The 71,878-nt window shown below is 48.7% G+C and overlaps 1 protein-coding gene across 1 annotated transcript; it reads right to left on the bottom strand.

Moving 5' to 3' along the window:
• Nucleotides 1-16,784: 16,784 nt before the first annotated feature.
• On the bottom strand, nucleotides 16,785-67,744 carry LOC8043831 (protein Skeletor, isoforms B/C). The gene is made up of 10 exons (XM_029972390.4): nucleotides 67,730-67,744; nucleotides 67,559-67,640; nucleotides 44,411-44,545; nucleotides 43,514-43,586; nucleotides 38,942-39,050; nucleotides 29,996-30,161; nucleotides 26,248-26,326; nucleotides 23,942-24,114; nucleotides 22,187-22,288; nucleotides 16,785-16,943 (listed from the first exon to the last, which is right to left on the bottom strand). Exons 2-9 carry the CDS (start codon nucleotides 67,614-67,616, stop codon nucleotides 22,191-22,193), a joined length of 891 nt encoding a protein of 296 aa, XP_029828250.3. The 5' UTR covers nucleotides 67,617-67,640; nucleotides 67,730-67,744; the 3' UTR covers nucleotides 16,785-16,943; nucleotides 22,187-22,190.
• Between the last annotated feature and the right edge of the window lie 4,134 nt (nucleotides 67,745-71,878).

Here is a 71,878-nt window from a genome sequence, read left to right as displayed (position 1 = left end):
GACTGGAAGAAATATAGCATACGCGCCTGACAATCATTCTCAAGACGAATGACAAATTTCGGAACATGGGTAGGCGGAGCAGCACTTGTCGATAACGTCATTCTGAAGGGTTCTCGCTCGTAGTACGCGTGTCAAGTCTTCGAGGCACGTAGAGTGCGGAATGGCCTTTTGTATCGACTGCCGTGTCAAACGCCATTGCACATAGTGAATAAGCGAAGGCCATTTTTTATCACTGCAGCTTCCAAGGCCACAGCGAATGTGAACATGCGTTTGTTTCGCCTCTTGTAACCTTTCGATGAGCATGTGGCTTATGTCAACTGAGCAGGTGCGTCCTACTGGCATGATTAAAGATAAGGATAATAATACCTACTCCTCTGGATTGCTGTTACTTGGGTGTATGTACAGGGGGGCTTGGATTACTGCCGGTTACTCTGAAGTGACGCTTTTACTCATCCCACATACACAACAGCACAAGGTCATGTACCCCATCTTCGAGAACCTCGGCACTCGCACACTAACTCAGAAACTCACTCGCGGCATGAAGCAACAATCACGAGAATGATAATATTGTAAGAGATTTCTGAAGCTCAGGCCAGGTTGAAAGGTGGACCGCATGCGCAGTATCAAAAATGCTGACGTTGACGAGCAAATTTAAAAGTAATATGACAGGTCCTTGGGGTAGATCAGGTGCTTGTTCAGGGTGACCACGAATTACGCTCAAAATTTGTGTAACCATGGACTTCGTCAAAAATTAGCGATCACTAGGAAGCTGAAGGAACACCATTCACATGATTTCATTTCATTTCATTTATTCACTCTCAAGGCCGAAGCATTACAGAGAGGAGTGGTGAAGCAAAAAAAGAAATACAACATGAACATAAACACAGCAAAGGGATTACAAAAAATGGTTGCAAACGGCAGTTTTGAAACGGTCGGTGTCAGTGATTGAAGCGATGGGGGCGGGGAGGTGGTTCCAGTCTGTGCAGGTTTTGGTAATGAATGAGTGGAAGAGCAAATTGGTGCGGCTGCTCGGGACGCCAACCTTGAACTGATGGTCGCTGCGGGAAGAAATGTATGATGGTGGCAGAAAGAGAGAGTCACTGAGTAGAGAATTGAAATGATAAACCTTATGAAAGAGACAAAGACGAGATAGTTTACGACGCAATGAAAGATCGGGTAAGTTAAGATTAGATTTCATAGAAGTGACGCTGGCAGTTAGAAAGTAATTTGAGAAGATGAAACGCGCGGAACGGTTTTGAATGGCTTCTATTTGAAGAATGATGGAGTTAATATGAGAGTCCCAGATTGATAATGCATATTCAAGCTTTGACCTCACTAAAGTTTTATAAAGTATGAGTTTCAAGTTAGTTGGGACTAAAGAAAAATTACGCCGTAGATAACCGAGTGCGCGATTAGCATTACTCGTGATGTAGTCGACGTGATCTTGTCATGAAAAGTTAGCAGAAATGATAATGCCAAGATATTTGTAGGACGAAACTTGCGTTAGGCGAACACCGTTAAGTAAGTAGTCACACGGTAGGATGTGATTTGAATGACGTGCAATTCTCATTGACTTACATTTGGCAGGGTTAAGTTTCATTAGCCAGGTGTCACACCAAAATGAAATGTTATCGAGGTCAGACTGAAAAGCATGATGATCAGCAGGTTCCAGAATTTTGCGATAAAGAACACAGTCGTCAGCAAAAAGTTTTATAGATGAAGAAATGCAACTAGGTAAGTCGTTAATATAAATAAGAAAAAGCAAGGGCCCTAGCACTGACCCCTGTGGGACACCGGACGTTACAGGACAGTGAGGGGAGTTATGGTCATTGGCGGTTGCATATTGCGTGCAATTAAACAAGAAGCATTTTATCCATTTAAAAATATTAGGGTCCATGATAAGTTTACTTAATTTATAGAGGAGCAGACTATGACAAACACTATCGAATGCTTTAGAAAAGTCGATGAAAATGCAGTCAACAGTTACTAAGTGATCTGCAGCAGAGAATAAGTCGTTAGTAAAGGCGAGTAGTTGAGTTTCACATGAGTAAGTTTTTCTGAAGCCGTGTTGATGCATACTAATGCATTCCTTGACTGCGGGCCGGGGCGCTTGGGAATACTGCAAATGGCCTATTCGAGCATGCAATATCTTACCATTAATCAACTACGAAACCTATGAGCATTGTTAATACATGTTTGGGATTGAATTGTATAAATTGTGTCGAACAGAGCGTTTTTTTTTTTTTTTTGTATCTTGAATTTTGATTTAATTACATATTGTGTAAAACCAAGAGGTTGTTTTTTTTTTGTATTCGTCACGCTGTTTTATAGCTTTTTTCCCGGCTTCCTCTTCATCACTTTTATAATAAATGAGAAGGCATTGCATTGTATTGCCTCAAGGTCCAGAGAAAAAAGGGGGACACCGTAATAAATATGGGTCTCCTCTACGTGCCAGTCGTGAGTTTATCTGTCTTAAAATACATTTTTGAAACTTAAAACTTAAGACCGCCGTGCTGTGTCTAGTGGCTCGTTGTTCCTCCGAATAAGAGTTTGACCTTGGCGCATATGCGACTACGCCCTGGCGCTTGTACAGAAGGACACAGAGTAGACGTACTCTGTGTCCTTCTGTACACAGGCAGGAGCCTCCTGGTCAGTCCTTGAAGCCAGGCGCTCGCTAGGTGACTGCTGCTCGGGGCTGCGTGGAGAGGCTGACGTTATTGTTCACAGCGTCGCATTGGAAAAGAACGAGAGTGCACAGGGTACCTTTGCTTATAGGTAGGGTAGGGTTCCGTGTTTTTCGAGTTTATATTTCGGGAAATTCGGAAGGTGTTTTAGGAGTTTATTTTCTTGCCAAAAAATTGGAGTTCATCCGAAGTTTGCCCCCCTCTGTTAGGCTCCCAAATCTCCAAAACTCCGAGTTCAAATTCGCGGTGTTTCCAATTTTAACGCCATAGCGTTAAGGAGCTCGTGTTGCAGAAAATCCGGCTTCGGTGGCGTGGCAGAAAAGCCGGCGTCGGCGGCGTGAGAGAAAATCCTGATTGGTCGATAGGGTCATGACGTAACAACCACATGACCTCGCACGGGAATTTCGAACAATTCACAACTCTCACATGAAACGTGGTGTCAGACGTGGATGAAATTGGATAAAAAACATGACATGTAATGCGAATTAAAGGTCGCCGGAAGTCTCAAGTGATTTCGCTTTATAAAGTAATTATTTTGCCTTCAGTGAAAAAATTGGAAGAACCTTAGGTGGGATTCTACTGCTGCGAGGCAAGACACGCTACTAACTACGCCACACCACTACGCCACACCACCGCCACTACGAATGAGAAGGCAGTGCGAACGGGGACCGATAGCGCTAGCGCGCGTTTCAATCTTAAAGGTGAAGCTTAAGCGTCCTTCGAGCTTTTCAATTTTCAAGATGAGAATAAATAGAAAAAGGGAGTCTCGTTTATTTACAAACACGAAGGGGTCAACTTGCATAAGTAACATGTGGTCACAAATGTATACCCTGTATTTGTAAGAACTCAGCTGTATCGAATGATAGTCCTTGAGCTGGATTTGGCGTTGGCTTCCCTGCCAGTGGAATACTAACCGTCCCACGACATAATATGCAAAAGAGTGTTGCTTCAATAGAGGTCGATACTCTAAAATTCTTAAACGCTTATAAAAAAAATGAGTCGTTGACAATTCTCAGTAATGCCGAAATAGAGCGCAGCTCTAGAAGAGGAGGGGAGGGTATTCCCCTCCTTCCCCTCCCGTCCTCCTCTCCTGCTCCCCTGCCATTCAGCGGGAACTTTTCACTAATTTCCCGCTAAATTTATCGGGGAAATTTACCCACAATGCAAATCGTGGTTACGCCAACGCGGACGACGGCGACGGCGACGCCGCTCAAGCCAGAAACGGGAGCCTAAGAGCAGTGCTCTAAAAAATTGCTGACTTCTTAGCGACATTGGAATGCGACATTGGAAACGATTGGAATGCGATGTTGTCGGCGTCGGTGTGAGTTCCCGTGCACTTTTTTGCCTATGAATGGTTGATTGGACGTTTTCCTGTTAATGATGACTACTGTAGCGGCCTCAGCGAAATTAATGAGGCATCGTTACACCTCAAAACTTCGCGTGAACAATGTGACATGCGGCGATTTATTCCGCGTCGACGCCGCAGAATGGACGCTAAAGCCTGATTCGTACGATGAGACTCTGCTCGCTATTTTCATTCATGACGTCGCTCGAGCTGCGAAAGCCTAAACCGTAGCTGAGATGGTGGACGTCGATACTGCAAATCGCAAGCAGAATCGGACCAAGTGAATTAGGCATAACAAGTCGGTGATGGCCACTGGTAACAATTATCAACATCTCCTAGTATCTACTGTTTGCACCGAGCCTACTTGCCCCAACAAACCTTCAAACTTAAAAGTCTTCTGAGGCCTGCACTTACTTCTTATCGCAATTACCGGATCAACGTTCGGTCTACGGGCCGCTGTCGTTCGTACGAGCAGACGACAACAACCAGAATCTTTTGAGAGAGCAGACGACAGCTCGAAAGATCAGGCGGCCGTTTGTGCTTGATGACGCACTGAACGTAGTCCGCGGGTGGTCCGTACAAATTGGCGGTTTTCCCGCGTTCATTATTGAACAAAACAAATAAATATGACGACCAAAAGTATCCGTGAATTCGACCCAAAGTGCTTCCCGCAGAAGCAATTGTGGTCCGACGGTGTCTGGTTTTCCCTTTTCACGGCCCCTATCCACGTTCTCGGACTAACTGAGAAGGCAGAAAACACGTAAAAACTGACCTTCAAACTCTTCCCGACTCTTTTGGTACAGCCCCAGTCGCGGCGTTTCGACGAGAAGGCAGGTTTTTGTCTGGTTTCTTCGAAAACAACAAAGGAATGTACTCCCCTGATGGTGACTTCCGCCCACAGCCGCACCTGCCACACCTGAAGTGCGCCCGACGCGCCACCGCGCGCCTTGACGTAACAGAGCTAAGTTGGCGTACAGACAACCTCATCAAAAACTTGAATCAAATTCAATAGATACTATTTAATCTGCTTTATGTCAACGTAAGTGAACAGACTTTATATAACCTTTATTGCGATAGAAAGCTATAGCCTCAAGTTCCTATAACACCTATCGAGATAGAATAATATTTCCAGCTGCCAGATTTAATACTTTTTCTTTTATGAGTTGACAGAATTTGTATTTCCTCACTGATATTGAGGCCAATAGACGCCACAGGTTTAAAAATATATCAAAATTATATTATATGTTTAAGGAGCATCTTTACTACACTTTTTATCGAGTTAAGTTAAAATATTTTCTATTGCCTTTGTTGATAAAAAAAATAAAATAAAACTGTAGTCGCTAAAATATATCTTCCTATTAAGTATTTTAAACACAGACTAGAAATCTAAAAAAAAATAGCGCTAGACACACTCCCCCCCAAACTCCACCTTGTGCGTCGCATAATTGAGATGCACATTGGTGTGCCCTTTTGTGTCTTCTCAAGTACATGAGGAATACCGACCGAACGGTTGATGACCTAAATATGAGAGTATTTATTGATTTAAATATCCGCAGCCGACCGAGGGGCGGGTAATAGGTGTTATAACAAAAATCTGGATTCAATGTAGAATGTTCAGATAGCAGTAACGTTACAAGCCAACGACGCGTGCGTGATTAAAAAGTGTTCGGTGCCATGAAGAAAAAAAAAATTGACACTTCATAGAGGCAGTTTAGCTTGGAGCTGGTTTTGACTATGATAGAACAAAAAAAAAAACATATTTGCACTGCAATAAGAACTGAATAAGAATTGCCAACTTTACGCTGCCGATTACTACGGCATGAATGACACAAGGGCCGTTAGAGAAAAATTCCCATTGCAGAGAGTTTTAGGTTAGCGAGCGCAACGGGCTGCCGTTGCTAGTGGGAGTTCCGGCGGCACTTTGAAGAGTGACTGTGCAAGTGACCCACGGTGTAAGAGATATTTGCATATATACTCTTTAGGTAAGGACACTGGCGCGAAGAACAATGAGACCCGATCGACCAGATAAAGTCCTCTCACGAGCGCACACGCGCGCCCAACAGCCCGCGGGGAACTAGCGTCGCCCGCTGGCGAAACGACGCAACTGTGAAAATGCACAAATTAAATATCTCGTTGCCGTGGCACCTCTCGTGCAGCCGGAGCACACCCTTGAGCTAGAAGCTCGTGCTCGTCTGATACCATGGCTACGAGATATTTTAGTTGTGTTTTTTTTCACAGTCGCATCGTTTCGCCGGCGAACGACGCTAGTTCTCCGCGGGCTGTTGGGGAGCGTGCGTGCGCTCGTGAGAGGACTCTATCTCGTCGCTCCGCGTCGGGCAGTGTCCTCGCCTAAAGAGTACACCTTGCACCGCCATGTGATAGAGGGTCCGTAATCAGCAGCGTGCGCTAAGCTCAGAACCCCCTAGTAACCGGAAATGCAGGTGCTGTTGTAGTTTTTTTATTAACACCTCGCGCGACGTAGAAACGCAGCATAGTTATAACATGTAATCAAGTTCAAAAGTTGAAAGACAAGAACACGCGCAATCAAAATACCCCAAAAAAAAAATCTGCCCATAAAAAACAAAAAAAAAAAAAAACTTGCTTTTGGTAGCACTATATTTTCGGACCACCTACAAGACACCTGTTGTCTCGTTCTGACGTCAGCAGAGGTGAATAATTTACTTTCTAAAATTATATAAATTTCATTACTAATTACTTTTCTGAAAACTGCGAAATGCTATTAAATTACATTTCAAATTACCGCACACTAAAAGTAATAAAATTACTTTGGCATTACCTATTTAGTATCTTCAGGCAGCATGTAGTTCGTGCTCATTTTATTGACACTATATATATTTACCAGAACTCAGATTTTCCTGTTTACACCGCAACAGCCTCATGCGCCTAAACAGTGAACCACACTGAACAGGCCTTCCGCTGGCGCACACGGCGTAAGTGTTAAACATGATTAACTTCTTCTTCGGGTGTTTCGAAGAGAGTTGACTCACCGGTTTCGCTGTTCATTCAACGGTGAAGGTCTTTACTTAAAGGGTGATATAATTTCGTCTTCCTGATTCATGGGAGCTCGCTTTTACGAGTCGTCATATGAAACGCTTTAAAACACACCTTGTCATGGGTGCCCCCCCCCCCCCCCCCCCTTCTCCCCGAATCGAAATTCTGGCTACGCGCCTGCTCCTACCCCAACCCAAGTGGCTGATTTTAGCGAAGGCCAACTTGAGATTATCTCAGAGAAGAACAGTTTATCATTGTTCGCAATGTCCCGCGTTGCAAACCGTTCGACATAGTTCCCTTCGTTCGTTTCCGTAGAATACCGAGCAGAAAGGCTTCAATAGAAAACACTCATGCCACGAGTCGAGTGGGGGGCACTCACTTGATCGAATAACGTTTTAGCGAACGCCGACGTTTCACCGAATGACGGTTTAGCGAACAGTCGGCCGCCGCGAAGCGGCCTTTACGGGTGTGCCAAGTGGGTTAACATTTTTGTAATGAGCCGCGCAGACTGTCGCTGCGAAGCGACCTAAGCGCAGCGTGAGGCGGTGGGTTAACACGCGCCCCCGCTATTCGCTAAAACGTCGATTCGCTCAAATGTCGCTGTTCGCTAAAACGTCATTCGCTCATGTGATATGGACCCGTCATCGAGCACTGACTCTCACTGTGGAAGATAGTGCCAAGAAGGGTACGTAGCATAAATAAATCAAATAAATTGGCGACTTCCCAAGACGGCCGGAAAACTCGGAATACACAACACAGGTGGAGAGCTGCACTGAGCGGGTTTAAACAGGCCAAGCATGTCCAAGACACTTTCTATAGATACTAGGGGTCGCGAGAGTCACACTATAGTCGGTTACAAGTGCCCCTCCCCATAAGCGTGATGCGCCCGCTTCAGACGCCTCCGCAGTCGAGAAGATAGTTCGCTGAAAGCGCCCCTTCTACTTCAATGGATGGATATTGACTACAGACAGACCTTGTAGCGGGCGGCAGCTTGCGCCACCTAGCCGAGGCAAATTACTCGCTCCTGAAGGTTGACGTAAAAAGAAGGCTTCAGTGCAACGAAAATTGTAACTTTTATACGTAATGCATATATGGTTGTTGGTTTTAGCTTGATAACCTTCCTACTCGAATTAGGTACATTCCCTGTATTTTCTGCGTTTGTTAAAAAAAACCTGCGTTTCGGGTTTTGAAAGTTCCTGCGATTCGCGTTTTAACAATGTCGCCGTTTTCCGTTATGAATCCCAACGTGGAGACAGCGGAATGCGATTCCTCCGATTCTTCTTCGTCAAGAGAGTCTGGTGCAGCCTCGCCGCCTACGCCAAGGCGCCTCTACAAGAAGCATAAGAGCGGCGATGTCCTCAACCGAGCTGCACGGCAGCTGATAATGAACGCGTACGTTCAGGTGCGACACGAACCGCCCGCCAAGCCCGGCCAGCCCGGCCTCACTGTGGAGGAGTCCTGCATCAAAGTCAGCAAGCTGCTTGGCGTTGGTGTACGCACCGTCCTCGAGATTAGGAAGCAGGCGAAAGAAACCGAGGGACAAGTTGTGACACCTTCTCGGAAGCGCCCAGCAAGTGAAGGCAAGAGGCGGCGCAAAGTCAGGTACGGCGAGTTCACGTTGTGCGCGCTAAGATCGTGCGTCCACCGTTTCTTTCGACGGAACGAGGTCCCCACGGTCAAGAAGATAACGGCCGAATTCTGCGCGAGCACTGAACTTCCCTCGTTGAAGGCTTGGACTGTGCGTCGCCTTCTCCACGACATCGGATTCGAGCATGACAAGAGGGAACGAAACTCCCGGTTGATTGAACGAGAGGACATAGTCGCCTGGCAGCAGAAGTACCTGCATGAGATCGCACGTCACCGACAAGATGGTCGGAAGATCTTCTACTTGGACGAGACGTGGGTGACGGCAGGGCACACTGTCTCAAAGGTGTGGGTAGACACGACAGTGGCCTCGTCTCACGACGCCTTCATGCGTGGTCTCTCGACTGGCCTCAAGCAGCCATCGGGGAAGGGCCAGCGTCTTATTGTCACCCACATCGGCAGCGATGAAGGCTTCGTCGACGGCTGCCTGGACGTGTTCCGTGGACAAAAAACCGGTGATTACCACGAGGAGATGGATGGCGCCCGCTTCGAGAAGTGGTTCGACGGTGTCCTCGACAAACTGCCAACAGGAAGCGTTATCGTCATGGACAACGCTTCTTACCATTCACGGCGGTTGGAAGCAGTGCCGACGACGAGTTCCCGGAAGGACGACATCCGACAGTGGCTGACGTCTAAGAAAATTTCATGGGACCCCAAGATGGTGAAGAAGCAGCTGCTCGACATTGTGGCCTTGGTGAAGCCACAGCACCTAAAGTATCGTGTGGACACTGCTGCCGAGACAGCTGGCTGCACTGTGGTCAGGCTCCCACCGTATCACTGCGAGTTCAACCCCATTGAACTGATATGGGCGCAGATCAAGAACGGCGTTGCTGCCCGAAACACGACGTTCAAGATTGTCGACGTGGGGAGACTCCTCAACGAAGAAGTTGACAAGGTCACCACTGACAACTGGATTAATGCTGTCAGGCACGTTATTGACATTGAAGCAACGTTCCGACGAGGCGGTGCCACAAGTGCCCACATCCAGCCCATCGTCATCCAGCTGGATGGAGAGGACACCCCATCCGAGAGTGACCTGTCTGGTGTCGAGCCCCTTGACGAAGCTTAAGGCCACCATTATGGAGAAAGCGTGGAACATCTCGGAACACAAAACGGTCCTTTTAAGGACCACTTATTTGCTTTAAGATCGGATTGTTGTTCTTGACCACCACTAACCTCCCGTGTCTCATGTTGTCATGCTTCTCTGCTCGTTGCCGAATAGCATTTCGATATGCAGCCACCAGACAAACTTTTTATTTTTGTTGCGATAATGTCTAAGCTGGTCTATACATTGCACTGTGCCATAAATCACCAGTATAGATTTCAACTTCACGAAAACAAAAGTTTGCAGCCCATCTACGGCAAAGACATCAGATGCCATATTGACCCTTCCCGCTGTCTAAAGATCTTTGCTACGCAGCAAATGGAATTTTGATTGCAAATAAGCTCTTTTTTGTCTAAGAAAAACGACACAACATATCACTGCCAGTGCTCTGCTTTAAAGCATAAATGGGACGTCTGTGGCCATTTACATGACTGAGGCTTCTGGGAATAACAAAGCCGTGTGTTAGCACAGTGGAGAGCGAAATCGCAGTACCAGTACTCTGTTTCTAAGTCTAAAGGGAACGCCTATGGTCATTCACATGATCGAGGCCCCTCTGAAAACAACAATAACGTGCATCAGCGCTGCGGGCAGCTAACTATAACTGCCAGTGACCTATTTCGAAGCATAAACTGGACGTCAGTGGCCATCCACACGACTGAGGCCACTCTGAGAATAACAATAACGTGCATCAGCGCTGCGGGCAGCTAACTCTAACTGCCAGTGACCTTTTTCGAAGCATAAACTGGACGCCAGTGGCCATCCACACGACTGAGGCCACTCTGAGAATAACAATAACGTGCATCAGCGCTGCGGGCACCTAACTCTAACTGCCAGTGACCTGTTTCGAAGCATAAACTGGACGTCAGTGGCCATCCACACGACTGAGGCCACTCTGAGAATAACAATAACGTGCATCAGCGCTGCGGGCAGCTAACTCTAACTGCCAGTGACCTGTTTCGAAGCATAAACTGGACGTCAGTGGCCATCCACACGTCCGAGGCCACTCTGAGAATAACAATAACGTGCATCAGCGCTGCGGGCAGCTAACTCTAACTGCTAATGACCTGTTTCGAAGCATAAACTGGACGTCGGTGGCCATCCACACGACCGAGGCCACTCTGAGAATAACAATAACGTGCATCAGCGCTGCGGGCAGCTAACTCTAACTGCTAATGACCTGTTTCGAAGCATAAACTGGACGTCGGTGGCCATCCACACGACCGAGGCCACTCTGAGAATAACAATAACGTGCATCAGCGCTGCTGGCAGCTAACTCTAACTGCCAATGACCTGTTTCGAAGCATAAACTGGACGTCGGTGGCCATCCACACGACCGAGGCCACTCTGAGAATAACAATAACGTGCATCAGCGCTGCTGGCAGCTAACTCTAACTGCCAATAACCTGTTTCGAAGCATAAACTGGACGTCGGTGGCCATCCACACGACCGAGGCCACTCTGAGAATAACAATAACGTCTGTCAGCACTGTGTGCAGCTAACTCTAACTGCTAATGATCTCGTTTCAAAACATAAACAGGACGTCTGTGGCCATTCACACGACTGAGGCCACCCTGGGAATAACAATACCTTGTGTTAGCACAGTGGAGAGCAAAATGCGAGTGCTAGTGCTTCGTTTCGAAGCTGAGTAGACGCGTCGAAAGTTCCCTTGAAGTCGACGGCCATTATGACTCTTGGGTCGCACTTTGGCGAGTTGGCCAACACCTCGTGGTAGATGAGGAGCAGGCTGCCCTGTGCGCCGAAGTGCGGTCTGAAGTAGTGCGGCATAGATTTCCTGAATTTAAGAGGCGCCATTGTACTCGCTTGAAATATATCGTAAAAACAGCACTAATTGCTTGACATGAGAAAATGTCGGCTACAACATTGATGAAGGATTGGTGAGAGGACGGAGATCTGGGGAATGCCAATGCCAGTAACTGGGCCTAGCTCAAGCTTGATATTGTCAGTCTTGCAGAAACGCTGTGATGAAGTGAAGCGGTCTTCCATAGAGACCTCAGTTTTGAGCCTCCCGGACTAGTGCAATGTACAGGATTAAATCTAACGTTTTCAAAGCTGATAAGAACCACAATGCACAGATTGCAGCCAGACTTGTTGCCAAGGGCAGAGTTGTGAAGTACCGAAAGGTTGTCTTGTCCAGTCCAGAACCATATCAAATTTGCCTTATGGCCCCTTATCCAATTCCGGGTTGTGAACTTTAACAGCAGAGGGGCGCGAAATTCATTTTCTTCTTTGTTTAGAGTGCATTTGTTCTGGCAATGAGTATCTAAAATGATGCCTGCGATAGTGTTTAAGTAACGCGGCTCGGGAACAGGCTTTTTTTTCGCCGCCACTCATTTCATCAAATGACATTTCCCCGATAGTTTGTTTCAACGCTGTGACGCTTTATCAACAGATTGTTTCATCGACACTCGCTCATCGACATATCTTGCAATGTTTCGTCGACAAGATCTTGGTTTGGTTAGGGGTGTGCTGCTTAGTTGGTGAGCAAGGGTACGGGTACATGCAGGGGGTAGGACCACCCTTACACGCTGCTGCGAAGCGGCTTGTACGGGTGGGCTGGGTGGGTCCACATTTTTGTAATGAACTGCTGGAGACTGTCGCCGCAAAGCGTCGTGAACTGGGTCGGTCGGATAGTTTAATATGTGCTTCAGTGATAAACGCACAACAAAACGTTCCTACAGCGTGAAATTTTTGTGTCGATGAAACTTCACAGCACAGTGTGGCAGTATCATTGAAACGAGTCGTAAAAAGTTGATGAAACGTGTCGATGAAACAACAGGGACCCTTCTTTCCAATGGTTCCATGGAGGCTCTGACAATGAGGACTGCAAGGTTGCCTCCAAGAAGCTCAATGTTTTTACACAAGTCTGTCTTTGCCAAGGTAGACCAGAAAGACGATGGCAGATTCTGAAGAGCTCGTTCGCGGCTACGGCCTGGTATGATCCAGAGATAAACATACATCAGGAATGCAATTAGGCGGTTTGAGCTGTTGCTTGATTCAAACATTGTTGATTTTATTGTTATAAAGACAAATCATTCTGCCACCTGCATTCGGACCAAGATCAAGAGTATTCGGTATGTTTTCAATTCTTGATTTAAACAAATATTTCGCATATAAGAAAGCCACAATTCATGAAGCAGGAAACTGCCCTTACAATCAATTTTTATTGACCATACTTTTCATCTTTTACAAATTATTAAACCAACGCTGCGATCCAGTATTGTGGACCCATTTTCCTTCTTAAGTAAATTGGAAAAATTGGTGCGTGTTTACCGGTAATACCTCAGGCCGCGACGCAAAGCGAGTGGAGGTACAGGCGTCACGTACCCGGGTTTCGAAGCATAAACATACGACTGACAGCGCCTCGAGAGCAAGCAGAATGTTCGGAAGCATTTGAGAGAACCGAATCTGCTTCCCTCAAATTCTCTGGTATTTCTTCCAAAAGAAGACATCAGCCTCTTAACGTCCAAAACAATATCAATTAAATGTTTGTAACATACGCATCACTGGCTTTATCATTTGTGTGCCACCTGTATGTAACAGCTCATTATTGCGAACGAGGGTGTACCCGCGGGTACTATCGCACTCATAGATTACCGTGCAGCCGATTGCGACGCGGAAACTTGACAAGGACGCCACGTTTCACAGATGAATGCATACTGCTTCGAAAGCGTCATTTCAGTAGACACACTATTTATTAACGCCAGCAAAGGTACGGTCGAAATTGGGTAAAGACACTTACTGTGTTCGCGGTTCACTTATGCCCCTCCCGCACAGCCCACTACACTTATAAAGAAGAGTTTGGTGACCGCTGCATTTTAACGTCGCTCCACGGAAACCACTGCGAAGAAAAGCCGATGCCTTCACGATGTTGAGGCGCAACCCGAGGCAGAGAAGCAGACGGCGTTCGACGTATGTACGATGCTAGGCCTTACTCCCGCATCGAAATTTTCAATGGCAATGCTATCGCTGGATTCTCACGCTGTCGCGCAGAACCTATTGCGAATAAAAGTGGACGCGGTTACGACTTAGCGACGTATGCTCGGGTAAGTGAAAAACCGCATTAAAAACAGAATAATTGCTGCAAGATACTCGAGTCGTAGAAAATCTGCCCGGCAGCCATGTTGAAAATATTCATTTGCCAGAACAAGATTGGTTCGGGCAGGTCGTGACGTCACGGAAACAACGGGACGCGATTGGTGGCGGAGGAATACAAGATTCCCTTTGAGGGGCTTTTGCCGCTACCTTCTTGACTTGTAACCGACTATAGTTGCATCATCACCACCAACTTTTTTTTTTTTTTTTGAAAGGGGTTTATGAAGAAGTTTTTATATCTAAGTAAATACGGCAGTGTTCGTTTGACTCGGCATGCCCGGAATGCTAGAACGTCGACGGCACGAATTTTCCAGTCTGCAGAACCGCCCAGGTTCTCAGTAGCAGCGTCGGTGAGCATTCTTCCGCGGGTTGCTCGAACCGGACGAGGGAACGTGCCGGGCGTACCGAGACGTTGGTTTGGAAAGCCGAGACAAGAGTTTCGGGGCGGCACGTCTCTTTCGCAACGAGTGCGCCCGCCGAATCAGCCGACCGATCTTCCCAGTCAGAGAAGATCGTAAGAAATCCGAGTAATACCCCATTCACACGGTCAACATAAAGGTAGCTTTGCTATCGGCGAATCAGCCCGTGCTCATGAGTCGCGAGCACACGCAACGCGCGGAAGTTCGTTAATTGATTGGCCGCAGAGAATAAAGGCCCCTTAGCCAAAGGTACCTTTACGGTCGTGTGAATTCTGTATTAGAGTGTTTGAATACTGTCGACCAGGTACACCAACGCGGCCGGACCGTCTACAGTCGTTGACAGCTTAAGGCACACGTGACTTAAGAAGTTTCTGCTCCTTGCTTTGCAATTGGTACTTTTACGTTCTTATCGGTGAATATCGCAATCCCGTTGGCTGCAAAGAAACCATGAGATGTTTTTTATACTCTACCTAATGCCCACCACTCAAAAGGACGGTACACCAGGAACGAACACAGAACACATACGTGCTGACTCGCAACTGAAATATATTAAAAAAGAAGAAAGAAGAGGAACCAGGTAGCAAAAAAGCAGGAGTAAAAAAGAAAAAAAAAAACGTAGGACAAGGCACGTGAATTTTGACTGGTGGTTCAGAAACAGCCTCCAAAATTTCCCTTCAACCTTTCCTCGTAGCATGTTTGAAAACTCGAGTTAATTTTCTAATAGTGCTACAGATGGCTGGCTAACACATTGTTCTTCTAACCTGGAAATGGTGAACGCTTTCAAAACTCTGGCGGGCCTATCTCGATAGTACACAATATTTCTGATGCCAGGATAGGTTGCCGTACAACCACAGGAACTGCAATGAAGCAGCAAATGTCCTCCCGCGTGGAATTTAAAGATATACTACCGTAGCCTCTTATTTAGACACCGTACAGTTTGTTCCACATGTGATCTACCACAGGAAAGGGGAATGCTATACACCGCATCCATTATGCAGAGGACAAATTGGCAAGCAAATGTTGCCATATAGTTGTCAATATTTGACAAATATATAGGAGACACAAAAGCATGCACACATAGACTAAACCCGCGAGGTAAGGCGCGTGCTCTGCCCTAGATTGGTTTATAGCCAATGACTACGCACACAAACAAAGATGAATGTCGTGACATCGCGCTTTTGGTGCGACTTGATTTTTCCTATTTGCGCATAGCGGCGGCTGCGCCACGGCGTTACGCACTTGGTCATAATCAAGGATTTGCTAAACGAATTTTATATATGTTGCCCGTCTAATTCAACACGAAGCGCTTGAAGATCGCAACCCACCGTTCCATCGGAATGTTGAAGTTACGTTTAGATCGCACAATCACTTTGTTTTTTACTCAGCAGTTTTGTTTTTGGGACGTTTAACCCGGTTGATTTTCGAACCACCAGACGCAGCGCTGCTCAGAATAGACTTAGATCTAATGTTGCGTATATTGATTGGTATATTTGATGCGTCAAGAGCGTTGTGACAAACACTTGCACTGTGACACTTGGCATGGTGCATTTCACATACCCAGAATCTGGCGAACAAACACTTTAAGGGCCTCGTCATCCATTAGGCTCATTTCGTGGATCTTAAAGGCTACCGATGCACGTGCTCTGCGCGAATATTCAGACGGGCAGACCACGTTAATAAACGGAGCAGGAATGAATCGAGTATAGGATGACCCAAGCGGACATTCTGCAGTAAAACGAGCCGGAAAAATCGGCGCCTGCACATACAAAGCTCACACTTTCACCAAATATGCTCTGTGTAGGTCAGTTTTTCCGTGTGAAATTTCGAGGAGCAGTTCTCTTCCTGTTGAAAATTAAAGTAAAAAAAAAAAATCTTGCTGAAGTCAAGGTTGGCCGCGTTCGCAGACGACAGAATTAGCGACGCTATTTACTTGTGTGGCTCCATCTACCGATAGGTGCAGCGAGCAGACAACAGAGTGCGTCGTCTGCTCGCTGCGCCCTCTCGGATGATGGCGCCACGCGTAAATAGCGTCGCTAACTCGATCTGTCTGTGAGCGCCGCCCAACCCTGACTTTTTGCGAGTTTCCGTTGCTCTAATTTTTTACAGAAATCGAACTGCGACTTGAAATTTCCCACAGTAAAATGGACCTGCTTAGTGCACATTGGGTGAAAGTTGGAGCTTTTTATGCGCAGGCGCCGATTTCTCCGGCTCATAGTCCGCTTGGGACACCCTTTACTACAGTCGCTGACAGCTTAAGAAAATCTGGGCGTTGCTTATCACACTCACGCTCCTTGCTTAGAGATTGGTTCTTTAGAGCTATTATCGTCAAGCGTCGCAATATCATTGGTTGCGGAGTGATAATGAAATACACCTGACTCGCCACATCCTGTATTTCTTGAGCTGTCCGTGACTACAGTAAATACAGGCGTGGGATTCGATTCAGAAAGAGTGCACACATCAGATCACGTTTTTCTTCTTTTATTTATTTTTTTATTCGCACACAAAGTTTGTTTGGGATACCGCGTTTGTAGCAGCAGGAAGCAGCCAGCTATTCCTTTCGTGCCGTTTCAAGCGAGCGTCGTGCAGGACGGTACCGGAGATCCTCGGCTAAGACGTCGTCCCTTGGCAGAAGGAGACAAGAAAACAAGCTCACACGCAGTGTTCGGGAAAACAATGCAGATTTCGTGCGCAGACGCTAGCACACTCCATCCAAAAAAGAAAGTCCGTGAGTTCACTTTCGTGCAGAACAGTGAGACAGCCAATCAGTGCGACTCTGTTAGTGCAATCAAGAGATCACCCTTTTCTTTGTCTATTTTTCTCTTAAACCTGAAATGCTGTCATCTAAGCTACTATTGTGGCAAAAAAAAACAAAAAACATCAATGTTGTGTTGGCGCTAACGGTGCCACTGCGCGGCACAGTTTGTGCCAAAACGACATCGGCGCTGTTTTGCAGGTTACTAATGGTGAATTCCGCTCGCAGATCTCGAGCGCTCTAAAAGCGCTCCATTTGGAGCGCGCATGTTCCGCTCGCAGATCTGGCTCGAGTTGGTCATCTTCCGCACGTAGATCTCAGGCAGCGCCCGCTCCACGGAGCGCCTCCGACCCAGCCGAACTTGCTCTGCGGGATTTCACAGATTTCTCCGGAAGTTGACAGAGCGGCCCACGTGATTTTCGCCAAAATCGGCAGTGCGCATGCGCGGCGAGGTTGGAGAGGTCGGCGGGCCGGTCGGGCCGTCGAGTTGGATCTGTGCGGGTGCGTCGGTTGTTTACGCGGCGAACGCTTCTACCTCGCGTAGATCAGGGATACAAAGCCGGGATTGTGGAGCTTGGTAAATCGTAAGCGCTGACATCTGTGATCGTGAGAGGAAGAGCGACAGAAAAGCCGGAGGCAGACGCAAGGTTAGGTCTGTTCATTCTGCAGCCAATGATTGTTTACCTTTTTACACTGCATTCCGCCGGCGTTTTCCCGTGAAATAAAGCAAGAAGTGATCAGGCGATGACAGCGCAAGTGATGGTTTGTTACCTCTGTGTTTATTAAAGTCGTGCCAGAAATCTAAACTCCACCGCTGGCAATCGCTGTCCGTGCCCCGCCGCTTCGAGGCGGCCGAAAGGTATGTGACGGTGCCGAACGCGGACGTATTCGTGATTTGTGACATGGGCGCCGTGGTACGTATAATTTCGCCCGGCCTGTGTCGCGTGTTATTTCTGCAGCTAAGCAGTGGCAATCGTCACTGGTCGTCGGAAAGATCAGTCGGCTGGGGCGTTGGTGGGGTTGTCAAGTTCGAGCAGCGGACATGTTGAGCGGCGGAGGGAGAAACAGTGGGGAGGGGTGTTGGGGAGGTCGCTCCAAAAATGCAAGTTTATCTTCCCCTCGCCGATTCGGAGCGGGTCACACGGAGCGGAATTTTGCCTCCCTCGCAGATTTTGGAAAGCGCTCCGGATCAACCAGTGGACTTCACCATTAGAGAGAGTAGGGACAAACGCTACATTTTACCGACTAAGTTAGCGATTAGGAGAAGCGCATTCCACCACACTGGCAGTCTTCATGACAACACTTCAATTGCGGGAGACAAATGGGGACATTCAGTAATCACTCGTTCGTGTTAACAGTACCGCGGTCTGCCCTCGCAGGTATTTCCCGGAACTTGCGCCGGCACTTTTCCCCATAGCCACCTAGGCGGCTGTTTTGTTTATAAAGTGCCTTTTATGGCTTTAAAAAATCTTTCTGAAAAACAACAGTGAATTATCGAAGAAATAAATTGAAAATTTGAAATTGAAAAATATATTCACCTCAGGTTACTAAGCAGTTTTGGGTATGACATAAGCTCAAACTGAGGTTCCGCGATGTTCGGAGTGGCCTTTTGCGAGCAACGACCACCAACACAGATGACGGAGCATATTCTCCAGGAACAATATGGCGTTTTTACAGTTTATTCTGCAGGCTTCGCCATTTTTGCTCTGAATTCTGTGCAGTGGCACCAGTCAGAGCCGTCTAGAATGTCGCCGTTTCTTTTATCTAGACGCTTTCGATCAAACAATTTTTCGACACTATTTCGGAGCATAATGGCGATACGTTACGGACGGTAGCAGCTCCTAAAGCCATGGTAAACGTCGTTAGTCTCAGACAGTCTCATAAGCTTTCTAGATTTAAAGCTGTTCTAGAACCTTGCCACGCAAGAAACTAGAGAAACTGGCTTATAATTTTCAGGTATTTTTATCACTTGCCTTATAAATGGGTATAACTTTTATCTTTTTCACCTGCTTAAGTTTTACACCTTGACCTTGCATTATGCTGTACTCAATGGCAGAAAGAAAGGTAGGCTACCACTTTGCGTAACTTTTTTTTAGGAATGTAGTAGGAATTATAGTTCAACCACAAGACCTTTTCATCTAATGTCAACAGCACGGCGGGAAAAAAAATTTATTTGATAATTAAATACTTGGTACTCAAAGCAAGCTCAGTGAGATTTCGGGAACGTGGTTGTAACTAAAGGTCGCAGTAGTCGTAAAAGCTTTTTGCAACAAAATAGTTATCGGCAATTCCTTTTACGCAATCAATTATTCCCGCTCACCAAGTGCCTCAAATCTGATGTTTACAATATTTGAGGGGAAAGCACTACGAAGAAAATCTGACAACGTTTCATTGTAACTTCTTCGGAAGCAGAGGTGTGGAAAGCCAATATGGGGTAATGATAAAATGTCTAGGTCGTAGGTAAGAATAATGCCTTCCAATTGAATAATAATATTATCAGTGTTTCTAACATTAACATTAATTATTCTTAGTGGTATGTTAGTTGAAATGCATTGATTACATCAGAGTGGGTAAAATAATCGTATTTGTAGCTACAGAAAGTTGCATTCGTCGTTAAAGAAGCGGTGCAACGATTTTCGGATTTTGGCCAATTAATTGCGGAAATTAGACTGTCACTTATAGAATGAAGAACAGAAAAAGAGTTTTTCTTGCGTGCGCAGTTTTTTCTTCTTCTTTTTTAGAGAGAAAGAAACATTGTTGATGTTCGGGATACTCCACAGCTCTCGCACCGTCCTTCGAGTGACGTGCGCAGTGAGGTCACAGGAGGTACCACGTGTTTTCCTGTTGGGTTCTGTTCTCCACCGCGATTGTCGACTTTCCAATGTCCAGTTAGGCTACAATAGAGCACCGCACTCGCTTAGCACCGCCGAGAGTCGGGGAGGGCGGGAATAGCTTTTTTGACTTCCGTTAGATGGCGCTACGAAATCGTGTGTACCAGAGCCGTATATGGGGAGAGTTTGGTCAGTCTATGATCTCGCCGCCGTAACGCTCTCCTTCCGAGTGAGCCAATCAGCACGCGGCGCAGAGCGAGAGGCATGAGCGCATGCGCGTGAACTCCCGGCTGCTCCCAGCTGAGTGGGGAGGGCCGCCATCTTCGATCATTCTCCCGGCAGAATGCGTGAGATCGGCATCTAAATCTCGATTATTGCCTTTTATATCGATGGCTCTGGCAAGAAAATGACATTCTGTTATTCCTCGGTGGGTTAAAAAGCTAATAAATGAAGATTTTTCGGCGTATGGCCACAAACTTTTATTCAGGCGAAAAAGAAGTCGGCCCGTAGCAGACGACGCGTAGCCTCAGCAGTGCTCTTCTCCGACCAGTCTCCGACAGCGTTGCTCAAAAATGGCGGTCGTCTCCTCTCCGCTCCCTTCTTTCTCTCTCGCTCCTTCGGCGCTCTCCTCCCCTTCAATTACTTTTCTCCATTCCGGCGCCTTCGTCGCCACACCCACTGGCCAAACTCTCCCAATATACGGCTCTGGTGTGTACTAGAGTTCCTGTATAGGCTCCCTACGGGAGCCAGAGTTGCGCATTTGTTTTCCCCGCGCCGCCACGCCGCTATTCGCCGAGATCCATCACGTGAGGAGCAAAGCATCCGGTGGCGTGCAAGAAAGCCACCTTTACGGTCGCTCCGCCGACGTTTCTCGCGCCCCGGCGTATGTTTCCCTGCTTTCCGCCTCCTTTTCCTCCTCTCCTGTTTTCCTCGCGCGGCGGCGCGCACGGCGCCGCTATTCGCCAAATTTAGTCACGTGAGGAGCAAAGCATCCAGGGCTTGCGGGGAAGCCGGCGCTACGGCCACTCGCCGAGGCTGAAGGCGCAACTCTGCTACCGTAGGTAGCTAGCTATTCAGGAACTCTAGTGTGTACTCCTCCATGACATGACAGCGTTATGACCGCCTGACGCGGCTACAGATCGGGAAACAATGCGAGTCTTCCTTCGAGATTACGCGGCGGAATCGCAGTATTTCGGGGGAAGGTGGCGCCCTTTCTCTCACTTGCGCCAAAATAAGCAAAGAAAAAAAAAACTGCAACTTCTTTTAACGTTAAATTGAACGACGCGGCACATTAGAGCAAAGGTAAGCTGCCTAGCATGATCTAGTGGTACGCTAGCATCAGCACTATCACCCGAGGCTATGTTTGCCCGTTTATATTAATTTTGCCGAGCGACAGGTGGAGTTTTACACCATTTTTCATAAATCATTAAAACTGACAGAGGATTTTTTTTTATTATTATTCTCAGATTTATTTGTTATACAGGAGCTAGAACCCTTTAAAAGCTGTGCATTACTTTAGCTCCTCTGTCAAGAATAAGTATATCTGACCTGATTTCATTCGTCCTTTTTTCCCCGAGCATATATACGTATATGCTGTCTCTATATCGGCAGTTTATATTTTCAGCATATCCTCGGATACTTCATTGGTGACGGATCCCTCCATGGAGCCGTTCTCTTAATACGTCGTTTCGTAAATCTCGGATCCAGGTTGCTGCGTGGGGTCCTTGCTTCTATAGCGCCAATTGTTTTCCAAAAAAACTGTCGAGGTCCTTTTCAAGGAATCAAAAGTTGCCCTGAATAGCTCACAGCGTGGCTGTTACGTTGATCAAAGTGTCTACCTCTTGCTCGAGTGTGGGTGGCCTCGAGCTTAATTGTCCCGGGTATTAGCCAGTGGGCTCAAACCTTGTCTTCTTTGATGGCAATAAGGTCATGGCAATTCTCTGAAGCTGCGCGACAAGCTCGGCCGCAGCAGGTCCAGGTTTACACTCAGTGCCATCGAATAACATGAAAAGTAAGCATATCACTTCAAAGGTAGGAAGCATCTGAAAAAGGTTGATCATGGTTGTGCTTGCGGCCGCCATTGTTACCCTCACGTGTCTTGCTGAGTATAACCGAAATATACCTCGTCACTTTGTGGGCCAATAAATCACTAGCAAGCATAGTTCCTGCTTCCTCATGCTATAGACCAAAAGTTGAGTTTAACGTGTGAACCCCCTCCTCTCGAGATGCGATGGTAGGCCGAGCCGCGTGACAGGAGTCGCAGCGAGAAACTTGCACCAACCTTTTCAGCTCGACCCCGAAGGTTGTCCCAGCCGGAGAGCCACGAACAAGGCCAGCCCCAAGGAGAGGAACACCGACGGCAGGCTTTGCGCAGCGTGATTTCCTGAGCAAATATCGGAACGCTTTAAACAACAGGGAGAAAATCGTCCTTCCAATGCCGAAACTCTACGTGTCCGAAATCGTGTCGAATAGGCTTCTATAAAGTGGTGCGCGCGTCCACTTCCTCGTAGCACAAGCAGAGAAGTGATCGTTGCAGCCTACTCAAGTGACTCCAGCGCACGAAGAGGCAAAAACGTTATCTATAAACTACGAATATCCGCAGTGATGCGATGCGTACGAAACTTCGTTGCGTGTTCCTGCCTAGATCGCAATTATGGGTCACATCGCTTTCTTGACTTGTTCATTCGCGCACCAGATCGTTCAGATTTGCAATCCGAAGTGTTCTGCTCGAGCGTATTTCATGGGGAGGATCGTTTTAGAACGTCGCGTCTCAAGCCTGAACCCGTGAAATAGGATTTCTTTTTCAGCAAAACTAAAAAACAAAAAAAAAATTTTTTTTTTTTTTTTTTTTTTTTTTTTTTGGGGGGGGGGGGGGGGGGGATATTGCCAAAGAGGATAGCTGAAGCTTGGAATAAACGCGTCAGACGTGTGTTTATTTTGCTTAGATCGGAGATTTCCAACGTCGTTCCACAGTCGCGTTGTCGCAGTCCGCCGTCGCCAGCCGTCGCTACTACGCCTGACTGAGACACTCTGCTGCATCAGAAAATTGCGAGTCAACGTTAGATTTGGCGCAGAAGCGCGTCACGCTGAACGGAGAACCGTGGACCTGGCAAAACCTGCGAGGAATGCCGCTTGAGACGGCCTTCGGTGTGGGTAGCGTGAAAAAAAGAAATAGAATAGAATAGCTAAAAAGTTTTTCTTTGTTTTTTTCATGTTTTTTGTGGGAGTTTACGCTTTATAAGGATTCCATTACAAGGCTGTTGGGAAGTCCATATTTACATTCTTTGTTCTTTTAGGTTTCTTATCTTTAGTGTGTGTGTGTGTGCGTGTGTGCGTGCGTGTACGTGTGTATTTAATGGTATAAAGAAACTGTAAGGCTCAAGTTGTACAGTATGCCCGCTGAGAAAACAAATGAGCCCGACATAAAGCGGAAATGGATAGCGCGCTGCAGCTCTGGTTTGCGAAGCAGATTGAGGAAAGACAAGTTTTCAGGTGAGACCACGACCTCACAAAAACGGGTTGTCCAATTTACTTATTATCTTTTTTCTTCTTTTTTGTTCGCGAAAAATTATATTTTTTGGAATGTGACGACAGCTCGGTACCTCTGAGACGCCGTTCCGATACTGCCTACTGGTGAACAGATCCCGTGGCGAGAATGGCGAACCGGTCCCTGTTCTTTGTTACCGTGCGACTTTTTAAATATCAGTTAATTTTTTCCCCTAAAAATGCGACGGAATCTTCATCGCCGCATACCCTGCAGAGAGCCATTTATTGCCGATGACTGTCGAAGCCACGAACTTTGGACCCAATAACTTCACCTGCCATAAGAGATACTTTGCGCACGCTGAATCTCACAGCGGGTTTTATTTCGGAAACGAAACATTTGCTCTGCCCTTTCATTCCCTAGATCTCTTCCATAGTTCGTCTATTGGGATGGCCCATTGGGCTCTCCCAGTGAAGGAGCATCGGGGGTACCACGTGTTCTCGGTGCCTGCAGCGTGCCCAGGAATGGCGCCGGTGGGGACGACAGACGTACCTCCGGTCTCCGGAAAAGCGGGAACGGTGAGCACGTTCGGGATGTCGACGGTGGCGAAGCTGGTGTCGGCCATCAGGCAGAACACCGAGAACCACTTGTAGTCGGCCCACGTGCTCTTGCCGGGAAGCTTCAGGGTGACGTCCTTGCCGGTGTACGCCGGCAGCTTGTCATTGCTGCAACCACACCGAACGCATTCCTCTCAGTTGCCATCTTCGCGTGCCCGTGACGTCACGGACGGGTGCGAAAGCGGGTGATTGGAGACGGACCGCGGCGTTAGTCCGAATACTTCGCGCGCCGTTTTCTGAACCGCTCGTCAACTTTTCCGCCGATCGTGCGCACAGCCAATCATTCCGATCTCTGGGAGTAACACAATAAATGACGATACCGAGGTGATGTCTCTCAGGCGAAAACGTGGCGTTTGGCAAGCCAGGAGTCCAATGCAGATCGCACTTTCTCGAGCAAACACTTCCAGAACATGGTCATTATTCCCTGTACTCCTTCGGTCGATCGCTGTGATTGGTTATTGGACAAGAGACCGAACAGTTACGCCTCTAACGGTTCCCTTCAGCTGCGTGGGAAATAAGAATAACTGAGTTCTTTGTTTTTGAGCCAGCCTTCGACTGGGGCTCGTGTTCAGTCAGTGGGGCCCCGATTGAATAGGAGACCCAGCTGATCGCTGACGCGACAGTCTGTTCAATCTGCTCCATGCTCGATCGAGGTTGATGGTAATCCACAGGCCTTGTGCAGGGTAAACACCGAGAAGCGAGGCAAAAAAGCTGAACACAGCGTCCACTATAGTTCGATATCCACGCCCCTTACCACGCACATAGCCGCGCGGGTCTTGTTCCTAAGCAGTGTTTTGCGCTTTCGAGTTAATGCGGCATATAGACATTACCGGCCTAAGAAGGCGGCTACCTGTGACTGAACAATCAGGAACAACTTACGACGCAGTGAACGCCGTCAGAACTAGCCACGCCCAGTCGTTCCTGAGCTCGGTCGTCTGCCTCCCAGACTTTCAAAACGAATGTTTTAAAACATCCCTCGCGTTGTAAAAGAGCGCGATTATACTGTACTTAGTGGTTACACATAATGTTCAATCGACAAGGAACCTTCCAGTTCGTTCGATTTTAGTGTACCATGTATATTTCGCAGATGCAAAATCGAGAAACATGCTGCTCCCAAAACTCGGTGCCTGCAAGGTCGCTTTCCTGCATTAAGTTTGGATCCAGCTCGGCCCACTTGACCGCTTCTCCGCCAATACGGAGTGGGCGGCCAAAGGCAAAGGAACGCGATACTCTGACTCTGCAAGACACTATACAGTTACTCTACGAGTCGCGATTATGAAGCGCCTTCTAGAAACACTGTGTTTCGAAACCTGTGTGACTTACCTAACACAGCAGCGCCCCCCCCCCCCCCCCCCCCTCCTCAAGAAACGGAGGTGCGTCAAGCGATGGGAGGCGGATCTTGGGGCAGAAGGGGGGGGGGGGGGGGGGGGGATACTGCTTTTGGAAGCAGCGTCTGTGGCAGTTGCGTAACTGAGTTAGTCTAATAACGTTGGTTCGTACTAAGCAGTGTAGAGACGCCATTGTTCTCTGGAAATTCGAGGGCGGCACCACTCCTGCGCTTCGTACGTTGAGACGGACTATTGAAATTCAAATTCAAATTCGTTTATTTTGCCACAAACAGTACATTTGTGACAGGGGAGCTGGAAAGAAAGCTGCAGGCCTGCAGCTTGACGAGTCCCAGCGCCCCAGACCCAAGAGACCCAAACGTGAAATTACTTGTAACAAACTTTGTCCTGCACCAAACTGCACCAAACGGCGAGTATCGAACAGGCTTCGGTAGAAAGTTCAGCGCATGCGAAAAACATGCGTCGGTGCCGCTCTGAGCAATCGAAGCATGTGCCGCTAGCTTGATCGTTAGCACGAAATAACGTCCTATCCGAGAAAGTCTAAAAAACACATGTGTCGATATTTCGATCTACCGAGCAAACCGTCTCTCCATTAGAGTGCCTCCTAGCATTATAGTCCGTAGCAGGTCGCGAATAGAAGGACATGACCCTTCAACATAACTCTCTGCTCGGCATGACTGGTTGTTTCCTCCTCTCCACTCGCCTTCTCTCCAGCGTTCGCTCTGCTAAAGTGAAAAGAGTGGAGGGTTTTCTGGCAGTAGCCGCATAGAAAAGGTCTATATATCAGCGAAGGCGTCGCATGAAACAGTTCACACGGACACGGAAAGCCGAAGCGAAAAATACCGGGCTTCGAGCAGCGACAGCCACGAGCGCCGGTCTAAGTGACCGCCCTCACCTGCCATTCTCGTTGAGCAGCTTGGTTCCACCGCTGGCACGGGGGGGCTTGGGCTCGGGACTCACAAAAAAGTGCGCGTCTGCGGGAAAATTGACAATTATAGCCCGACACTTTAAGTTGCATAGCATGTTTTATCAGTAGAGTTTCGCACAATTGAATGCTTAATCAGTTGTGCGTATTCAACTTTTAATTTGTAAATATAACTCCAATTAGAAACTTGCTAGCATCATCGAAAATCACTAAATCAGTCAAGAAAATCTTGAACAGGTAGGAGGCCTGCTGGAGCGCAAACGTTACCGTTGCATGCGCAAAGCAGATCATAAATTACTAAAGAAACGGATATAAACCACGCGTCAAAGCTGGCTGCAGTTTCGGAACCCAGAAAAACGAAGGTCGAGCTCCAAGTATTTCTAGACTCGACTAAGTGGTTTCCGACGATGTGCAGACGCCACGCTGTCATTCCCAGCCCAGGGACCACGAACTTGGCAGTTCTTATTGGCGTGATGAGTGGTGAAAAGGTGCATATAAAAAAAGAGTGAGCGCAAAGTCAACTTCGTGATTACGTAGCACAATTAAAACTGACACGCTTTCATTTTTTTTTAAATTTTTACTATCTAAAATGTTTATCATGCGAAGCTAACTGAAAGTTTAATTATACTCAATCTAGCTCAACCAGTGGTTATCCTGATTGTGACCAATGCGGTACCAATCTTATTTCTCTACAATGCGTATACTTTTTACCCGAACATTTTTGGGCGGCCATTCGTGAAGCGTTTGGTACGTACGGGACGATTGTTTCCTAATCCATGTAGATTTATTAATAAAAGGGGGTGACCGTCGCGTGAGTACCATTTTTACTGTGTGTTTATACTAGTGCTTGGCGGGCATATCAGATAGAGGATGTCCATTATAAAAACCCGAGACTGGAACAAATTAAAAAAAAAGAACACACACGGCGTCTCAAACTGAGTTAACTCGGTGGAACTAACTCGATAACTTCAAATCTAAAACCCAAAATGTGGGATGACCGTCACGATCAGTTGCATAATTAGACAAAATGTATAAAATAACTATAATCATTGCCTTTTATGGTTTATGTTACAACTGCAGTTTGGAAGGTGTCATTATTAGAGGTTAAACCAATTCATACATTCTGCGGAGGGTGCTCAGCGAATGAGGGGACAGATAATACATTCAAACCTAAAAGAAAACCTGTCTGCGCTGTGGCACTGAGCATGAGGTTTCACCTTACTCAGTGCCACAGCGCAAACAGTTTTTTTTTTAGGTTTATTTATAGCCCTGTCATTTATAGCCCTGTCATTCGCTTAGATTGCAGCGATTGGCGATACCAAGTGCTTTTGCAGGGAACAGACGCTCCAGATTTCTTAGAGTCCATGCCTCGTAAAAATTAAAATGTTACTTGACACATCTTACATAAGTAGCCAACTGATTATGACAATTATCCCTCATGATCTGATGTCGGCCGAGCCCGATAAACACACAGGTGTCAACGTAATGGCAACTCCCTTATTTCCGTCTTTATTAAGATCTCTTATAAATAAAACCAATCACACGGAATAGAATTGAAATAAACTCGTAGCAATTTACACACTACCCTAAAGGCCAGCGTGTGCCTACTTTGCCGCAGAAAACGCAAAGAACCAATCGCTGCGACTACACTGTTGGGGATAATAATTCCGTTTGTCTCATGTAGTTCACTTGGTTCTCGTAGACAGCAGTGATTGGCTCTCTGTGTGTTCGGCAAAGGTGTAAATGCTCAAGCGATCTTTGTAGGGTAATTACTCGAACGATTCATCACACATTGATTATGGACGAGGCCCGCGTGTCTGTTTTGAAGCGTTGCACTAGAGCCAATTATTGGGATTCACAGAAGTTGCCGAGCAAATGACTGGGCAAAGATTTATGTCGTAGCATGGAAATGGTGTCTGCGCAGCGAGTGTGCAAAGCTTATTGTGATATTTTACATGCTCAGATTCATGCGCAAACAACTCGACTGTGTGTAAGTAATTTTTTCGGGCCTTTATGAAACTGCATACACGCATACATAGGGGGTATAGCCTCTTTTCATGGCAAACGCCACCAGGCGGTGCTCCAGTCCCTGACTTCCCAGAGAACCCCCCCCCCCCCCCCCCCCCCCTTTCCCGTTCTTAAAAATAATGAACAAAGCCCACCTCAAAACCGCTGCTCTGAGTAACGATGAAACGTTAAACTACAAGTTTTCCAGGTGAACGAAAAAAAATAACGAAGAAGCGCGAGATATGTTAAAAATGTTCAAATATTCGACGTTAAATTGTACAGCCGAAGGCTCTCTCTAAATCTCCAACTTTGTTGTCCATGTAGCATTTATGCTCTCTAGCACTGGTGTCATAAGCAAGCTCGACAGGCTTGCAAAGACGGAGCGAACGGAAGTCGCTTGGCATGCGAGTGCGGTTCATGTTTGGAAACAGCAAAAGGGTCTCACTCTTCACTGGCGGCCATAGCTCTGCGCGCGACTGCTCAGCGCGGGCTGATGGCGAGTTTCCACTGTTCTTTTGCGACGTGCATTCAACACCATCAAGATTGCCGATCTCAGCACCTTCTTAAGATGAGCTCGTTCTGAGCATGTGCTTTAAACCGCGCCCTCAAATATGGCGTCCAGTGAATACCACCTATTCGCCATTTTTTTGTTTGGCAACAAACTTAGTGGCGCCATCTATTGGGCAGCCCCGGCACACTTCCGGTTTACTCATCATTCTTTCATCGTAAGATAGAATAAGGTCTGACAGTGCCCCTTAGTGGCCATTTCCAGAAGAAAGCCGGTATATTTGATTTCGCAAGTACTGCAAAAATCCCCCGTCTAGGTCAGGACCGGGAGTGTTTGGGGGCTTATTTACACCACGCTTCAACTCACGCGAGGAAGAGCGAATATTGAAAAACTTACTGTTTTTTTTTTTTTAATTTTTGATGAATTGTGTAAAAGAAAGTAAAAAGACCAGAGTGACGACACGATCATTATACCCAAAATTTAGACACATGCTGTGGCTACTGCTCCACGTAATCACCGCGTAGATTTCGACACTTATCATGACGTGACAAAAGCTGTTGGATCCCCTCCTCAAAGAAGGTCACCGCCTGGGATCTCAGCCATCCCATCACGAGTCACGAGCGTGTGGAGGAGACTGAGTGAAGTTTCGAGGACGAACAGACGGCCAGGATAATGAAGGTCAGAAAAGAACGTCTGTGGCGACAGTGGACACTGACAGTCTTGTTGAACAGCTAGTGTGATGCCTATATCTGCGCGGTGATTACATGGAGAACAGTATCTCTAATTTTAGTGCATATTAAAACATTTCTATCACTTTTTTCTTTTTTCAGCCAAGTCATCGAAAGTTGAAAGTAAAGACAGCCCTCGTAGGTCAGTCAATCATTTTACGATTTTGTCGCTGGGCGGCAAAATCGCTGGCACAACGCGCAAGGGGATCCCGGTTTCGAAGTGCGAACAGAGGAAGAGCGGGAGGTGGGCCTCACTTAAAGCCCCTCGATCCATTAGCGTTTGTCTTGCAAGTAGCGTCAAATGCGCCACTGTACGAGGCCCGTGCCTTGAGCAGCCCTTGAAAGCAAATGGCGGCCCTCGGAAGCGAATGGCGGCGGCGCACCCACTCGTGGCACGTGTATTCCGCGTTCCCACAACAGCGGTTGGCGGTACTTGTAAGCGTGTATTTTATCGAGGGACTTCAGCCTCACTCACCGGGTGCCGCTCCGTCGTAGTGGAAGTTGGTGAGTTGGATCGTATTGGCGTCCGTGAGGACGACCGAGCCGATCTTAACGCCATGGGCACCAGTGACGCCCGTTCCGATGGTTTGCGGCTGCGGCAACTTGAAGTCCGAAGGAATCACCACGTGACCAAAGTTAACCTGAAAGAAAGCCACGAGGAATGCCTGAGCCACTGGCATTTTTGTATACTTGGCTGTCTCAGAAACGCCTCCAACACACTCTAAGAAATACGGTGCGTCTACCGTTCTGCAAAGCACTTGGCAGAGCCACTTGCCGTAGTCTTCGGAGGAAGATTGGCGAAAGGCAAGACCGAAGTAATGTTGCGACCTACGATGCTCCGTTCACCCCGCACAGTCACAACACGCGAACAGTGTCACTTTCGAAAGCACCCAGCAGCACGTGCTCGTTTACCTTTCACCGTACTGCTCGTGCACGCTCGAGGCTCGCGAGATGCCGAAGCGTTACCGAAGGTAGGAAGCTCTCGCTGGAGGCAGGTAGAGAATCAGAGTAGCGATGTGGGCGAGTTGGTTCATGCTTAGAAATAATGGAAACAGCGCGCAAACGACAAGGACGGGAGGAAAAGGAGTACACAGGACGAGCGCTGAACTGACAACTGAATATTTATTGAAAAGGACCCAACGAAGAAAACACCCACAAAAAACACACTCGCATCAACACGTGTCCATGAAAGTAATCTCCTTCTTATGTAAATACACAGAAGTTTGACTCACGCAGTTCTGTTCCCCCTCCTTCTTTATTCCATACGCTTCTAAAATTTCCCTGGCTGTTTTATCTGCTCCCCTCCCCATGATTGTGATCTTATTGAAATCAGGATGACATTTGCATGTTCCGCAGTGCAGGGGCAAATGCCCTCCTGCTGTTGAATGAAGCGACCAGTCATGTTCGCGTGCCCTTTCATTTATGCAACGGCCCGTCTGTCCGATGTAAACTCTTCCACAGCTTAACGGGATCCTGTACACCACTCCGATCGCACATTCCACGTACTTCTTTCTGTGGTTTACAGTGCATTGGTTCCCACCCCCCCCTCCTCTCGGCTACTTTAGAACAAAGGTGTGCCAGCTTACGAGGCGCCGAAAACACGACAGGGACATCAAACCTTGTGGGCACCCTGGCGGCTCCCAAGCCAAGTTGCCCGACTGCGAGGCTCAAGCCGAACTTTTCCCGCGTGGCGGCGACGTCACGCCAGCCACGCGCACATCGGATGCGCCGCCTTGATAAGGCAGATCAGAGGCGGCGCACGGGGAGTCGCTGCCTGGACTCAGGCGCCGCTGGTAACCATGTTAATCGTCTCGTCCATGTCCCATTAAATGTAGTTTCTTGTTGTTGAAACCGTTGGCTCCGTGTTGTTCCTCCGGGTCGGGTATGCAGCAAGGCAAACCGACCACAATGGCGCCCAACCGTCGTATGCTACCCACTCGCAGGAATTTCACGGGGCTTGGTTTCTTCTTTCGGTAAGCCTTTCTCATATTCCCCGTGTTTCCTATCGTTGTTTCGTGCTTCCGTCACGTCCACGTTTGTTGTATTGGCGTGTTTGTGACCGCGTCTTTGTGAACGCGGCAATCGTTTTGCGCGCTTGTGTTGGGTTTTTGGGGGCGTTTCTTTTTTTTTTTGTGCTTGCAGGAATGCTCACGCGGGAGCAGGAAGCCGCGATGGCCGCAGCAGCACAAATGAACCTGCTCACGAAGGTCACGGAGATGTGCGACTCCGTGATGCAGCGCCTGGCCCACACGCCTGGCCAGCAGGAGACCCCACCGCGAGAGCCCAGACCACACTTGACTGTTCCGGTCTACATGGGGTACGACGACGTCAAGTCCGTGGCAGACTTCCTGGGCGAGCTGCAGACGTACCACCTTGCCTCCGGTGCCTCAGAAGCCTTCATCGTGGACCGGATTGTCCCGCTGGCGTTACAAGCCAGCGCCAGGTGCTGGTTGGGGTCACAGACCCCCTTCACCAGCCTGGCGGGCTTCCAGACAAGGCTTCGAGAAGAGTTCCTGCCTGCAGGCTACGCGACGCAGATTCTCCGAGAGCTCGAGGCAAGGACGCAGCACCCGGATGAAAGTCTGGTCCGGTACGTTCGGGTCATGCAAGAGCTCTTCAAGAGGGCGGACCCGAAGTCACCGGAGTCGGACAGAGTAGCTCGGGTCAGAAGACAGTGTCACCCAAGGTACCACGTCTACCTGATCAACCGCACCTTTGAGACCCTTGAAGAGCTAGCCCGGGGCGCCCGCCTCATCGAGGAAGCTCTTCATGCCGAGCGGAACTACGTGCCGTCGCCACACCCGCCATCTGAACGACACGGCGGCCGGTCTCATCCTGGACCGCGGCCACCCTCTACAGGACCACGGGCAAAGCAGCCACCTGGTGGAGCCCTGATCCCGAACAAGCGACAAGCTGGAGCTGACCGAGCCGCCGCGCTCGTCAGCAGCCGCCGCGCTCGTCAGCAGCCGCCGCGCTCGTCAGCAGCCGCCGCGCTCGTCCAGCAGGCGCCGGCCGGACTTACAACGTCAGTCCGCCCAACAGCGCCATCCACCCCCTGACGCCCACAACGTCTCCGTCATCGACATGCCGGACGGAGCTTGAGGGGGGGGAAGTGTGGGCACCCTGGCGGCTCCCAAGCCAAGTTGCCCGACTGCGAGGCTCAAGCCGAACTTTTCCCGCGTGGCGGCGACGTCACGCCAGCCACGCGCACATCGGATGCGCCGCCTTGATAAGGCAGATCAGAGGCGGCGCACGGGGAGTCGCTGCCTGGACTCAGGCGCCGCTGGTAACCATGTTAATCGTCTCGTCCATGTCCCATTAAATGTAGTTTCTTGTTGTTGAAACCGTTGGCTCCGTGTTGTTCCTCCGGGTCGGGTATGCAGCAAGGCAAACCGACCACAACCTCCCCGCCACCTTTTTCAGGTTGTGGGAAATTCTGTGCTGATACGGGATAACCTGAGGTCTCTTGCTAGGTCTATCCAGCCGCTGATGAGGTCCCCCCTTAATCTTTCTTAACAGCGTTTCCGCTACCGCCAGCAAAACAGAGGAAACGCTGTTAAGAAAGATTAAGGGGGGACCTCATCAGCGGCTGGATAGACCTAGCAAGAGACCTCAGGTTATCCCGTATCAGCACAGAATTTCCCACAACCTGAAAAAGGTGGCGGGGAGGTTTGATGTCCCTGTCGTGTTTTCGGCGCCTCGTAAGCTGGCACACGTTTGTTCTAAAGTAGCCGAGAGGAGGGGGGGGTGGGAACCAATGCACTGTAAACCACAGAAAGAAGTACGTGGAATGTGCGATCGGAGTGGTGTACAGGATCCCGTTAAGCTGTGGAAGAGTTTACATCGGACAGACGGGCCGTTGCATAAATGAAAGGGCACGCGAACATGACTGGTCGCTTCATTCAACAGCAGGAGGGCATTTGCCCCTGCACTGCGGAACATGCAAATGTCATCCTGATTTCAATAAGATCACAATCATGGGGAGGGGAGCAGATAAAACAGCCAGGGAAATTTTAGAAGCGTATGGAATAAAGAAGGAGGGGGAACAGAACTGCGTGAGTCAAACTTCTGTGTATTTACATAAGAAGGAGATTACTTTCATGGACACGTGTTGATGCGAGTGTGTTTTTTGTGGGTGTTTTCTTCGTTGGGTCCTTTTCAATAAATATTCAGTTGTCAGTTCAGCGCTCGTCCTGTGTACTCCTTTTCCTCCCGTCCTTGTCGTTTGCGCGCTGTTTCCATTATTTCTAGGCAGGTAGAGTGCCTTTATACACACGCGCGCTTTTGCTTGAGTGGTGATATCTCAGCCATCTTTCCGCCCAATCGTTTTTTTATGCATTTTGAAGTGCGCGCTATCCGGTTTCACTCAGCTCGAGCGCGTAGCTTTGGCTAATGCATAGACGCCATTATACCGCCCATGGCACGCACTGAGTGCATGAGAGCGTCACGCGCTGGCACATTCAGGGCAACAATGGATGTCTTCACCCTGAGACAGACAAACATGTAGGCACCCTAGAGGCAGGAGAACTTAGGCTCCCCCTGCCGTTGTAATTCTGTCAGGTACCATGGCGACGCAAATATTGCGCTAAAAACATTTGATTTCTTGGAACTTGGAAAGCTCATTTTGCGAGACATGCGTCCTAAACACTCAGAGAAATTTCTTTTTTTTCCTGAGTGGGGGGGGGGGGGGGGGGGGGGGGGGGGAGGGAGGGGGGGGGGGGTGTTTAGCGTCCCTTTAAAGAGACACTGGCAGGGTTTTGTGCTCGCCATGGTTTTTATTTCCACGTGACATATGAAAGCCAAACTACCCAGAACACAATCTGCGGCTCGAAATTCGCTTTCTTTCTGCCCGAAAACCGCCGATCGAGAACTGCCCAATTTGAGTCGCACTCACTCTCTTCTCCGTGGTCACGTGCCATTTTCTATGGTTTAGACACAAACATCAAATATAATCATAGTCTTGGGTCATCGAAGGCGCACACTCACTATCAAAAATAAAAATAATATGATACCCAATTTTTGTGGCTTCTAAAAGGCTGCAATTATGTTGACAAAAAAAAAAAAGTTGCGCAGACGATCGGAAGCACTCTGTGCATACTCAACGTAATTCTCAACATGGCATCGTATCGCGGCAGAAGTCCTGGGCTGGACGGCTGAACGAAGCGGACTAAGCGATGGCGGAGGACGACGGGCGTGGGACCTCTACTTCAGAACTGTCGTTCGCGGTACCGGCGAATCTGTCCAGCTTCGAAAGAGAAATCGTTTACCGATCAAAACAATTAGGATTTATTCCATACGACACGCCCGACCACCAAGCTAATACGTTGCGTTGCGGGTCAGTGGCACCCACGCAGGGACTTGTGAGGGTGCATGTCTGAACAGCTGTCTGAACAAATTCCCAAAGAGAAATGGCGTCACTACGCCTCTCAGCCAGTACCAAGTACGAACGCAACATATGTGCCTGACGTCGCGGAGAGAGGGGGGGGGCATCCGTCAGCGCACTTTTTACGAGATTGTCGCCCACAAAAAATAAGTTTCCAATCATCAGGGTGGGAGTGATGGATAGAAATCAGTAGCAGTATAACGTAATATATCAAGTGCCGCCATGTGACAGTTTACAGCCTAAAGGGTAAGGGCACGGATACAGGTGCTGCTAACTCGATGACCCAACGACAATGGGAGGACTACTGACCCACGAGTACAACCTACATCCATTTCGCAATTGATCGCTTTAAGGCTGGACTCCATGGGGCGAATATGTTGCGAAAAGTCGGCGAATTTCGTCCAGTTGGTTTTTGCTCTGCGCGTGGCATCAGCACAGTGGCTGCTACGTCGTGTGCAAGGCGAGAGTGCCGTCGGGCGACGTTCGTCAGTCATTCGTCGCATAAATCGCTCCATGGGGTTTAACCTTTACTTCTCTGGGGAGAAGTGACGCTAGGGCGACCGTTTTTGTAACGTAAAGGCTGTACTCCACGGAGCGAATTATGCGACGAATGACTGACGAACGTCGCCCGACGGCACGCTCGCCTTGCACGCGAAGTAGCAGCCACTTTGCTGATGCCACGCGCAGAGCAAAAGCCGCCGGGCGAAATTCGCCGATTTTTCGCGGCATATCCGCCCCATAACCATAAACCTAAATAAAGTCCCTACACCCGCACCTTCCTTATAGATTGAGTACCGCGGGGAACCTTCACGTGCATCTTGCACGCGCCTGCACGCATGGGACATCAGGTGGATCAACTTTTTCGAGGTCGAGAACAATGCGCCGATAAACTGAAGGAGAGGAAGAGACGAGAGCCCGCGGGAACGGCAGAAGGCCCAGCCCTGGTTGGAACGCTTCGTAGCTACACCTAAAGCCATAGAGTAACATAGCAAACGCAAAGAGAGTAGAATAAAGCAGAATAGCGGCCCAGATAGTGCGTTTAATGCCCTCCGCTATGTGGCGCTTTTCTGTAATTTGGTTAAAATTAATTAGAACTCTTTCCATGAGGAGTATTTATTTCTTATATTGTTATGCTTTATAAGTATTTAAGATACTTAAAACGACTAAATAGTTCTAATCTAATACGTCGCAAAAACCACGTGATGAATGGCGCCTAGTTGAAGTTGAAGACGACAAAGATGCAGTTGAAGACAACAAACTCATGCATAAAATTTAGATATTTAATAAAGGTCCCAAGCAGCATATATATCCTATGGACATCCAAGGGACATCCAAGACATCCATGAAACTTATGGGGGCGTCGTGAGAAGAAGAGGACGGCCGAGAGAGGCGCGAGGGGGTGCCAGCCTGGGGCAAGCGCGAGAAAAGGAAAAGAACGTGGAGCACGAGGAGAACGCCAGGAACCGAGAACTGGAGCGGCCGTCGTATTTCCCCGTCACTCGGCTGCTTCAGGACCGGCGGCCAGTGGCCAGCGAGGACAGCCAGGCCGTCTCCCGGGCACGAGAACAAGACAGGCACCCAGCAACCAGAGAAATGATTAAAGCCAAGTTACGTTTACTTCCAAACACCCCGTTGTGCGATTTCTTGAGGAGCGAACGGAGCGCAGCCTAATCGGGCGGAATCAAGCTGTTGAGCGACCCAAAAACTTTAGGACACCCTGAGGATGTACGGAGGGCCGTGTGTGCTGTTAAGGCTTGCTTTTGAAATAAAACTGAGTCAACATAAAAAACACACACACACACACACACACACAAAAAAAAAAGAACAGCGGCTCGGGGAGACGAGGAGCTCCCGAGAGACTAGCGAGGAGGGAGGCAAGGGGGAAAGACGGAGAGAAAGAGAAGGAGAAGGGTACCGGAGAACCGAATCAGAAATGCTCAAACTGAAACCGAAACAACTTGACCGGAACCTGAACCAGGTTATGCTTCATGCTGTCTGCTGGGAGCGCTATTATAGCTGTCACTGGTCTATCTGGGTCGCTGGGGCCTATGGCAGTGTCCGCCCTTTCCCTTGTGTATATTACTCTATGCTAAAGCTGAGGGAGGGGGGCTGCCTTTTGTCTTCACTGCTCTCGTCGGCCGCGTTGGAACCTGAAACGCCGGCGTCCGGCGCTTGGCTCTCGCATTCTAACGCGTTCGACGAGTGCAGTGGAGGGAGACAAAGGCAGCCAGCTTTAGCTCGACCCCCTAATCGTTCCAACCAGAGCTCGGCGTTCTGGCGCCCCCTCTCATCTCCTCCTCTCCTTCAGTTTAGCGGCACATAGCTCTGTTTATACCCACTGAGAGGACAAGAAGCGCAAGGCGTTTATTTTGAGTTTCAAGGCACACGCGCGTTGCCTTGCGTTGGTAGTGCGTGTATGTTCCAAGCTCACGAGACGTCAAAATGTTATCGCAGGTGGGAAGTTAGCGCTGGAGGCGGGACAACTGAAAGGTCTCCTAGCCTTTCTTATCCTTTCAGTGGCTATAGTAAATTTAGCTTTGGCAATGCCAGATTAACCCGGTGAAAACACCCTGTAGCACGAGCTTAGCAGCGGCGCCCACAACTATCGCTGCCAGAGAATGCGCAGATCAAAGATATGCTGCCCGTTTATGGCCACGGTCCGCGCGTCTAGAGCACCGTTGAACACGAGGCTAGAGTCAGGCCTCGTTAACCCAGTGTTAAAGCAAATGCTTGAGTGTCAACGTCCTCGCACAGCAGACGGACGCCCAGTAACTGCGATCTACAGAGTGCGCCTGCAAAGAACAACGATGTTCAAGAACCAGCTTTACTCGTAAACCCGAACTCTATAGAAAATATTCACTGCACGCCATATTTGAGGACACTGTTTAGACTTTAGACCGATGCTAAAAACGAGGTCACATTAATAGCCTGCTAAGACCAGCAATCTTGATGGTGCGGAATGCACGTTGACAAAAACACTGTGGAAGCTCGCCATCAGCACGCGCTCAGCATTCGCGCACATAGCTATGGCCGCCAGTGAGTACTCCCTATTGGGACATTGAGCTGATATTCATAATGCTCATTATTCGCGCGTAGGTGGCGTTTTCAAGATCGGTGGCCGAGTGTGCTAGCAATCGCTACGCAGCTCGGGGCATGTAAAGACAAAGCGCAAGTTACGGAAGCCAGGCAGGGATACTGAGTTCAATACCCACTCCTGCCGGTATGGATATAGACGCTTTCAGGCAGCTGTGCATGGGCGCCGCCATAACCGACCTTCAATTTTCGTTTCCTCTTATTCCGTTCGCTTCACTTCACCATTGTCACAGCAGGACAGATTATTGCCACTTTAACTGCTACTGTGTCCTTCTCCCCAGCATAGGCTTCTCTAGAGGCTCGTCAACGCCCGCTTCAGTGGCTCGGCATCTCGGTAAGAAAAGAGAGGGTCGGCAATGGCGGATCAACCTGGCGCGTGTGTAAAGCGTCTATAGGGGGCATCGTACTGGTGAGGGATCGTGTATTAGCTACAGCAGGACACACTTTAAGGACCCTAAATTCGGAGTCGTACTGCACCGGTCTCAAAGCCCTCGAAGCAGAGGCACCAAGCACCAATTCAAGGAAGGGTTTTAGTCTGTCTAAAGACCCCGCCAACGAACAGTTTTTTTTCGAAAGCGTTTCTTCCAGCGTTGTCCTTCTGGGCGCACTCTGCTGACCCAAGTGATATTCCCCTTCCGGGCGATGTGGGGGGAAAGCAGACGCGCGGGCATGGCTCATAGAGAGCGCAGAAATCGTTCGAAGAAATGCAACGTTAGCGCAAGTCTACTCTGAACGCTTCGGAAGTGCTCGAACCCAAGTGCACGGGGCCTGGCTGTGGCGCCCGCTGGAAAGAAGGGCTCACGCGATCCTCTCCGGACGTCCGGTGCCACTGGCGGAAGCCACTTTGAGTTCCAGTCGTGGAAATGACACCGACGCGATCGATAAAACCTGTCCCACACGCGCCACGTCAACGCTCCTTCCGGGAACACTGAGACTCGTCATTACCCCGAAGCTCTCGCACCACACGCCCAGGTACTTGAAGTCGGTGATTTTCTTGTTGTCAGGCACTCTGATGGTGATGTTGGCCCCGCGGTAACCCTTCAAGGGGGCCGTGCTGGAATCGAAAAAAGGTTTGCCGTCAACGGAAGTCAGTCAGGACGTGGCGGTCACGTTCGCAATTCGCGCGTTGCCTCGGCCACAACGGGTGCAACAATTTCTGGGTGACTTCAGTAATATATTGTCTTATTTTTTTACTCTTTAATAACACATTTTCTTGGCAATTTGTGCACTGTTTATACACCTTTCCAGCGCTTTCCACCAGAACAAAAACTGCCGAGTCATTGGACTGTGGACCCGCGCAGTGCGCCTGATAGATGGCATGCTGCTCATGCTTACAAAAAAGGTAGAAGAAAATCAACATTTTTTAAAAATAATTAGTAAGATTTATTTAAATCGGTCTTATTTAATTTAAATCAGATTATTCTGAGTTAAATCACCGTGGGTAGAAAATAGTGATGCTTTACCACTAGATGTATATTTCAACGTGGCACGCACATTGACTGGTCAACGTAACCGCTTATACTGATAACAATACGAAAGAAAGAAGTAGTGTGAATATCAAGTACAGTTTAATTAACAACTTTTTATTGCTGCAATCCCTGTCATACGAGAACACTGGGAATGTCGGCTCATGCGCCTAGATATATGAGAAAAACGATTTTTTTTTTTGTCGTTAACGTGTCGTTTATTTCGTCTTTCGCGGCAACTTTGCGTAGATTGAAACTATCCGTTCCTCAAGTGTTCATCGGGGAATAAGAAAGGCCAGACGTTTCCATTTCAAGAAAGGCGGTATACATTGCGGTAAAGAGAAGGAGTTAGTCTCCTTTCGAGCAAAAATGGTCTTGGCGGCGGTGTACATGCGCGTCTCAATCGGAAACGCCCCGCGGGCAGAAACGGACGGAGCAGCGTCTGGCAGGACACCTCGGAATACCAAACCAAATGCTTGCCTGTTTTCTTCTGTGCGCAGCGCTCCCAAAGCCAATCTACGCGCTCAATAAGAGTCTAACAACGAACGATAAGGATCAATAACGTTTTTACTCAAACTACTCAAAAAGACGATTAGCGCTGGGGCACTTGCATGGGAACCGTCCATGTGTAGTGACCAGGCTCCTTCCGAGGATGAGACGGCTTATCTATAATTCAGCTTGCTCTGTAAGCTCTACAAAAAGAAAAAAAAAAGAAAAAAAACTTTGGCGTGCTCAACTATTCTAAATATACTCAGTTAGTCAATCGACGCGAGCAACGGAAGGGTCCCAGCGAATCACGAAGCTCAGAGGGCGCGATTGGACTTGAAGATTTTTTTTTGTGCAGGGATAGTGAAAGAGGGAAACGTCATGCCCATCGCCACTGCGCACATCGCATTGTTCAGGTCTAACCGTGTTTTGGTCTTCTACATTCGCTACGGTCCTTCCATTGACACTGGTGATTACCTGCCTAGTAATCTGCAAAAAAATGCATAAAAGCTTTTTTTTATATATATATAGAATGTAGGGGAATTGACATGTGGGCTTTCTCAAGAGTGAGGAGTAGACCGTTTTAGGGAAAGGTGCTTCTTTGACCAGCCATTAATAAATAACAACGAATATAACGATAACAGCAACAAGAAATAACAACCATCTCGATACACCTTGCAAAGCTGAGATGCGGCTCACAGCGATAACATGGCTGCCCGAAAATGCAACAGGAAGAAACACCGGGCCATCGTCATTTTATCCCCTTGTTGCCGTAAAAAAAAAAGTTTGTCCAAATTCCGAGCTAAAAACAACATTTTCGCGTAAAGCATGTCAGAACATTAGGCACCGAAAAAAAAAAAAAAAGAATAAATTAGTTTGTGTTAAGTCCTTATTTTGAACTTTCTTGTTCACTTTAGCCCATTGAACGGCACGGCGAAAAAACCCGAACACGCACCTGATTTCGCCACACCGCCGTCTACTTCTGCACAAAGCTTGGACTGCTCTTGTTTCCGCCGCCACGACAGCGAAGCGTCTCCTCAATGGTTCAGTGGATGCACACGCGAACGCAGCTACAGCGTCTGAAGCCAGCAACAACCGCATTTCCCAAATCGCGTCTACTAATGTCAACGCGGCAATGCAAGCCAATGCCAGACCGCGCTGGTGCGGGGGTCGCTTTAGCCCCAAACACATGAGCGACGGAAACGGGCGCCGCGCGGTGGTTTTCACAGCAACCGCCGCGGACGCTGTGACGTACACTCTAAAAAACGCCCGTGCTTCTACTTTCCCGCACAACACTCGGAGAGCCAGTCACCGCAACTTACGGAGGCAGCTCAGCGAATGACGATGCTCAAACATATGTTTAGACCAAAAAACGCAGTCTTAGTTGTGACATTAAAGGGCGGGTGCAACGATTTTAAGGCTAAAAGAATTTGCATCTTGTCATTTTTACGTTGTTTATAGTGTCCTGGAGGATAGAAACAACATCTCCTTCATTAAGAAATGTCGTGAATCCGCTGCATAATCGCAAAGCAAAAGTAGAGCTTTTTCCCCCGCCTCCAGCCGCGAGTGGCAGTCGAAGGAACTACTGCGAGAAGCTTACGTGAACTCGCTCGGTTCAAAGCTGCAGCATTGCGCCCGCTAATGTCAGCAGGGAGAGGGAGAGGAAACGTCTTCCGGGAGAGCACACCTTGAAGCTACACGGCACCCCGAATTACGTCACTAGGAGTGCGACCAGGTGGGACCCCAAAGACTGGGAGTGAATTGACGGGTGCGAGATATACCAATATTTATCTTTTTTTTTTTTTTTTTTTTTTTTTTTTTTTACACGACAACTAGGACACGCATGCGAAATCGGTTCGCTGCTCTTTACCTTAGAAGGGCCGGAGTGCAACTTCCACAAATATTTGACCGAAGTCCGAAAACTGTTAAACCCCCCTCCCCCCCCCCCCCCCCCCCCTTTTTCTTTTTTTTTTTTAGCGATGCAAAAGGTTACGCTTGCATTGCGTAATGTCCCAACTCAGATTGCGTTTTTTGGTCTAAACATATGTTTCGGCATCGTATTCGCTGAGCTGCCTCCGTAAGTTGCGGTGATTAGGTCTCCGAGTGTTGTGAGGGAAAGTAGACGCACGGACTATTTTTAGGGTGTGGCATGCAGCACGGCATTGGTACACGTCGCAGCGACGTCTGCTTTTGTCGTTCATGTGTTAGGGGCTAAGAGCAGGACGCAGCCGCCTGCTGAACCCTTGGCGGTTCCGGCGAGGCTTGGTGCAACGGGGTTTTAAGTCGGTTTGGAAGCGGCTTAAAACCCCGTTGCGAAAGCAACCCGTAAAATGATTAACATCGCAAGCCATTGCAGTCGCATTAGGTGTGTGTGAACCAATCTTTAAGCTTAGACTGCTGCTAAAGCTACAACCGCGAGCTAGCCTGTGCTTTGAGACATGCATTTCTAGTGCGAGCGCTTGTTCCGCGGAAGAACGCTTCAAAGCAGCGACCGCGAGCTCTCGTGCTTGTGGCACTGGCTGCAGTCTCAGCTTAAGGGGGAACGGAGTACAGAAGTTCCCAGATATAGCAGCTTCGTTCGATTTAGCTTCACCTCCTGCACCGGTGCAGAAAGGTGTAGGCGGTGAATGTCCGGTCGTTTCTCAGTACACATACGGGAAGTGCACTGCCCTACAGTTTCCTACACCGGTGCGGGAGGTACAGGGAAATCGAACGACGATAGCGTATGCCGCGGTGATAGCAGACTCCATTCGAAAAAATGGCACTGGCTGTTGCTGGCTTCAGACGCTACGTTGTCGTGCGCGTATATTCGCATTCGGTGCCTGTTAACAACGAACTTTATAACGCGAAAAATGATACGCTGGTGTGACGAGATTACCTAGGTATGTGTTTCGGCTCTATTCATGCGCGTTTCAATGGACGGAACCTGAACAAAAAGTGTTCTAAATAAGGACTGAACGCAGATCGCTGATTTTCTTCAGCGCCTCATATTTTGACGAGCCTAAAGGGCGATTCACGCACTTGGGTTGAGTGGGACAGAGTGCGAGGGTTGCTATGGCAACAGCTGCGTCAGCTCCAACAAAACCGGGTAAAAACCGGCTTTGTTGGAGCCGACGAAGCTGCTACCATAGCAACCCTCGCACTCGGTCGGACCCAAACGCAAGTGTGTGAATCGCCCTTTCAGTTTGGTTCACACACTTGCGTGAGTCCGACCGCGTAGGGGGTTGCTATGGCAACAGCTGCGTGTATAGGTTGCTATATAACGGGGTAAAAACCAGTTTTGTTAGAGCCCAAGCATCTGTTGCCATGACAACCCGTACGTCCCAAGCCCTTGCAGTTCCACTCCGTCGGACTCGACGGAAGTGTGGGAATCAGCCTTTACACGAAAAGCACGGTTTTCTGGCTATCCGGCGGTCAGATGTTTTCCCCTGGAACATCAGGCTAAAGATTGAAACAGCCGAAACATCAACGTATAGTTCTTTTGCTTTCACCTAATTGAACGTCTCGTGCAAGCATGATGAATGGCTTAGATTTGTCCTACGCGAAACGGATGGTTCCCACTCACCTTCCGGTTTCGTCGGGCAGGTTGGTACCGTGAGGGCCGGGCTCGCTTTCAGTGCCGACCTGGAAGTGCGCCGCTGGAAACAACATCGCCGCTCGGTGAGAACTCCGCTCGACGAGCCGGAGGAATGGTGGCATCCGGGTTTCGCAGAAAGCGACGTGATCTCCACGCAAATATAAACCCATAACCGCGTGTCGATATGCTGTATCAATGCTGCTCTGCGGTGCAGCACGTCTTAGTCACGCCATGACAGGTGCATCCCTAAATGACAACACTGAAGTCGACGGTGTCGCACCGATCATCCCTGCGCACTATAGCTCGTGCGGTGGAAGCAGCCTCTCAAGCTCCTAACCTTTTCTGTGTTTATACGTCACAAGTCGGACTCACTGGCCTTCCCTGGTCGCGCAAACACGACAGATTCGCAACATGATCCGTACAAAACAACGGATAGACAAAAGTACATGTCCTCCATATTGGATGTGGTGCACGGCGCCAGAAAACCACACTTTACTTCTTTTTTTTTTCTTTTTTCTTTTTCTGTATTCCTTTAGCCTGAAAAGAATTTTATGGACAACCCAAATTATCTCCAAATGTTTGCACCTTGCTCGCTTATTCTGTGGACCGGCTAAAAAAAAGTACAGTTAAGACAAATAAGATCCAAGCCGTACCAGCAATAAGCGGCCTTTCAGTTGGTCCCATATCCAGAGTATGTATACTCTATTTGGGGCTGAAGGGCCGAGCCATCGGGGTGCTATTAGCAGACTCTCCAGACAGCAAAGCTGCTAATCACCAAACTAAATTTTACGCTCTTTTCAGCCATCGCTACAGTTCTCATTTCGCCGGGCGAAGGCTATCATCCGCCATGTCCTTTCAACCGCGAAAAATGTCAGAAAAACAAACCTGGTGCGTCGCCATCGTAGTAAAAATTTGCGATGTAAAAGTTGACGTCATTTGCAGCGTATACGTCTCCCCTGACACCATGTGCTTGTGTTTTCAATGGGCCTATCTTGATGCCATGATAGCTGCCGAGCACTCCTGCAAGAAATTGGGCGTGATCAGCACTCGCTCACTTTTAAAACTGCCCCCTAATTATTTTATTTTTCAGTGCATGGTTAGATTGCACTAAAGTTTTGAGCGTTTCGCCTCACTATGCTTACAATCTGAAGACGTTCATTAAGTTATATTACGTTAGGTCTGCGTTCAGGGACACTGAGTATATGATATGTCACGCTCAGTGTCTGTGTGCATATCGTATGTCTGGGTTAAACCATGTATGACTTCGTCATTCGCCAGCATACCTCGCAGGGATTACCGAGCATGATTTGGGGGGGGGGGGGGGGGGGGGAGGGTAAAATGGACGCGAGAACATGTTAATCGATTACGCAACTCTTCGCTCCGTGTACGTGCGTGGAGTCTAGAGTCAGCACATTTTATCACACTTCCGATTAGTTCTGCTTTCCCGCGGGACAAATGGAGCACCAACCACTTCGGATTATTGAGCCAAAATTGCTGACAGACTCGAAGGAACGAGCAAAAATCAAAAGTACAATTATGATGCTACCTGAATGTATTACGTGGGACTACGCGTATATTACATATGATGACATATGAGCAAAACGTTACAAACAATAATTTAAAAAAAAAACTAAAAAACTGCCCGTGCCTATCGTTTCTCGCAGGACAAGTACAGGTCAATCCCCGCTATGCGGAGTGCAAGTTCGTCTGCTTCTTGCACAGGGGTTGCGATGATGTCAGCTACACCGGGTGAACGCAGTCGTATTCGATTGACGAGTGCAGCCTATCTTAAGAGACATTCCGGAACTGCACTGCCTTCCTGTACTTTCCTGTACCGGTGCAGGTTGGTGCCGGTCAATCGAACGATCTAACTGTGCAGGTATGAGGTCCGCTGCCACCGAGGCTGCCCGTTCATCAGCGCCGCGCCAAAAATAGAGCCTTTCCAAAAGTGGGCGCCATGAAAGAGCTGCTATACGACAATCATCCGAGTCTGCCATTGTTTGGGTACATAATCTGATGATGTATTTGGACACGAGGGCTGCGTCAGCGATCGGCGAGGACACGGATTCAATCACACTCTTCGTGCCCTAGAAATGGCGACCGCCATTGTGGCCTGCTTGGGTTTTTAAAAGGGGTCTATTCCAGTGCTCTCAGTAAGCGGGAAAGCTGATCCTGCTTTCGTCCTCGTAGCACGTGTTCGTTTCCCGCACACGTGCTCGTCCGCAGTGGTGAGCCCGTGCGGGGCTTCCTCAGTCGACCGCGGACCGGCGGCACCTGTTGCCGCGATCCCGTGCACGCCGAGCGGGCGCGCATCCTGCCGATGTGGGACGCCGGTGTTTGGAGCGCCTCGAGGGCGCGACGGCAGGTCAGTACACGACAGGTGTCGTGACCGGCTTCCAGTCGTGTCCCCCCCAAAGTGACGTGAAGCAACGCCGTGCGGGAAAGATACCAGGGCGACGTTCACGCACCCTGTGCCCGCCCGAGGCAGATCTCCGGGACTCTGCAATCGAATGGACCGTCTGCACCGTCTGCGCGTGTACGATATCCCGCAGAAAGAAGCCGCGCTATGCTTGTTTAGAAAGAGTTCCGCAGCCGAGTAGACGAAGGTGGCAGCGCACAGAAGGCGGCTATTGGAGTGGTCTCTACACGCCACTAGGGAAATGCACACATTGGCGAAATCATAACTTCGCTCTCAGAAAACCTGTGTGTCCACTATTTTGTTATTATAGAGCTCGGAGGCAGACATCCCTCGTGAGCAACGGAAGTTCAGATAATAGCTTCCTACGGGTAGCAACATTTTTTTAAACGCCGACTGCGTGACGCTGCAGGTTTTAGGAAGCGAATGGCGGCGCACAGCAGAAGACTGAACTGAATGACGCCATTTTGTTCCAGCGGAACGTGCTTTGTCATTTGTATGGGTTGTCGTTACAATTGTAAAATAAAGAATCAATGGACTTTAAGCGCAAAGACGTCAGTATTAGCAGCGGATGCCGAAGCTCATGAAGACGATCAGACGTGTGGCGTGCAATGTGGGCGAGGGCAATGAGCATGACGATTCACTTTCTCATTCTTCCTCCGCACATCGCAAACACCAAGGTCTAATTTTCGTCACTCGTTAGTATCTTTTAGTTGCTCGTACTGATTGGCTGCCCAAGTTATTTGCAGAAAAGTAAATAGTGTCTTTTCACACTTTCTTAATGGTTCTTATTCTGGTCACTCCATGAGATCACTATATGGCCACATGAGAGGTCCCTTACTAAACACCACGGTGAACCTTTTACGAGCGAAGGCTTTCTAGATCGTCATCAGACTCGTCACCCGCTTCGCTTAGAATCACTGAATGTTCCCAGAGTACTCAAACTCCCAAGCCTCGTTTTAAAACCGAGTGCCGACGCAGCAGTCGCGCTTCAACCCGTCTCCAAAATGGCGCCGCCCAGTGCGGTCGAAGCGAAGCGCGTACACAGTAAGGCGTTCGTTCTTGGCGAGCTCTTCAATCCACTTTCCTCGTCTGTGGCGACACTGGTCTGTTTTCATTAAAGTTCTTTCCTTCGTTCCGAGCGGCGCGTGACTCGCTCATCGCTGCCTCGTCTCTTTCTCTCGCCTCGAAACGCACCGAAGTCGAGTGTTAAGCGCCGTTCACACTCTTGTGACCGACTTCGACCGAGAGAGACCGGACCGGTTTTTAAGCCTTTTGCGACTTCTTAAGGGCCATACGCACATTCGCGTTTGAACGCGTTTGAGTGCGTTGCGAAGTCCTTGCGGCCAGGCGCGGTCGCTTGCGGAGCGACGCGCGCCTTCCCGCAACGCTCGGTAGCGCGACGCAAGCGAGTAGAGACTCGCTCAACTTTCCGAAGCGTTGCGGTGCGTTCGGGTGCGTTCGACCAATCAGAAGTCGAAAGAGGAGAGGGGATGACGTGTTCGCTCGCCCCACCCGGCCGACTCGGCGAGACGTATCCGGTTCGCCGTTCGCAGTGCTTGCTTTTTCGTTTTGGGGAGCGGTGGGGACTGTATTTTCCAAGGCTGCGATGGTTCAAGCCTGACAAAACATCGGGGAAGCCGGCGAGATTGTCCCAAGATCGAACACCGACGCCGTCGCCGTGCGCCGCCATGTTGCCTTGGATTTCGCTTACTATTGGTGAGCCACTAGCGACGATAGCGCGTTCTTATTGGCTCTTGACTGCGGTTGACTGCGTGTCAACGCAACTGTGCGTACAAGCTTGGCGCAAGCGGTCTTCGCAACGCAACGCGTCCGCTTGCCGCTACGGAACGCACCGCGCTCAAACGCGAATGTGCGTATGGGCCTTTAGGACCGGATGCGCGGCAGCGGAGCTGGTCGTAAGAGATCGCAAGAGGCTTAAAAACCGGTCTAGTCTCTCTCGGTCGTACTCGGTTGCAAGAGTGTGAACGGGCCTTTAGGCTTAGTGTCTGAGGCGTAGAGATTGAAACGCAGCTCCAGCGCAACCGGAGCGAGCATACGAGCCGGCAATCTTCTTGGGCGAATCAGATTAGTGGATACTTGATATACAAAAAAAAAAAAAAAAATCTAGGGAAAATCAACGCACGTTCCGTTCGGTCCTTGTACGGAGTAAAGAAATCGCGCGACTAAACTGTTGGATCCACAGCAAGCATTTATACCAATAAGACCCGTGGGCGTACTTTCCCGCGGACCACCGACAGAGTCCTCACTTACAATAAGTCCAGTGAGGAGGATCCCACCAATCCTTGTTCGCTCCTCGGTGTTGCAACGTAGAAGACGTCTCTCGCGCTGGAACCTTATCTCAGGTTCATCCTCCGCTGTTAAACAAAAACGCAGATCTCGACGATCGGCATTACGCGCGATGCGCCGCGCGCAAAGCCGACGTTATGGGCCTTGCCTCTTTGAGCGGTTTATGGTTCGTGCAGTCCTGCTCCTTCGCGAACGTAACGCAAAACTATAAAGCGTTCCAATGTTTACAAATCGACAGCCTAGCGTGGGATCTCCACAGCTCAGCAAGCGCATGTTCGTCCCTTCGGAAAGCGAGCTAATCACGCCGAAAAAAGGCACTAGCCTGAAGCTATTTTCTGGAAAGATCTCTAGACGCTTTCAGGCAGCTGTGCATGGGCGCCGCCATAACCGACCTTCAGTTTTTATTTCCTCCTATTCCGTTTATTTCACTTCGTCACTACCATTGCAGGCCAGGTCGCTGACTTTTCTTCTTTTTTTTTTTTTTGTTGTTGTTTTTGTTGCTTGGTTCTCCTTAACACTGGCCTTTGTCGAGGCTCGCCGACGCCCGTTTCAGAGCCTCGGTACCTCAGTAACCGCTCATCCACACTGGAAGCGGATCCGCGTTCGCAAAGCGGTTGCGAGCGCGGTTGTATAAAGATCCTGTGCAATTGCACGCGCGCTCGATGCCATCGATTGCGCGTGCAATTGTACTGGATCGTTATACAACCGCGTTCGCAACCGCTTTGCGAACGCGGATCCGCTTCCAGTGTGAATGAGCGGTAAGACAAGAGGTGGTCGGCAATGGCGGCCGTAGTCTGGCGCGTGTGTAAAGCGTACTGCCGCCTACCAGCGGTAACCGTTCCAAATCAAAAACTTAAAGGAGCTGTGCAACAATTTTTGTACTGTGCACAAATACCGCTTAAAACGGATCCCTAACGTTAATGACCTATGAAACACGCGTTCGTTTTTCACCCCACGCAATAGAAGTCCCAGAAAAAATTTTAAGAAAAATGAGCGGCGTTCGCCCCCTCAACTCGCAGCCAGAACAAGCGGCCACGTGATCTGGAGCCGATTCTATGCCACCAGTGTTGATCATAGCCACGCGCTGGGGTTGGCAAAGCACAGGACACGCGCTGAGTTCCAGACATTGTTATGGCTCGGCTCTTGTCGTCGTTGCAGCGATTGGACACGGGTCACAGCCCGAATGCTTCTCGAGCTAGCAATTGTCACGAGCCCAAGTCGAGTGCCCACGCAATGCTCGGGTCCAATCTATGAACCGCATTCAAATATCGTCACTTGGGTGTATTGCGATCCCCGAGTTACGTCATCAAATTTTGCAAAGGAGAGATTGAATGAAAATGATCGCTTTTGTCCTTGAAATTACACCGCAACAAAGGAGTTTCTTGGTCAATGACGTTGCGTGTGAGTATCCTTGAGTCCCAGGTGTGCCAGTAAGCTCGGGTAGAGAGAAAAACATTCCAATTGAATATTGTTGCACAGCTCCTTTAAAAGAAATGACACTTTGCAAGCGCGTTCGTCGAAGCCTTGTTTTTGTTGTTTTGAATCTGTTGTGCCAATAACGCCAGCGCGTGCAGCGCGTGTGGCTATACGTTCCCAGCAGTCCTTGGTGCTTGAGCAATATTAAAGGGATACTAAACCAAGGAATTTAGTGTCCATAATAAGTGGCGCACGTTCTTCCCACGAGCCAGCAGCCGCCGGCGTGCGCGAGCACACGCAACAAAAATGACGTCAAAGACCTCCATTTGCGGTTAATATGACAGTGAAATGTATGGGCTTCGGGCCAAAGGAGAATAAAGACAAGTTTTTCATCTACATAGTGGTGTCTGGTGTAAAAGGTAAGCGATTAATTGCTCTAACAAGCACGTAGCTTTCACTTATAGAAATGAAAAACCTGTCTTTATTCTCTTTTGACCCGAAGCCCATGCATTTCGCTGTCCTCTTAAGCGCGAATGGAGGTCTTTGACGTCATTTTCGTTGCGTGTGCTTGCGCACACCGGCGGCTGCTGGCGCGTGGAAAGAACGTGCGCCAGTTATTATGGGCACTACATTCTTTGGTTCAGTATCCCTTTAACGGCGAGATGTTTGGGTGGCGCCCTCCTATGGTTACCTCTCGTGACACTATGAACAACAAGTTCGATGGTGTTTGTAATTAGCATGGTGGCAGCTGGAAATCATTGCGCTTTTAAACCAATACTGCCAACACCGTCAAAATCGAAGTTCTTACACTAGTCTTGGGGCGGTCCTGGGATCCACTATCGATGATGTCATGCACAGGCCTCGTCTTCTAGGTGGTAATGCGAGCAAAAACGGCGAGCAAACACGGAAACGCTGGGGGCGCCCTCGCGCCACTTGCTCTGCTGTCGGATACGCGTGACCGGAACAGGCGCTAATTGCGGAGTCGCTCAAAGGGGACCAAGGAGTCATGCATGCGTATACGTGGCACACTGTGCAAGCGACCCCGGGAGCAATGGGCCAAGCACGTGGTCGTCGTAGCAACGCCGATGCAGGTCGGACAGCGGTCGCTGAAGCGTGGCAGGTCGACAAACTCGACAGAAGTCCTGGCGGCATCGATCGCAACGTCCACCTGGAAGCTCGCCAGCATTCCGACGCTGCCGACAGCGGTGACCGGCAGCAGCTCACGTCCACAGCCCCAGACTCGCTGAGGAGGAGTTGTTGGATGAGATTGCGGCGCTGATCGGTCATCGAACAAACCAGTTGCTTTCGTTTTTTTTTTTTCTTCGTTTCTTTTTTTTTGGTCGGTGTAGTTTTTTTATGCGCGTGAATGAGCAGAAAGTGCCACGCCCAATTATAAATTAACTTTACGGAGGTTCTTTTGCCATCTCAGATACGAGACCTGGGGTTTCTTCAAATTTTAAGAACGTTTCGTCCGTTAGAGAGAGTTTACTAATGCCTACCGGGGGGGGGGGGGGGGCATTTGAACTGCGCAAAAACAAAATTAATAAAGAAAAGAACGTTAGAATCTATCATGACCCTGTGCGTTATTTTATTTCCTCCGTGTTTCAGGTTTTAGATTATGATGTTTCCTATCCTATCCAGCTCGCCTGCACACCTTCGCTTCTTGGAATAACCTAACTTGCTCCTTCAACTGCAGAGAAACAAGGGTTTTAATTTTTTCTTTGAAGAAAAAGTTCACCGGCACAATAAGAACCTTATACAACGGAAGAATTGTATTTACCGAAGCAACCAGGTGTCACCCGTATTTATACGGTTGAATTAATTTATTCTGTTTAAATATGCGATACAATCAAAACAAGAAGGAGAACGTTAATATACGAACGCCCAGAAAGGGCTTTGCAATCGATTTTTATTAGTAGATGAGTCCTGGATGTCGAAATCGGTCATCGCCGGAGCGAGGCCACTGAAAAACTCCGTGATTTCGTTCTACCATTTAAACGGCAGAAATTAAAAAAAAAATATATATATAAAGAACTGAGTTCTGCAAAATTCTCTCTTTTTTTCTTTTTCTTTTTTTTATTGCTCGAATACTTTCCGCTTTGTTTATAAACTAGGCCTGCACGTCTGCTGTCTGCTGTGCCACAAAGCACACATCGAGCTAATCCTTTCGCTCTATGGCATAAGCCCGAAGCGAATGCCGATTTTCGGCGACACTCGGCAGGATGTTTTCATTGCAGCACATATTGCATTTTCGGGTGCAAGCACTCTTCGGGCCTCGACGTTCGCTTCGCTTATTCGACTAATTATAGTGGTGAGCTATACCGGAGGTTATGCGGTGACAAAAAGAAAGCTTAGTTTTGTGTTTTCCAGTTTCGCTTCCACTCTGTAACAATTCTATGTTGCACGATCTCTAAGGTCCTTGCATATACTACGCGCTTGTCCAGCGGGAATGCAGCCGCGGAAACTTTTCAACCGCAAGGTGGACATCCCCAGGAAGCCCTGATTGCAATACGAGGAAGAGCGATTCGTCAACGCTCACGCTGCAGTGGTTGCTTACCGGTGCGAGTGAATGAAAGGCAACGAAAAGACTTTTTCTTCGCGCCGAAGGGCAGGCAACGCTATGGAATCTTCGAAGCCCGAGTTCCCCTGAGGGAACATTGAAACGCAAACTGCTGGAAGACGTGATAAGACTAAATATTGTTGGTGACACGGTCGGACTTCAGACTTTCAGGGGCAGGACCTGTCAATAGCTACGGTAACACGTTTGTATTTGACAGGTTGGTGGCGCGGAAACGTGCAAGAGGCTGCCAGCAAGCCGGGTTTCTCAAGAAGCGAAACTATGCCGGCGAGCTGGTTAGGAAAGATCGTGATCTAAACCCCGAGACACGGAGAAATAAAATTACGAACAAGGCGACACACATTTTGTGTCGCCTTGTTCGTTATTTTATTTCTCAGTGTCTGGGGGTTTAGGCTATGAATTCGGGTGCGTCGTCTCTGCGAGCAATGTGAGTTAGGTGTTAGTGCATTATGAACTCGGTTCATAAAAGGGAGGCGGCAAAGTTAAGATAGAGTTCTTCTAGAGGCCAGTTTCAACGCTCATGCGCGTTCAAGGAAACAGTGGAACGGCGCTCCATTTTATGTCGGCTTGGAGCAAGACTTATATGTAACGCGTTACTTGTAATGTAACTGGTTACTTCCTTTAGCAGCCAAGTTTAAATATTCAGAATATGAAGAAGTACCGTAGTTTAGCCACTTTTTGACTGCGTGACGGCTCACATTGTTTCGTTACATTTTCCCAAGTACGAATACGGCACCAACGTCGCCCTCCTCTGAACCCTAAATTGACAAAAGAACAGAGCAGGAATGCCACGCACAGAGTAAAGGCCGGTTCACACATGCAGCGAAGCGCTAATGTAGCGCTTATCACGTGCCGTCCGCTACTTATTGTCTGCCATGAACAACAGTATTGACAGTGCGATACAAAGCTGGTGAACGCTCCCGTCAGCACGCGCTTAGCGCGAGGTCAGCGCTACGCTTGTAGCGCTGGGCTACATGTGTGAACAGGCCTTAAGTGGACTACTGCGTGGGCGCGCTCGTTGCTGGATACCCGAACTCCAACCCACCGTTCCAAAGAGTAGCCCCTTCCAAGCGTCTAGTAAAGTCAACGAGGTGCCTGCCGTTCTCCATTAAGCGATTTGTTTAGTGCCTTGTACCAGACGCCCTTACCTCGCGTCAAGTCTGGCACCTGTCACGTAAGCCAGCACTCGAAAATTACAGGGAAAAGTAACGCGCTACAATTCCGATAAAGTAACGTGGCACGAACCGCGCTCGTGCTAGAAAGCCACGTATCAAAGCATTGCGCGCGTGGAAACTCGCGATAGTCGACTTCCCCTATTGGCGTTGAGATCAAACTATAGGGGGTCGCATTGTCGAGGTTGTTTTCCGCAGAGCTCGGCTCTTACCCAACACTAAAGTCACTGCATCTTGAAAAAGTAGCGCCATGATCCCCGTATGGTCGCTATTTTGGTGTACGACACGATCAGTTCCTCCTTGTCCTCTCCACTCTTTGTGAGCAGATCCAAATTTCCGTTGACAGATTGCTTTATAAAGACTTTTTTTTTTTTTTCGTAACGAGATTTTGTTTTCGTAACGCCGGCGAAACAAGCGCACATGTTCGCGCCGCCACCACACGCCGCGCCGGTGCCTGGTGGCATTGAGAAATAATTGTCCTGTCTTGAAGTACGCAAGAATAACAGTGTCATTGTAAGATACGTGGAGATAAGCACGATTGATAAGTTGATTGCTTGCACAGTGTCATAGACGCTTATATTTGCGAGGAACGCTTTCAGTATACGATGGCGCGAATCCAGTGACTTTACCCAACACAAGGCCTGTGGGTTCGTGACGTCATCTTTCTCGATCGAGCACGGTTCACAGACTGGACACGAGTGCTGTGTCAGCGTGCGTCTGGGACTACTTAAATGTGTAATTTCCTTTTTAGACTCAAAGAGAGCTCACTCAGCAATAGCGTACATAAGCCGAGCCGCTGGGTCAGAAATACAAACAGAATTTGCTATAGTCTCCATCACTCCATCATGTCCTCCAGTGACGTCGGAACAAAGAAATGTGTGTGTGTGTGTGTGTGTGGGGGGGGGGGGGGGGGGGGGGACGGATCACCTCTACAGACATTTCAAACATTTCAAGTAAACATTTCGGGAGAAGGGAATGAAATCCCCCTCCCGCTGCTCCCCCCACCTCCCGAACACTTCCCATGCCCCTGCGCTCTTTCGAAAAGTGTCGTGCAGGCAGACGCCGAGAGTTAAGTACCTCGGCAAAGACAACTCTCGTTTTCAGCCCAGCTCCCTCGCGTCCGCTCAGCAGCAAGCCGGAGCGCCCGAGCCATTGTACCGTGCACGCCATGCTCTGTTGAAATCGAGCTCGGCCGCAATCGCTTCTTCGGGGCCTGGGACCAGTTTCGAAATGCGCGGGCCCTTTATCTTTGTGGGGTCGCTTCCTTGTTTCTCTGAACTCGACTCACATGGCCTTTACAGCGAGACCATTTGCTCCCCACCAGTTAAAGCGGATTTCACTTTCCCAGTAGTCCATTATTTTTTCGACGGCCTTCGCAGCTGCCGGCGCCACGGAGCGTGGAAGGCGCGCCTGACGAGGCCATTGTTGCGGTCGCCGGAGCGCCGTGGGCAGGAAGGGAGGTTCCCCCCACGAGCCCCATCCTTAGCTTCCTTGCCTCTGTCCAGCGCCAGGAGCGCGACAAGGACGGCCGTGCGAAAGCGCCGACGACGCGAGGCTGGAGGGCTCCGGCCTCGCTCTCTCGTTTCCCCTACTGATCACTCCTTGCCAAGTGCCGAGAGGAATGTGGCGACAGCCCATTCAAACAGTTTTGCCTCCTTCAGACATATGCCAACATATGCAAGGCTACCAAAAGCACGCTCATACCGCTTCTCGGAGGTTTTTTTCAGTCAGCCATAGCCTCATGCAGTATACACCAGCTCATATTTACAAACAAACCGGAGCGCCCCTAGCGGCACGCCACTGCCGCCGCGCATGCGCGATGGAGTGTGGGCAAAAAGCACCGCGTCCCGCGTCAACAAACCACTGGAAGGTCACATTGTCGGCGTCTGTGTGAGGCCTCGTTACGCCGCAAAACTTCGCGTAAATAATTTGGCGTGCGGCGATTCATTCACGTGAACGCCGCAGAATGGATGCCAAAACCATGGTGAGATTCTTTTCGCTATTTTCGGTCGCGACGTCGCTCGTGCTGCAAAAGTGTAGACGGTAGCGGTGATGATCGACATCGATACTGAAAATCTGAAACGGAAACAGACCGAGTGAATCAAGCGAAAAAAGTCGGTGATGGCAACTGGTACCAATGATCAACATCTTGTATCTACAGTTTACACCGAGCCTACCTAAATATATCTTGTTGCCTGCACTTACTTCTTATCGCAATCACCGGGTCAACGTTTGGTCTACGGACCGCTTTTGTTTGAACGAGCAGACGACAAAAAGCAGACAAGTTTGGAAGAGCAGACGACAGTTCGAACGATCAGGCGGCCGTTTGAACTTGAAGACGCACTGAACCCGCAGGTAGTCCGGACAACTCGGTGGTTTTCCCGCATTACGTTGGAACAAAACAAATAAATCTGACGACCACAAGTATCCGTAAATTCAACCCAAAGTGTTTACCGCAGAAGCAATCGTAGTTCAACGGCATCTGGTTTGCCCTTTTCACGGCTCCTATCCACGTTCTCGGACGAACGGAGGAGGCAAAAAACACATGAAAACTGATCTTCAAACCTTTCCCGACTCTTTTGGTACAGTCCCCGTGGCAGCATTTTGACGAGAAGGCAGGTTTTTGTCTAGTTTCTTCCAAAAGAACACAGGAATGCATGTCTCGCACGGTGACTTCCGCCCACAGCCCCAGACCGGAAGTGCGCCCGACACGCTACCACAGCGGAGTGACGTAACAGAGTTGAGTTCGTGTATGCAGGGGGCTGTACATAAGCCACAGTGACAACTAAACAGAGGCCTACGGGGCAGTCATAGGCTCCTGTATACAGGGGGCTGTGGGTCAGTCATAGCCTCCTGTATACTCTATACATGGGGATGTGGGTCAGACAAGGCGTCCGGTAAGCAGGAGGCTGCGGGTCAGCTTTTTCCACTAAAGAGGAGGCTGTGGGTCACTCATTACCACCCTAAAGAGGAGGCTATGGGTCAGCCATAGCGTCGACTAAACAGGAGGCTATCGGTCAGTCATAGCCTCCTGTATACAGGGGGCAGTGGGTCAGAAAAGCGTCCAGTAAGCAGGAGACTGTGGGTCAGCTTTAGTGTCCACTAAACAGGCGGTTGTGGGTCATTCATATCCACATTAAAGAGGAGACTATGGGTCAGCCATAGCCTCGTGTATGCAGGGGACTGTACATAGCGACGACTAAACAAGAGGCTATTGGTCAGTCATAGCCTCCTGTATACAGGGGGCTGTGGGTCAGTCATATCCTCCTGTACACAGGGAGCTATGGGGCAGAAAAAACGTCCAGTAAGCAGGAGGCCGTGGGTCAGCTTTAGTGTCCACTAAACAGGCGGCTGTGGGTCATTCATTGCCACCTTAAAGAGGAGGCTATTGGTCAGCCATAGCTTCCTGTATACAGGGAACTGTACGTAAGCCATAGCGTCAACTAAACAGGAGGCTATGGGTCAGTCATAGCCTCCAGTAAACAGGGAATTGTGGGTCAGTCATAGCCTCCTGTATACAGGGGGCTGTAGGTCAGACAAAGCGTCCAGTAAGCAGGAGGCTGTGCGTTAGCTTTATTGTCCACTAAACAGGAGGCTGTGGGTTACTCATTATCACCTTAAAGAGGAGGCTATAGGTCAGCCATAGCCTCCTGTATAAAAGGGACTGTGCGTAAGCCATAGCGTCGACTAAACAGGAGGCTATGGGTCAGTCATAGCCTCTTGTATAGAGGGGACTGTGGGTCAGACAAGGGATCCAGTAAGCAGGAGACTGTAGGTCAGCTTTAGTGTCCAGTAAAGAGGTGGCTGTGGGTCAGCCAGCCTCCTGTATACAGGGGGGTGGGGGTCGGACGTCTAGTAAACAGGAGGCTGTGGCTCAGCTTTAGCGTCCACTAATCAGGAGGTTGTGGGTCAGTCATAACCACCTTACAGAGGAGACTATAGAGTAGCCATAGCCTCCTGTATATAGGGGTCTGTGGGTCAGCCATAGCATCCAGTAAACAGGAGGCTATGGGTAAGCCAGAGCGTCCAGTAAACAGGAGCCTGTGAATCAGCCTCAGCGCCCAAAAAATAGGCTAGGGGTCATCCCTAACCACGTCACAGAGGACGAGATTGGTCAGCCATAGTCTCGTATACCATAGACTTATTAGAATGTACGCTAGAGGTTCAACTGGCGCTAGCGTCTATGCGACATCCAGGATGCGAATTGAAGCAGACTGCAACCAGGCAACCAGCGCACTTTTGCGGTGCTCCTGTGCATTCCTATGGAAAAACGCGCTTGCATTTTGTCTCTTCGCCGGAGAATAACAGAAATGTTCTTTGTTACTTGGGTCGTAGAGAATAGTAGGTAACTTCATTAATATTAAAAAAAAGTGTAATTGACCTTTTTCATAGTTTGGCCACGATCGTGGCGCGCCCTCGCGGGAATCGCCCGAAACACTTTTGGTGGCTCCGGGACCGTCTCTCCGCCGTCCGCGGCAGGGGTGGCGTACCTCCCGGTCTATGTGTTTGTTTACTTGTGTTCTCTGGTGGCGTTGTTCCGTCTTTCACCATTCTGAAAGTGTCTTTCCGTCGTCGTTTCGCGTTCATATTTTCTTCGAAATGGCTGAGGACGACCCTGGAAAATTAATAAAAGCCGCTGTCTACGATACAGAGGACCTCGTTCGTTTTTATACCTTCAAGGATGGACAGACCGCCGACGCTGCATCGTTCCTATCATCGACTCGGAGTCACAATCGCCACTTAGGTGTCGCGTCTTACAAGCAACTAAAAAAGGGGTCTGCTTTCAAGGCAGAGTCGCAGAGTGTTATGTAAGGAAAGTAATGGTGAACAGTTTCGGTACCGACCCAACCATTCACCTTGTGAGGAGCTTGTGAGTTCCGTTTATAAAACTCGGCCACTACAAACAGCTGATTTTTCTCCTTGATCGGTTGTTATCCAAGCTTATTGCGTCCGTCACTTCGCTGTCCTGTGTACCGCGCGAACGCACCGGGATTGTGTAAACAAACTTGGAAGGTGTGAAATCCGGGCGGTCTTGATATCGCGAAGGCTTGCCTGCACCGTCAAAAATAAGGAACGGTATATTAGAAACAATCTCTATCTAAATTCGGCACGTTGCGAACGTTCAACAAAGTGAGCCCAGCAAACAGGGGAGTTCACAGTCGGTTGCCAAGGCATTCCACCAGGGTTCTGTTTCTGCAAGACTTAAATTTGTTTCGCACGCTTTAAGTATTTTGCCAGTGACTGATATTTTTTTTCATGTTTTTTCTGCTCTTTTAACGTGGCAAGACGTGAATTTGTATAGCGCACGCCTCAAGGACGAAAAGCTTTATCCTGTTATTCTTTACTTGAGTACCGTGTACGGCATGCTTACGTCACACAACCTCGCTTCACATTTACTATTAACGAAAAATAGCCAGAGTGTAGGCGAGCTGGTGTAAGTTGAACATGATGGTAAACTTGATATACGAATACATGAAAGGATAAAACATCGAGGACAGGGACGGAAAGAGGACTTCTTTCAAGAAGTCCCGTTTCCTTCAATTTTTATCCTTCCATGTATTCGTATCTATTCACCAACTCGTCCGTTTTCAATTATTAAACCTGAGACTGGGGTAGGAAATGGAAAACCCAAAGGAAAAACAGGCAACGTCTCAAGAGACGTTCCCTGTTCTTTTTTTTTGTCTCCTTTTGCGTTTTCGCTCTCCTACCCCAGTTTCCGGTTTACCATCATGTTCACATTTACTGTCTTTTAGTTAAAAGCAGAATGTCCCGCCGTCACATTGATGACCCGGCCACCTGACACGGGGGATTCGCGTCATAGGCTTGTGAAAGCAGAGCAAAAAGGGCGGGGTGTTTGACATCGAGTGCTTTCATGAACCATCCGCAAAAGGCTGCTGAAACTCTATAAAGCCTTGCATTTGAACCATTTTTGCTGTTATTTGGACAACCTACAGCTGCGCGGTGGTGAGGCGCGATGATTATGAAGCCAAGTCGCGAGAATAGCGGAGGAGTCAAGCCTAACCAGCACTGTCTGAGCGACCGAGCGGATAAGAGAGCCACCAAAAATGGCGCCTTTCCCTTTCCTCCCCTCTCTCGGAGCCGGCGCATGCGCCCAGCGATCTCTGAAAAAGGTCAATTGCTTTAGTTACCGTATTTTTCTTCAATGAACGGTGTTAAACTTCGCTATTTTTAAAGGCCAAACCTATGTTGCATAGCAGGTGTGTAAAAAGGAGGGACGATTGTAAGCAAAATAACAATCGAAAGGAACGTAGAGTGTGTTCAAGGTTCGGCCTGCGTTCCAATGACGCTCATATATTGCTAATATGCCAATCCGGTCACTATATGAAGATGACCCCGTCGTGCATCTTTAAGATCGAGCTGTTAAAACATTCAAAACATTAAGAATAACGTATGTGGACTACCCAATATGTTTTTTTATTATTATTATTTCCTATAACGGGCAGGTTCCAACGAGCACCTGCGCTCTGGCTTCTAGCTATATTCAAAGATTTCGAGCGTGCGGGTTATGTCTCTAACGCAGAACAAGCATCCTCGTAAATATGCATGAGCAGAGAGAATAAAACAATACTTATTTATTGCTTGCAAATTGGACTATATTACTTGGTTTGCACTTTATGTTGATCGTCTACATGAACAGGGAGTTACTGATTCAGTGACACTGCGTAGTTCTTGTTGTTTCTTTTGGTTTTTAAGATGTCCTTCGTTCCCTTGGCACGTAAATCCCCCATGGAGAAAAGCGCAGCAGCCGTGTTCGCGCTAAAGGTGTCCGACACTGCACATAAATGCAGGTTTGAAGCTATTTCAGCACAGTGTTTAATGCAACGAATTTGAAAGAAAAACACTGTAATCGACCAATATTTTCATTAACGGGATTAAGAAATGTTCCAAGTTATTTACTACGTTTTATTTATTCGTAATATTTGCTCTTATCAAGCCCAAAGAAAAAATGCACCCGCGTTTCCCCGTGGAAATTCGTTATCAGAAGTTAATCTTCGACTGGTTGATGTGTGCTTCAATTTGCAACAGCACAATAGCGCCAGCTAAACCTCTAGCGTACATTATAGTATCTCTATATCCTCTCTATATCCTGTGCACAGGAAGCTATGGAATAGCTATAGCGTCCGGTATACAGGAGGCTGTGGGTCATCCGTAACCACGTTACAGAGGAAGCTATAGGTCGTCCATAACCACCTTACAGAGGAGGCTGAACGACGAAATGTAGTTTTGGGGAGTTACATATGGGACAAGGGGAGTACCCGTATACACCCCCTTTTTCTTAGAGTGTACAGGAGGCTCTGGGTGAGCACAACGACTGCGAGATTCGACCCTCACGGGTGCTGCAGTGATAAACATCACCACGCTTTGTCTTACGCCTAATTAGAGGCCAGATAATTACGTTGCGGGCGTCAGATGAAAACCGTTGTAGGTGTTGACGCAGAGTGCTAGCTCAATTCGCTGGAGTCAGCACCCTCAAGCAACAACTTGTGCCCCTCCTTCCTCTACGTACGATATCGTTGAAGTGTGAATGGTTTGTCTTTAGGCACGGTCTGCGCACGAGAGAATCGTCTTGGGACACATAAACAACTCTGGATAACAAAATCTGGATCTGGCATCGAAGGCCATCGCTACAACTCGGCCAGCTCCCCCGCTAAGGAGACTGCGGGAAACCAGGCCCAAGCTCTCGTGTTCGCCACTTACCCGTGGTTGGCCGATTCCTCCGACAATCATCTCAACATGTGCTTGGAGCCTTCGTTGAGCTGAGCAAAAACACGTTTCAATTGAAGAATTCTAAGACTGTCATTTTACTCTCTTAAAAATTCCTGCGCGTTATACTTACCTGAAAAACACTCAAAGAGCCATTCTCTGAGATCTACGAAATCAGCTCGGCGAATGATGAGGCAGAACATTTATTTGGACCTAAAAATTAAGTCTGCACTGTGGCATTGCGGAATGCAAGCATGACGCTTTGCATTGCGTAATGCCACAGCGCAGACTTAATTTTTAAGTCTAAACAGATGTTCCGCCTCATCATTCGCTGAGCTGAATTTGTAGATCGCAGAGAATGGCTCTTTGAGCGTTTTGCGGGTGAGTAAACGCGAATGGCATTTTTTTAGAGTGTAGACGAAACCAGTTAGTAGCTTGAAATTGGCTCAAATCTGAGACCAGAAAAAAAACAAAAAAAACAAGTTCAACCACACACTTTACGATAAACTCGAGACTGGAAACAAGTAAAAAAACAAATGGATAACCATACACAGCGTCGAAAAGTGTGTGTGTAATTGTCCTTTTTCTTTTTATTAGTTTCGGTTTTATTGGTATAAAGTGTGTGGCTAACCTTTTTTTTTTTTTCTTTTTCAGCCTCAACGAAGGTTTTATGCACAGCTCGGCCAGCTCCACCTCCATCATGAATTACTCACAACGACTAAGCAGTTTAATTATTTTGACGGTTACGTCAGTCAGCTCGAAGTGCGCCTATCTCTGCGGCGCTCGCCACTCAAGGCAATACTGCGTCCAATCTTTAAGCGTCAAGCGCTGTGCAAAGTAGAGCACATACTTTTGACCGCTCTGTCATCGTGACAACATGTCACCGTCTGAGCTGCCTCCCCGAGACTGACTCCAGCTCCAGAACATCGAGGGTGGCCCCAAAGGACCCGGCCACGACAAGGTCGCCACACCATGCGAACGGAGGGCCCGCAAGGCGCGAGCTCCCCACCCTGCCGGCCCAAACGCACCAATACATGCAACGGTAGCGGGCAGACGATCACTCCTGAAAACGCCTCTGCCGACCACGCTCCGTCTTCGGAGTTCTGTGCACCGCTGTCGAAGAACCGGGTACGGGGATGAAGTTCCAGATCACGCTTTCTCATTTTCCCGAGTACTGGCGTAACCAATTAAGCTTGTTCGGGGGTATACGGTCGTGCGCCTTTTGATAGCTCTCACGCACGATTTACTTGCTTTCTACGAGGGCTTGAGTAAGAAAATTAATTTCCTATATCAACCAAATTTTTATTAGAACGAGAGTAGTTGTAAGTAAGCATGCACTCTAAAAAAAAGCTCTTGAGTCTCCTTTCCCGCACAACACTCGGAGAGTCAATCACCGCAACTTACGGGGGCAGCTCAGCAAATGACGATGCCGAAACATATGTTTAGACCAAAAAACGCAGTCTGAGGTGTGACATTAAGCAATGCAAGCGTGACGTTTTGCATTGCTTAATGTCACAACTCAGACTACGTCTATTGATCTAAACATATGCTTCGGCATCGTCATTCGCTGAGCTGCCTCCGCACGTTCCGCTGATTGGGTCTCCAAGTGTTGTGCGGGAAAGGAGACGCACGGGCCTTTTTTTAGAGTGTAGTCTCTGCAACGTTAAAAAGGAGGCATGTCAGACAACTCACGAGGTGTTTTTGTCGCAACTTCACTGTAACAGATAATCAATTCGGTGGTGGGAAATATCTGCTCAAGAAGGTGGGTGTGCAGCAGAAAGATCCCTCACAATGGCAACCGATGTGACGTCAGAGCAAGCTACGCATAGGGGGCCTCCTTCTCAGTATTTCAACCACAATTCCGGTCGTGATACGAGGCACAATAGCCCTCTCACTCTTGAAGAAACGTTGTTTGGTTCAAAGGTGAAGTGGTGCATCACGCAGGGTGCGTGCGCAGCGTCGATGAGATGTCTACGCAATCATAACGTTCACTTCCTGAGCAATACTGTCTTGAGAAACGGCCACTGCCCCGCTGATAGCCATTTCCAAACATCCGGGCGCGCAATATTAGTTACGTTTCGTGCATTTCTGCTTCAGAGTCACAAGGTCGGTCCGGTGCGCACTACACGTGGATTGCGTCACGTCTCAAACCCTTCGCATGCTCCTCGTTGGGATTCCCCCGAAATCCGGGAGAGATCGACTGCGTCGATGGAGAGCGCGAGCGCCTTTTCTTGGTCCGGAAGCAGATTCAAGCGCACAGAAATATCACCGGGGGTGTTCTAATGCCAGAGATGCGAGGGTTGCCTACCCATCAAGTGCTCAGGGTACAAAATATTTGAGCAAACAGCACCAGCCGATCCGGCGAATCTACATGTGGATTCGCCAGATTCCTCTCTCGCGATAAAAATGGAAGCGTTGCGGTTGTTAAAAATTCTGACGATTGCTCCCGCGTGGATTCTGGAGAGATAATAACGACCTCGGATTCCAGCTTCCTGCTGCTCGGCCACTTTCTGCTGCTCGCGGATTTAACAAAAAAAAAAAAAAAACACAAAAAAGGGAGCAACGTGAGCGAGACTTTGTAGATTTGTCATGTACTAAGCCCCAGCAGGGGTTCTACAGTTAGGAAATCAGCGCCCGCAGCAGGTGCACGCGATTAGCTCGTGTTTTATTATTCGTCCGCTTTATCTACCCTCTGTGACTCTGTCTAACCGGCAAGCGGAGACTGGCGGCCGGAAGCTCCTCGGCAAGCCCCCAACGAGACGCCCTTCGAGAGACGTTGGCGAAGGGGAAAACCGGAGAAAGAAACAATGGCCACGGCGGTCTCAGCCACGATAGACGCCCATAATGAGGGCCCCTGACTCAACTCGCACGGCGTACGCACGACACACTGGCGGCGCCCACTCGAGCTCCGACGGGAAACGGAACAACGATAGAGAGGGACGTTCATCGCTGCTCTCGGCGGATCGCGCACGCGCCGGCCAACGGACCAATAGAAGTGGCAGGCGTATTCGACCGAGGATACTCGTCTTTTCGCCGACACACGTTTCGTCGGCGCACGCTTCATGGATATGTGAGGGTTGGATCGTCCTTCATCGCCAGCCGCGGTTGCGACTTGTCCAAGATCGATGCCAACAACCCGTCGTTGCCACGTTTGCTGACGCATTTACTCTAGACTGACAGCTTAAGAAACACCGGGCGTAATTTATTCTGTTGACGCTTCGCGGTTATTGCTTACGTGTTTATTTATCGGCCAATGCCACCCTCCGATTGACTGCAGAGCGAAACTAATATGCTCGGTATTGGTCACGCCCCACATTTCTTCAGTTGTCACTAACTATAGTGCAACGCGGAGTGGAACTGGTGCAGTGCTATAGTCGGTTACAAGTCAAGAAGGTAGGAGAAGCTCCTCCCACAAGTGTGATGCGCCCGTTTCAAATCTCTCCGCAGTCGAAAGAAGAGTTCACTGGAAACGCTCCTTGTTCCGCTTCAATGGATTCCCACTTGTCTCCGATCCCACTTTTTAAGAAAGCGACCTTTGTATTCATCGGAGAGGGAACCGAGCCCCTGAAAGCAGCCTTTGTATCCTTCGGGGGGGAAGCTAATCCCCGAAAGTCGTATTTGTTTCCGTCGGTGGGGGAGAACTCTAATCTCCCTCTCGTGGCTTCCACAATGCTAAGTCAAAGCCGAAAGATAAAGCAAATATGTACAAAAAGGCAAGACCCTCCTCGCGCGTTGGCCGCGACGTCACGGAAACGGTGGGACGCTATTGGATGCGGAGGTGGCGGAGGGATATCTGATTCCCTTTGAGGGGTATTTGCCGCTACCTTCTTAACCTGTAACTGACTATAGTGACACTCTCAAATGGCGTCATCACCAAACCACGACCTCACTGGTGCGAGCGCATGGCTTCATCTGCCATTCCCCCTGCACGAGAGGGCGTGCAAAGCAAACGCTAGATCAAGCGCCCTCGTGACGCGCCAGCGGCTTTGTCAGCGTTATACAAAGAAGTTTGACAGTTTGACACAGAGCACACTTCCTTTCAAACAGCGGTCGTGCTGGGGAGAAGCAGCCTTTTCCCGATGCGCAGTGGTGCGTCTCCTCAGACATGCAGAAAGCGGCGACTCGAAGGGCGTTCGAGTAATTTACGATAAAGCGGCTGTCGAGGAAAGGTGAAAGCGTCGATTAAACATTCCAGTTCTGCCAGGTTTTCCGAAGACCCAACCTAAACCCGCCGAATAAGCTACGATTGAAAGTAACGCCACTTGGGCCATCGGATGGATGGATGTATGGACAATAATGGCTCTACCCTTTACAACGGGCGGTAGCTTGCGCCACCTAGCATAAAAACAAAACACAAAACAATTATTCCCCTCCCTTCCTCCGCCTTCTCCTCCTCCTCCTCTCCCTCTCCTCTCCCCTCCCTCACCCCCCGAGCTGATGCATTTCTGTACTATCTGGAGGGCGTGAAGGTGATCGCCTTTGGGGGGATCGGGCAAAAGAACTAAAAACATCATTCCCCGGCGAGGGAGTCGGTAATTTTCTTCTGGTCTCGGTGCTCAGAATCATGGTTGTCACTTGTCCGAAGCTTTACTTCCAATTTCAGGAAAGGATTTTCCGTCCTCGAGGAATGTCAAAAAACAGTTGGCGGCAGAGCAAAACCGCCCGAGCTTCCTGACATGGTATCCAGAGCTCAGGATGTCGCAGCTTCGAACCGATCGCCAATGGCGCCCGCCCTGCACTAGGCAACAAAATGGCTGCGCCCACGAGACAACCGGGGAAGGGAATGCCAATATTGGAGCCACTGTATAGCCTAGCATATTCACTGGCTCCAATCCCAGGCGTAGCAGTGTCGTGCTCGAACCCCCTCGATGTCGCGAGACGTCCGGTGCCGGGTGAGCCGCGTCTCGGACCGCCAGTATCGCGGCCAAAGGGAGGGCGCACCAGCGACGACAACTCGAGCATTTAGATGCCAATTATCTCGACGGAGACTTTTCTCAAGGACGCGCCGAGGAGGGAGTGGTCGCGCCGGTAGGTGTCTAACGGAAAACGAGTCTTAGAGTGGGTCATGGCGACATTCCACGAGGCAAGGTTGCTCGGAGAAACTTTATTCTGCGCGCCGAACCTGGCAGGACATCCGTCAAGTGCGCTTGGGCGACACGAAAATTGCGTGCCCTGTGACGGCGTCTGCCGTCGTAATCACTTCCAGACTATCCCAAGACACGCACAGATGAGACTCTTGTTTAAAGAACAAATAAACAAATAAAGGTAACTGTTCTCCAACTTTTGACGCCTCTTCAAGAAGAAAGAGACGGTTATCGGTGCCTCGAATCGCTTTTTTTTCTCTCTCTCTCTCTCTCTTTCTCTCATGAAAGTCAAGTTCTGCCTTCAAAGCAACCCTCTGCAACAAATGTTTCTCGACTCGCGGCAAAATATGTCAACGTGGTCGGACGGAACAGACTACATCTGGCAGAACTGCGGCAAACAAAATGTGCCCTCTGCTAGTACTGTGCTCGCAAACTCAATCTAGAGCATGGTTTACGAGGCATTAAGACACATGCACCACAATACAGGGCATCTCACATAAGAAGAAACGTAACTGTCAAAGTCACTCGACAGAAACAACAGGCGCGTTATAACGCTGGCCAAGGAGCTCACGCGTCTAGTCCTTCAATGTGGAACATTCGATCGCGGACCTCAACACCCGTTTAAATACGAATAAACGGCTCCCAGCATCTCGCTTTCGGCCCGCACTAAAAGCACGGTCACGATTTATACGACAGGTGTGCGCGAACAAAAGAGTCCATACAGCAATGTACGGGGGATGTGCGGGTCAACGATGCGGTGAGCGCGCGAACAAACACAACACCGCTCTTTTCCGCTCGTGGCCGGTCATGCCCGTCCAGAGACACAAGATCGGTTCGCACGCGATGCGAGGTTTACCTCGCTTCGGAGGTAGCCGGCGTTGGAAGACGAAGAAGCCGAGTGCCTTCGGGAGGTTCGACGTTTTTAGAAGATCGTTTTATGCGCTTCGTTAACGCTACCCGAGAACGCTAAGGTGCCTGCGCAAAGGCGTCGGCGCTGTATATCGGGTGTCATTATGGGAGTTACCGGGGAACTGCTACTAAAATTGCCACAAGCTCTTCAGGCTTATACCGGCTCATCATTGTACTTTTTGAAAATATATGCATAAAAAAAAAACTATTCTATTCTATTCTATTAAGTCAGCTCCGTTGCCGGTTCGGTTGTCGACTTGTCCCCGTACGCGTGGCGTGAGTGGCCCAGCGAAAAAGGAGGGCTTGGGGTGCTCTGTCAACCGCATCTGACAGCCAGGTTGGCTAGCGAGCATCGCGAACGGCGACATCAAAATGTCCCGCGCACGGCTTTGTCAACCGCGGAGAAGACGAAGGGGCGCGTACCTTGAGAGAGGAGCGCAGTGAGGGCGACGAGCGTGCGTATCCAAGCCATCGTGAGCATCCCTTGTCCGGCGCCAAAAGCCGACTGGAATCGAGGTGGCCGCACTTTATACGGAGACCAGTTGCGCCGCCTCGCGCCGGCCGCCCCGGCCGCCCCGGCTGCTTTGCACACACCTTGCTCGGCCGCCGCCGTCGGGCCGGATGCTATCGCCGGCTGCCTCGCTCCTCGACACTCGGAGGGAGGACGGCGACCGGGGCTGCGCGCACTCGTTCGCTGACGGGACACGTTGGTGGCTCGTGGCTCGCTTCTCGGTCCCGAAGGTCGAGCTGCATGCGGGAGGGGAAAAAGCCTGCCTTCAAGCTCACCCTAGCACGCGACTGTCACAGGAATAAAGGGGAAAAAACATAAAAGGAAGAAGCTAACCACTGAAAGCAGTATATAAAAAAATAGCGATAGCGTCGCAAACTAGACAGCGAAACGGAGAGATTTGCAACTTTTCATATGAAGTAAAGATATAGTATGGATAATATTAGTAAAAATAATATTACTTATTTTTACGAGGGGCTTGAACAGTGGACTTGAAATAATGGTGACAGCCTGCAAAAAACGTAAACGTCAGCAGAAATATTCGAGATTAGAAGAAAAAAAAATGGTCGTACTTATAAAGAATACGAAAAAGCAAGAAAGTTGAAGCTAAAACAAACGTAAAACAAATAATAATAATAAATAGCACCTTCGGGCTGATAACATTGGAGTAGTCAAAAGATAATTCGTCGTCCAGGCCGTTTCCATATGAAATAAATTTGAACGTTAACTGCATCTAGGTATAGAGAGTAGCCGGAATATGCAGATGAAAGAACCGTACTCACTGAATGGGATAGATGCAGTGTTGTGCCCGTTACCAAAAATAAGTAACGAAATAGCGTTACTCGTTACCTAGGAAAAAAGCTAACGCGCTACACAGCTCCGTTACCATTTTGCAAATGTAACGAAATACCGGTGTCGTTACTTGCCATGACTAACGGACGTTACTTTTACGTTACTTTGTCATTACTTTCTATTTCACTGTTAGTATATAATATTTGTTTAAAATAAACTGCCTCTATCAACTTCGGCAACAATACACTTGTTCAAAGTGATTACGTATTTATCTGTACTCTGCCGCGCCTAAGCAGTACCGCAGAGGAGTGGGGTACAGATCACATTTATACGTTGGAGACTCACACAAACAGAACCAGAGTGGCAGGGATTCGAAACGATGGTGACGTCTCTCTGATGACGGTCGGCGTTCAATGCTGCGATAACTTTGGTATCCGGGCCAGCTTGTTTGTGTAATGTATATCCTCGAACACGTGACGCTTCGAGAGCACGATTCGTACAACTATAATGTATGTCCTGAACATGTCTTGTTTGTCTCACCTGGGCAGGATAAGGAATCTACATCCTCGGACACGTGACGGTTCGCTAGCGCGATTCGGAGAACGACACGTCAGCACCCGGCTATGCTGACACGCCTGTTTTGATTCAAAGCGTGGGAAGGTCAACGCTTCCAAACTTGGAGTTTATCCTTTCTGTTGTTGATTGAACGAGAATTCAGTTGTTTTGAAGAGCACATGAAGACACCCTAGATGTGACCAGCTTGAGTAGCTAGGCACGCCCAGGCAAAATCTTTCGAGCGGCGGCAGACTGTTGGCTTCTGAACAGATGTCTTTTTCCAGCAAGACGGCTGCTCAGGTTACGGCGACCGGTGATCATAGCAGCTTCTATACAAAAACTGCACTAAAGACGCTTAGGGGTTCCGTGCAGCGATAATCTCGCGCCTTTTGGGCCCGGTCGTGGGGACGTTCAAAGTGTCTTCTGAAGAAGGTTGAAATGACGCCGCTTACACATAGCTTTGTTGGGGTTTCTTTGCCACTTTTACATAATGTACATAATGAAAGTTAAATTGTTTCAAAACAATCATGCGGCCATTTGTAATCAAAATTAACGAGTAACGGGTAACGAAATTTGAGAGGAGCTACCGTAATATAATAACGATGTTACTTTACTCGTTAGTCATTTCAGATACAAAGGAGTACATTGGTACGTTAGTCAAAAAACTAACGCGTTAGTTCCAACACTGGATATATGTTACGAAACCGCCGTAAAACTAAATATTTTGAAGCCCGGGTTGAGAACTCTGGTTTGTCCTGATTAGCGGTCAGGTATGCCAACCACTGCACTACATTTATCCTATTCAATCGGTACGGTACCTTCATCTGCATATGTTGCCCATTTCCTCTTTAGAGGTCACGTCAGATGGTTAAAATGATCCGTGATCAAAACAGAAAGTTTCACTGGCTTCGTCTACACTGACGTTCATGGCAGAGGATAACTTTCTTTATGCACAGGTGACAGCATGCGAATAATTCCTATTGCTCCAAATTTCCCACGGTGCCTACAAAATGTTCCGAGCTCAATGGGCTGGATAGAAATAGTGTCCATTAAATTGTTGACACTGCGATCCATAGGCGCTCGCTCGACCCGATGATGCATTCTCAGTAGGACTCGAAATATGCACTCTCGCCGCTTACCGAACTAAAAAAAAGTTCACAGCTAGCCGTTCGTACACCACGGCTTTCTTTCTTCTATGTGTTTGTGTGTGTCTGTGTTTGTGGTTGCGCAATCTTCGTCAGAGGCAACCATGTGGATAACGGAATTTCCAGTTTCTTCTTACAAGTGTTCGTTCGAGAACCAGAGCCCGCGATGGGAAAATATCACATTTGGAAGGCATCTACAAAACAGTCTCGATCAATGAATTAAAACAAAAAAATATTGGCTGCTTACTCATCAAGCTAACGAAGTGCATCTTACACGCCCCAGCGAATGAGCGACGATTAAAGAATGCCGTTTCATCCTCGTTTCCTTCGGTTGCGACGCATACCCAATGAGGAGATCGTCAAAAGAGGAATCTTCTAGACTTCGTTTCAGCTTGAAAGGAAACTAAAGCGGTTCTGAATTTGAGGAAAAACATTTATATCGTCTGCATTTGACCTCCAGAATCACAAATATTGAGGTTTTTTTTTTTTTAATTTTGTGCGCGGACGTTGCAGAAATTGATTTTCAAAGTACCGCTGAAGCCCCTCCTTCCTGGGACGTGACGTCATATTAGGAATTTTCGAAATCTCCGCTCTCGCACATCTTCAGCGCCTCTCAAAGCTAGGCACGCGCACTCTCGCTATTTTTAAAAAGGTCAGAAAGATACGTCACAACTGGTGTCACTGCGAGGGAATATCCCTGGCAAGCTCGCAATTGCACGCGCTTGGCGGCCCAAAGATCCTAATATGACGTCACGACTGGTCGGAACGTTTTCGTGTTTCCTCGCGTTTAGTTACATCTTCGGGGAAAACGAACGTGATATTCATGTTCAGGAGGTAAAAATACGCTGAAACTAACCTTTAACTCGTTTTTTTTTTCTTTTTTTTTTTTTTAAGAAGTGTTTTAGTTTTTTTTTTTTTTTTAAGTCCAGTCGCAGCCGATGCTAAAATCGCGAGCTCCTTGCTTTTAGTGTCCTTGCCAAGCACGCGCGCTCGTGCAGTGGAGGTACTGTTCAGGGCCACATGCTCACGTTTGTAGCGTCGGCTACGTCAGTAAAAGCGAAATATAGACAATTCCTTGAATCTCTCAACCCTTTCGAATATGTAATCTTCTAATTTGTACTTTTTTTTTTTTTCGTCGTGTGTAAGTAGGCGGTGATAAAACTGACACAAGCTTTGGGAATTTTCAGAATGCTCGCCAGAGGTAAAGAAACGTGAAGGCTTTTCTTGCATGCTCCGCCCTTGCGTGTGAGTGAACGGGTGACAGCGACTCTCATCTCCGAAGATTAGCGGGGCTCGATTGGACAGGTAGCGCGACCTAGTGCGGAATTCTCGCATCACTGATCATTAAACAGTCCTACTCCTGGGGTGGTTTGCTGGTCAACTCGGCTCTCTCTCAAGGGCCGCATAAAGGATTTCCTAGTCACAAGACCGATTTTGTGGAGAGAATATGCCTATAAAAAATCTCCGCATCAACTACTTTCTGCTACGTTGTCAAGGCTAGCGTAACTTCCACAGTGCTGCAGCTCGGCACTGCTACGGGAGCACGTGTCTTCGTCTTGCGTCTCATTCGCCCTCCCTCTCGTGCGAAAGAGATGTCAAACGAAGCTGCAGCACAAAATTGTCCATGCCGAGACAGGCAAATGGTTACCGTGATTCCGTTCTCGCTTCGACTATTAAATTCCGACTTCGCACGCAGAAAACGAGTGAGGAGGAGGCTTGAAATATAAGTGAAATGAACCGGAT

This window comes from Ixodes scapularis, unplaced genomic scaffold (assembly GCF_016920785.2).
Source record: "Ixodes scapularis isolate PalLabHiFi unplaced genomic scaffold, ASM1692078v2 PGA_scaffold9__187_contigs__length_104089568, whole genome shotgun sequence".
NCBI classification, from domain to species: Eukaryota; Metazoa; Arthropoda; class Arachnida; order Ixodida; family Ixodidae; genus Ixodes; species Ixodes scapularis.
Note: the sequence above shows the minus strand (reverse complement) of the source record. Positions and strands in the feature narration are given on the sequence as shown.

Excerpts from the sequence above, each read along its gene's own strand:
- LOC8043831 (XM_029972390.4), bottom strand. The coding sequence starts at position 67,616 with ATGCTCACGATGGCTTGGATACGCACGCTCGTCGCCCTCACTGCGCTC. Across the intron at positions 39,051-43,513 it reads CTGCCCGACGAAACCGGAAG|CACGGCCCCCTTGAAGGGTT; the intron begins GTGAGTGGGAAC and ends TTTCGATTCCAG. Across the intron at positions 30,162-38,941 it reads TGTGGTGCGAGAGCTTCGGG|GTTAACTTTGGTCACGTGGT; the intron begins GTAATGACGAGT and ends GCTTTCTTTCAG.